The 72,089-nt window shown below is 38.7% G+C and overlaps 1 protein-coding gene and 2 pseudogenes across 1 annotated transcript; 2 read left to right on the plus strand and 1 right to left on the minus strand.

Annotated features, from left to right (window-relative positions):
* The first annotated feature begins 6,575 nt into the window (after window positions 1-6,575).
* LOC129085208 (translationally-controlled tumor protein-like) lies at window positions 6,576-7,093 on the plus strand (annotated as a pseudogene).
* Window positions 7,094-24,078: 16,985 nt separating this feature from the next.
* On the minus strand, window positions 24,079-24,519 carry LOC129085402 (60S ribosomal protein L27a-like; annotated as a pseudogene).
* A 960-nt stretch (window positions 24,520-25,479) lies between these two features.
* PLAC8 (placenta associated 8) lies at window positions 25,480-52,267 on the plus strand. The gene is made up of 5 exons (XM_054591563.1): window positions 25,480-25,542; window positions 42,460-42,588; window positions 44,194-44,318; window positions 50,284-50,398; window positions 52,055-52,267. Exons 2-4 carry the CDS (start codon window positions 42,489-42,491, stop codon window positions 50,386-50,388), a joined length of 330 nt encoding a protein of 109 aa, XP_054447538.1. The 5' UTR covers window positions 25,480-25,542; window positions 42,460-42,488; the 3' UTR covers window positions 50,389-50,398; window positions 52,055-52,267.
* Window positions 52,268-72,089: the final 19,822 nt, after the last annotated feature.

Here is a 72,089-nt window from a genome sequence, read left to right on the forward strand (position 1 = left end):
ATGCAATATTTGGGGCAAACTTGTACTAAAAATGTATTCATTGTTTACCTGAAATTCAAATTTAAGTATAATTTATCTGGCAATGCTACTAAGGGGCCCTTTAGTCTGAGTCCCTCAGAATACTAAGGAAAAAGAAGACAACAGAGATCCAGTGGCTTGATGTCTAGATTGGGTTGTGGCTGATGGGCATGTGGGCATCAGCTAGGAATAGGGAAGTAGTGTGAGTCCTAGTCAAGTTGAGTATCGAGGTAGATTTTTGGAAGGCCAGAGATAGAAGGAAAGGGGATGCTGGTGAGAGGTTGCTGAGAGGCCTGAGAAACATGGGCTGGGCCAGGAAGTGAAGCAAGGATAGGTGTGGTTCCTTTTCTAATCCTTTCCACTTGAATAGAGCTTTACAACTTTACAAAAATCATTTTCATTGATTCTCACAGGAACCTTGCAGGGAGAGGTCATGAGTATTAGTAGTCACTGATCTCACTTAAAAATGGGAAAAACCAAAGACTCACTGTAGGCCAGGCAAGTTCCCTTAGATTACCCAAATTAATGGTCCTTCTGAGATTCAGAGAAGACCTTTTGACCAAACCACTTCCCCTGCCTTCTGCAAATTTGTTCTATGGGTAAAGAAGTTAATGAAAATAGTAAGAGGAAACAACACCAGCATCAACAGCCAGGTCCTGTTCTAAGTGCTTTGTATGTTTAACTCACTTATTTCTCACAGTATTCTGTTGAGATAGGTATTGTTATGATCCCTATTTAAGTAGCACAGAGAAACTGAGCAATTAGTTCAAGATGAGAATGAGAATCCAGATCCAGTCATTCTAGTTGATTTATCAGAGCCAAAGTACCTGATAAAGACTTGCTCTTTCACCAAACTTTAGTCAGGCTTCCCTGTGTCCTCTTCCCAACTAGGCCTTAACCTTGCTTCCTCCTCATCCTTGCTGAGTCCAGTTGTGAGAAGAATCTTGCTAAATCAATTTAGAGAGAATCCCTTACCTTTGATGAGGATCAAACTCCTCATCCCCAAGCCTTGGTACCTTATCACCCTGGCCAGACTTAAATAAGAACCCTATTAAGTCTGTTTGGCAAAAATACCCCTACCCTTAACTTCTTAGCACGTTTCCATCCACTGACCTCCTCCATGTGCTCACTGGTTGTAAATCCCCAGCTGTCTTTGCTGTTTTGGGAATTGAGACCCATCTCTCACCCCTGCCCATGTGATAGCCTTGACACCTTTTTCAACAGTCCTGAATTAAGTCCTCTTTACTATTTTAACAAGCATCAGAAGAAATTTTTCATTTACATCCCCAACCACTGGGATATGCTGCTTCTTCAGGTCAAAGGGTGGAAGGTGTGAGGAATCGAAGGTGTGAGAAATCAGAGGTGTGAGGAAGGAAACCACGAGTTAGTATGAAATGAGATGAAATGAGATAAGCTGGTTGCAGACCACCTCCTTCTTCCTGGACTCCTCTGAACTTTCATGCCTTTCCACAAGCTGTTGCTGAAGTGGCCCTTCTGCTATTCCTCATGCTTCCTCACCCCAAACTCCTATGCACCCTTCATCACCTATTCAGATGTCACTAGATAGAGGTGACCTCCACTTTCCTAGATAGTATTTAGAACTCCTTTCCCTGAGTGGCAGACTTCTCTCTTAATACTTGTGTTAGAGGACTGCAATACCACCATTTACAAGTCTGTCTTCCTTAATAAATTGTGTACTCTTCTGCATGAGGGTCGTGCCACCTTCAACCCCTAAATTCAAGAATTTTAAATCAATGCCTAATTCTCAGTGGTTTACACAATAGAAGTTTATTGTGAATTTCAAAGGACACTTACTGATCTATAGTAGGGCTTCCATGTGGTCATTTAAAAACCTTAGCTCCTTTGGTGGATCTTACAGCTCCACCTTCCCCTAGGGCCTTGAAGTTCTCTGCATTGAACGGGAAGAAAAGGAATGAAGGGATTGCCTTTGGAAGCTTTCTATGAACCAGGTTGGAAGTAGCACTCTTCACTTCTGCTCATGTTCCATTGGCCACAACTCAGAGAGGCTGGGAAATGTAGTCTCATTGTGTGGCCTGCAAAAAAGGAAATGGACCACAGTCAAACTGCTTGATTTGAATTACAGTTCTATCACTAGCTTTATGACCTTGGACAAGTTTCTTAACTTTTTAAAGCCACGATTTCCCACATGTATAAATGAGAATAATATCTATCTCATGGGGTTGATATAGGGAATAAATGAGTTAATATATATAAAATACATAGAACAGTGCCTAGCATCTAAAAAATGCTATATAGAGGTTAACTATTATAAGCATCAATATTCTCTAATCAAAACTCTCCTATACCATCCCCTCTGACCCAGAGTAAAAGCTAAAGTCTTTACAATGGCCTATGAAACCCTTATACAATCTGTCCCCTTATCTCCTGCTTTTCTCACTACTCAAGCCACCCTGAACTTTTTGCTCTTTCTGGAAAGTACCCAGTGTGCTCCCACTCAGGGTCTTTGACTTGCAGTCTCTCTACCCCGGAGGCTCTTCTCCAAGTTTCTACAGGAATCCCTCCAAAACGCTTTCAGATGACACCTGCCCTGGCTACGCAATCAAAAATTGCAAACAGTCCCACTCCAATAGCTCCCATTCTTCTTCCCTGTGTTACTTTTTCCATATCTTCTATTACTACCTAATTTGCTTCTTTTTTAACTTAGTTTTCATCTGTCTTCCCCTTGAGGCCTTAAGCTCCATGAGGACAGGAATTTTTGCCTATTTCATTCACTTCTGTATCCCCAGAACCTAAGATAGTATGTGGCACAAACTAGGCACTCAATAACTTTAGGCAGCTCATCAATATATTAACAAATGAATGGATGGTGGTTTTTGCAGAGGTGAGGCTGTTCGATGATGTGACCGCTGTCCAACCTGAAAGCCGTACCTGGGCCCAAACAGAGCTTGTTTACTGCAACTTCCCCTTAAAGTCTGTCTGATCATAATCAATTTTCATTCTAACAACAAAAAAATCACCACCACTCCCCTGCCTCCTGGTAGTAGCTGGGTCAGGAAAATATTCCATTTGTCCTGTCCTGGTCAAGCATGTTAAAGTAATTTTCTATACCTGGTAAGATTCACATACTAGTACCTGTGACTCTTCCCCCTCCCCACTTTATCCTATATAATTCTTTCGCACCTGCTACTTAGCACAGGGATCCATTTTCTTGCAGCTGCCCAAGTCATGTCTTGTATTTAAGTTTCCTTTAATAAACTCTCTTGGTCACCACCAGGCTGGAATGGTTCACCTTTCTCTTGGGTCTTTCCCCACCCTCTACTTGTGGATGGAGATTTTCAGTCTCAGGGCTTTTTCCCTGGGCCTGTGTGTACAAACAATTCTCCACAGACACTCCGATATCTCTGGCCTTACTAAATGACATTCAGAATTGTGATGACTATTATTTCTGGATTGTCAGACATACAATTCATCTATTAAGTATGTGCAGTATGCAAACAATCTCTTGGAGACAGATATACAGCACAATACAAGAGAGTTCCTTGTTTCACCTGTGGTTTGACCAGGAACTGAATTATCTGAAATCGGAACAGTCCCAGAAAGTCCAGAAAGCATGAATTTGCAGAAGAGCAACAAATATAAATTCTCACTGCATTTTTATAACCAAAGGAGCAGTACAATGATCTATTCAGATTATTAAGTTTGGCATATTCGGAGACTGGAAACATCCTGTGATGATGGTTAAAGTTCACACTGTGTTAAAATGAACACCAGTTAATTTAATAACCAGGTATGCAAAAAAAAAAAGAAGAAGAAATTGTTCCTTTTTTTCCCCTGCTTTAACACAGTGAATTCCTTCCAGCATTAGTGTTAATTTTTGCAATTGTGTCTTGTTAACACATTCCTGTTAAGTTTTTCTATGATTGTGTCAGTCTGAGGGAGAAAAGCAAGGCGGAAGTCAGTTTTTCAAGAGTTGCATCAAGTTCAACAGAACTTTTTCCTCACAAAGATATGTCCGTCTCTTGCTTAAAGTGGCACGAACAGAATAGGTGATAGGTCAGAGGTAACTTCTCCACTCAGAGGCTAATTCTAATTTTTATTCCAAATTGAGTGCATTTTAACAGCACTTTACAGAGTGTGTTTTCACAGGCTATGAAACTACTGAAACTGGTTTAGCTGGTCTGGATGGGGATTGAACTTTCTACCCATTATTTGGTTGATTTCATTTGTTCAGTAACTGAATCCTCCCACAAAATAAAGCAACCATTCAAGTGCTTCACTCCAGCTAACAGCAATTAAAGGACGGGGTCCTGAAGACATATTTTCAGAGGAAAATTTCTTGTCAGTGACACCTTCCACTGACCCCTTAGCCCCACCCCAGCATAGGTGGGGTTCCTGTGTTTTACTCTTTGAAAACAATCCTTTGCAACTGCTCAGCATTTGTGATTGTAATTTTGTGTCTTTCACCTCAGGAAAGGACTGGATCTCATTCACTACAGTATCCCAAAAGCCTGGCACAGTTAAGTGATCCATAAATATATGTATTAACTACCTTCTCCTTGCAATTAACCTATGCGGAAGTGAAAAAGAGCATCGCATTTAATTGAGCACCCGTCTCCCATCTTGACTCTACCTTTCCTAGTTCTATGACTCTGGAAAAATACCTCAGATTTTGAGCTTCTGCTTTCTCATCTGCAAAATAAAGACGATAATAATAACATCCTCCTCCTTCAGAGGAGCTAATGTGATCATGGACTTAGAAGTGCTTAGTGAATATTCAAAGCTTATTAGCCAGAATCAGTTAAGTGATAAAATGTTGATGGATGCAGTAAAAGAATTTTATGGTGAAAAATAAGATGAGAAATTTAATAATGGAGGATATAGTCAGTTTATCTGAGGTAAAAAAGATATCCATAGCATGGGGGAACGTGTGGAAAAAGCAACAAATAAACACATTTATCATGTGCCTTAAAAGTCCTGTCTAGATTATTTGACTACAATGTCCCTGAGATTGGGGATCCTGGATTATTCATCACTGAGTGACAAATCCTAGGTCAGAGTAGGCGCTGGGTGTATTCAAAACACATTTACTGAGTGAATGACTACCTGACCAAAATGATCTCTATATTTCCTCTCGCTGTTGAGACACCCTTTCCTTTATGCTTAAGGCCTGTGTCTAATGCCTAGGAATTAAATTGCTTTACCTGTATCTAAATTCTGTCTACCTTTTAGTGTTTATGAATCCACTCCTGAATTTTGTTTCCTCCTGGCATGGGATATCTAATCACTAATTCTGTGGATTGGCCAAATGACACCCTGTTATGACTTCTCAGGGATGTGTTAAGGACACCCATCCAGGCAGAACTTCCAGAAACTGGCCCAATAAAAATGTTACCATGGTGTGAGGGTTGCCAGGGGAGGGGAGTTGAGGAGGGGAAAGGGGATAAATGGTGATGGAAGACCTGACCTGGGGTGGTGAACACACAATATAGTGTACAGATGATGTACTGTGGAATTGTGCTCCTGAAACCCATGTAATTTTGTTAACCAGTGTCACCTCAATAAATTCAATAAAAAGGGACAAAAAGCAAATACAGATAAAACCCACTGCTGTTCACCATGAGCTACTGGCTAAACACTCTTGCCCCCGTGTGTCTCTGACAGAGCAAGTATGTTTTGTTGGCCCCAGGTACTCACCGCCTGCCATGAGGCCTTACTCAAACCTCAGTTCTGGTCCTCATATCCGCTCCATTTTCAAACAGGCTGAGATGACAGAAAGAGAGAGAGAGAGAGAGAGCAAGAGAGAGAGAGAGAAAGAGAAAGAGAGAGTGTGCATGGGAATACTGTGTAATCCAGCATCATGTAGGCAATTCTCCCACTCTTTGTCATCTAGCTCAAGTGTGTTAATCTATCCCTCTTTGTCTCCTGGTTTCTTTCCCCTTGATTAAATAAAATTTTTTATGTCACGACAGGAAAAAAAAAGTTACCATGTGGCATGGGGTAGTGGCCAGGGGCTGGAGGAGGAGGACATTGGGAGTTTTATTTAATGGGTATAAAGTTCTAGTTTTCAAGGTAAAAAAAGTTCTGGAGATTGTTCGCACAACATGTGAACCTATTTAACACTATTATACTGTGCCCTTAAAAGTGGGTAAGAAATCCCTGGCCCAGTGGCTCAGTTGGTTGGAATGTCATCCTGTGGGTGGCTCAGTTGGGTAGAGTATCATCCCATACACCAAAAGGTTGTGGGTTTGATTCTGGCCAGGGCATATACCTAGGTTGCAGGTCTAATCCCCAGTGGGGGTGCCCATCGGAGGCAACCCATAAGTCTTTCTCTCTCTCCCCACCCTTCCTCTCTCTCTCTCTCTCTAAAATCAATAAAAACATAACCTCAGATGAGGATTTACAAAAATGGGTAAGACAGATTTTCTACCTGCTCCCCCCCTCTCCCAAATGCCTCTCTGACTGCACCTGCACTGAGCTCACTCTGAGCTCCAGGCTCCTGCTAAGCCAGCACCTTTGTCATCTCCTTCTAGCTGCCATTAGGATTATCTGCTGGGACCTCCTCAGCAATGATAGAGATGTTCTCCTTTATCTACAAGATCTGGGGGATTACAGACAGGCTGTGCCTGGAGGGGAGGGGAAGAGGGTCAGTGGAACAGAGGGTAACATTGATGACTTGGCCAGAGGTGAAAATGTCTCCGCTGAAGGTCCTGAGGGCAAAGTTTCTGAAAGCACAGTCATCACTGGTGTTGATATTGTCATGAACCATCATTTGCAGGAAACAAGCTTCACAAGAAAAACCTATGAGAAGTACCTCAAAGAGTACATGAAATCAGTCAAAGGGAAAATTGAAGAAGAGAGACCAGTAAGAGAAAAACCATTTATGACAGGAACTACAGAACAAGTTGAGCATATGCCCTTGCTAATTTCAAGACTCCCAGCTCTTGACTGATGAAAACCTGAATGCAGGTGGCATGGTTGCTCTGCGGGAGTCCCGTGAGGGTGGTGCAACGCCACATGTGATTCTCTTTACGGATGGTTTAGAGATGGAAAAGTGGTAAGAATCTGGAATTTGGGTCTATCACCTGTCAACATACCTGGCTGCTGCTTTTCATCCACACACCAGGAATAGCGCAAATGAGACTGATATTATCCTGAGCTCTTCATTTATTTTGACCTTGATTTTTTTTGGAGCGGAGACATTGTTTTTAAGAAAAAGATGTCATGTAGGCTGTCTAAAAATAAAATGCATTTAAACTAAAAAAATGAGTAAGAGTAAATTTTATGTTACGTGTGCTTTACAATAATTTTAGAAACTGTAACCATCAGACATTTCTACAATGCACTGAAAGAAGGTAAGAATCCTTGTGGGATAAAAATATTACATTTTATTTTATGACACATTATATGAAAACTTGGAGGTATTCTTATCACCTCCAGAATTCTTAAGCACTTATGTTTAGGAAATAGGAATGAAATATACAAATATTTCATATTGCCAGACTGAAAAATGAACCTAGAAAATGGGTGTCTGCACTATGAAATAGCTTGTCAAAGTTATTAAATCCACAAAATACATAGACTCAGATAAACTCTGACACTTCCTACAAAGGCAAATGAAAGTAATTGAGGTGAGATTTGTTCCAGTACTTGAAGGTTTTTTGTTTGTTTGTTTATTTGTTTGCTTATTTTCCAGCTTTATTGAAATATAATTGACATTGCCTAGGTCTAAGGCATACAGCCTATTGATTTGGCACACTTAATATTGTATTGATAAAATGATTACCACCTCCATCACTGTTTTGTTGTTGCTGTTGTTGTTAGAATATTTAGGATCTACTGTCTTAGCAACTTTTAAGGATATAATATAGTATTATTAATAGTATTTGGGTTTGAACAAAATTTTAGTAATTAGAGATTTCTCTAGCAACAACTACAGACCTGTCGGGGAGGATATACACCCCTGGTTTTTGGCTCCTAGGTTCTACAGCTCCATTCAAGTTATTTTGTTGAATTCACATGCCCTTTGTCTTCTTGCTTAATAGGGCAAGGTTACCTAGAGTTACATGCCTAACAGAAATAAGGAGGGTTTTCAATATTCATATTTACTTTCTTTAGAAACATGGAGACTATTTTTACCCAACAGCTTTGTCACTTGTCATATTTAAATCATTGTTTAGATGGCAGCAACATTCTAATCACAGCAAAGCACAATTGATCTGTCACGTTCCTCACTCGCTTCTGCTCCTTAAAGCATTCAGCATCGTTGACCACAGCTTCCTTAAGAAAAGTTCCCTGTTGCTCTCTCTCCAGCTATGGATCTTTGTTTTTCTTCTTCCATCTCTGACTCTATCCTTCCCACTTTTCCCACTTGCTTTTCTCCCCTATTTATTCAATGAATGTTTGTGGAGAGACTGCAATGTGCCAGTTACTGTGCTCCTAGCAGGAAGTAAAATGGATGTGGAGCTCACTCCATTGGGGTGCTCTGAAAGTGGAGACAGAGGGTGGATCAAATCATCACAGTAACAAGTGTGGATTTGCAATGACAACCTGTGACAGGGGCACTGGGCTGTGGGGAGATCAGGGAAGGCCACTGGGGTTGAGATCTGAAAGATCAGTAGATGCCTGTGGACAAGGGGAAGAGGTGAGGCCAAAACCCCAACATTCACTATCAGACAGCTTCATCTTCATGAGCATCCTTGATTTGCAGAGCGCTTATTGGTTTACAACCACTTCCACATACCTCACATCATGGTGATGCTCTGTAGGGGGAGGAACAGGCATTATTAGCCCTTTGTGTAATTGAAGATACAAGGTTCAGAGTCATTAAATGACATGCCCACTGGATTGACCTCAGGCCTCCAATTTTAAGCCTTTAGAATATCATTTTCTCTTAGTAACTCATTTCCTCACTCATGGCCCCAGTAGAAAGCTTCGGACCCACCTCAAGGGGCCCAACTTCAATTCACAGTCATGCTTCACATTAGCTGCTAGATACATCCCAATAATGTCACTTTAATAAAATAGCTCTTCTGCAAACACCAGTTTTGCTTTTAAAGCTTTTTACATTAATTCTAATAATACTGTTCTGCCAAAATCACAGCTTACTGTAGCTTTAGGTTCTAATTGTCTGGGAAGACAAGGCTCCTCTTATTGTTTGTATTTTTCATAGTTTCTTAACCTAATATTGGACATTTATTTTTTCTAATGAGCTGTATGATTATTTTGTCCCAATCAAAGTTGGGGGATCCTGTTTCCATTCTAATGGAAACTATGTGAAATCAATTTTAGGAGAATTTACTTTTTCATGACATAAGATTTCCCATCCAAAAATATGGCTAACTTTTCCAGCTATTGAAATTTTTTCATGTGTTCTAACAAGATAGTAAGAGATGTTACCCTATATTTTTTGTTAGAATTATTCCTAAGTAATTTACAGTTTTTGTCACAATTATGCATGGAAATATATGGTCCCATTTTTATTTTTAATTGGCTCTTAGTAGAACAGGGGGAAAAAGCTATTTTTTTAAAAAATATTTTATTTTTGTATTTATTTTTAAAAAGGGGAATGGCCAAGGAACATGTATAATGGACCCATGGACAAGGACAACTTTGGGTGGGGAGGATTGAATGTAAGGGAGGGGGGTGGACAGGGGAAACTAACAGGGGGAAAAGGGGATGCAACTGTAACTGAACAACAATAAAAAAAATTTTAATATATAAATAATAAATATGGAGCTGCCTTTTTACCCAGTGATTCCACTGCTGGGAATATAGCCTAAGATTCCCAAAACACCAATTCAAAAGAACCTATGCAGCCCTATGTTCATAGAAGCACTATTTACAATAGCCAAGTACTGGAAACAGCTTAATTACCCATCAGTAAATGAGTGGATCAAAAAACTGTGATACAGGGGAATCAAGATGGCAGAGGAGGGAGTGGAAGTCACACTGACCTCCTCTCAAGACCAACCTGGAATTACAACTCAATTGCAGAGAAATCACCTGGAACAAACAACTGAACAATAGCGAGAGAGGAACCTTGTAACCTCAGAGACAGGAGAATCGGCTTTAGAGCAATCTAACTGGTGAGGAGTGCGGTACAGACCTGAGAAAGCAGGCAGGGTGTCCACGGGTGGCAACACCAGAAGGATATTGAAATGGGCAGTTGGATACCCCTGAGAAGAGCGGGGTCTAAACCAAAAGTGGGGATCTCCAGTCAACAACACCAGAGCCCAAAAAGTACACAAAAAAAGCCAGCTGCAAAAAGCATCAGGGTTGCTTTCTGCCAGAGACAGGTGGCTGGAGACCCAAAGAACCAACACAAAATTTTAAAGGACCAACACAAAATTTTTATTTGCAACCACTTACCCTGGTCTTTGGCAAAGATGAGGGCAGAGTGGGCTAGAGATGCCTGAGGAGAGACTGGGGAAGGAGGCTTTGGGGAGAGAACTGAGAGAGCAGCCGGTGGGATCTTGGTGCTGACTCACCCTCCATGCAGCAGCAGCCATCTTGCTCAGACAGAGACCACACCCCCTGAGTGGCAGCAATGTCAAAGGACCCAATAGCCCCATACCCAGGTGGGATTCCACTCTGCCCCTTGCTTTCTAAGCTGCCTGCTTTGTGAAGAGTGGCAGCCACACACAGTAAATCCCTGGCGAAAGTGGGCACAGAGAGGTCTGGCAACACTTGAGGAAAGACTGGGGACAGAGGCTTTGGGGAGAGAACAGAGAGAGTAGCCAGCGGGATCCCAGTGCTGACTGCTCCCCCATACAACAGCAGCGTGAAAGGACCCAATAACCCTCCCCCAAGGAGGGACTCCGCCCTGCCCTGAGCTGTCTAAAGTGCTCTGCTGAGTGCAGAGAGAATAGATTAACAGCTGAAGGAGAAAGCGACAAACAGTAGATTACTGGAAGTGACAAACAGACTGCCTAAGGTCGGACAGGGAAAACATCTGACATCATCAAAGGGAGATCCAGAAACTAAAGGCAATGGTCTCCTACCATAGAAATTCACACCACAAAGTCAGGAAATCAAAACAGATCAATTTAAGAAGCAGAAGCAAAAGAGAAGAATCTCACAAATAATGGGAAGACAAAGAAATTCCCCCCACTCAAAGGGAAAGGAGGGATACCCAGAAAGAGAACTAAATGAAATAGAGGCAAGTAAACTATCAGATAATGAGTTCCAAACAACGGTTCTAAGGAAGCTCAATGAGCTCAGAGACAATTACCAAAAACTACAGAGAAACTATGAGGAACTTACTGCAAAGTATATCAGCATGAAAAAGGACATAGAAACTAGCAATAAGAGGCAAGAGGAAAGGAAGAATACAATTTCTGAATTGAAGAACACAGTAGAAGAAATCAAAAGCAGGCTAGATGAAGCTGAGGACCAAATCAGCGAGCTGGAGGACAAGATAGAAAAAAGCTCCCAGAAAGAGCAAGAAAATGAAAAAAGACTCAAAAAGAATTGAAGAGGCATTTAGGGAAATGCAGGACAACCTGAAACATAATAATATTCATATAATAGATACCAGAAGGAGAAGAGGATGAAGGAAGGGATAGAGAACCTGTTTTAAAAAGTAATGATTGGAGAAAAGAAAAAGTCACACAAGTCCAGGAAGCACAGAGGGTCCCATTCAAGAGGAACCCAATGAGGCCCACTCCAAGACACATCATCATTAAAATGGCAAATATCAAAGACAAACAGAATCCTAAAGCAAGCATGGGAGAAAGAGGTAGTAACATATAAGGGAGCCCCAATATGGCTAGCATCTGACTTCTCAACAGAAACACTGCAAGCCAGAAGAGAATGGCAAGAAATATTCCACGTCATGAAAAGCAAAGTCATGCAACCAAGATTGCTCTACCCAGCAAGGTTCTCAATTAAAATGGAAGGCGAAATGAGGAGTTCCCCCAGACAAAAGAAGGCTAAAAGAATACACCTCCACTAAACCAGCACTGTAAAATATGCTAAAGGGACTACTTCAAGATGAAGAAAAAGTTTCTGTGAATACCCAGTTCCTTTCAGAGTTGCCAATACTTGATATTACCATTATTTTTAATCCTCATTAATTCGATTGTGACAATGATGTTATTTTAATTGTTCCTTTACTATTTGTTGAAACTAAACCTGTTTTAGTATATTTCTTGCCTATTTCTATTATTTTTTTAAAAAGCTTTAAATGAATTTTTGGTATTCTTTATCCATTTTATGATTAAAAGTTTGTAGAACTTTTTTCCCTAAAATAAAAAACCCATTAACCATGTTTTAGATGTGTTGCAAATACTTTTCTATTCTATTCCTGGTCCTTTAATTTTTTTATATGTATATTACTATATAGTTAAATGTTTAATATAGTCATATTTTCAATATTTACTTTATAGCTTCTGGGTTTGAATATTTTACTTCAGGTCATGAAAAATATTCGTTTGTATTTTCTCCAAAAACTCCTTAGATTCTACATATTGATTTCTAACTCACCTGAATATTTCTTGTATAATGTGTGAAATAGGGCTCTATATTTGTTTTACTTCAAGTAACAGTGGTCCATGTACCTTATTTGTGGAATAAGCCTTATTTGACCCATTGATTTGAAATATCAACTTAATCATATATTGTTAGACAGATATATACATTTGTCTCTAGAATGTTCATTATATTTCATTGATCTACTTGATTATTTCTGTGCTGGTGTCATGTTGGTTTAATTGCTGAGACTTTATAAGGGTTTTAATTTTTTTAATATAATTAACTTTGACATTTAAAAAAATAAATAAAATCAATCTGCATTTAAGAAAGAAAGAGAGAGAGAGAGATGGAACTGCTACCCTTTGTGACAACATGGATGAAACTGGAGAATATTAAGCTAAATGAAATAAGCCAGTTGATGAAAGACAAATACTATATGATCTCACCTATAGTGGACTCTATTCAACAAAATAAACTAATGAACAAAATAAACCACAGGCACAGAAACATGGAGCAGACTGAAAGTGACCAGCGAGGAGGGGGAAAGAGGACAATGGTGGAAAGAAGGGGAAGGGACTAGACAAAGAACATGTATGAATGATCCATGGACATGGACAACAGAGTGGGAATTGACTGTGGGAGTGGGGGGTGGGTGTGGAATGGGCGGAGGGGGGTAAAGGGGGAAAAATTGAGACAACTGTAATAGAATAAACATGATTTATAAATTTTTAAAAAACTGTGATACATTTACACAATGGAATACTATGCAACAGAAAGAAGAAAGGAACTCCTACATTTTACGACAGCATGGATAGAACTGGAGAATGTTACACTAAGTGAAATACACTAGTTGGTGAAAGGCAAATACCATATGATCTCACCTTATAAGAAGAACCTTATGAACAAAATAAATTAGCAAACAAAATAGAACCAGAGGCATGGAAACAAGGAACAGACAATTATCAGAGGGGGAGAAAGGGGAGGGGAATAAGGGTGAAAAGAAGGGGAAGGGGCTAGACAAGGAACATGTATGAATGACCCATGGACATGGACATCAGGGTGAGGAATAACTGGGAGTGGGAAGTGGGCTAGGAAGAGGAGGGAAAAGAGAGAAAAATTGAGACAACTGTAAAAGAATAACAATAAAATATTTAGTAAAAAAATTTTTAAGTAAAAAAATTTACTTATTTTTAGAGGGAGAGGAAGGGAGGGAGAAAGAAAAGGAGAGAAACATCAATGTGTGACAGATGCATCTATCAGTTGCCTCTTGCACACCCCCAACTTGGGATCTGACCCGCAACTCAGGCATGTGCCTGACAGGAATCGAACAGGCAAACTTCCAGTTTGCAGACCAGCACTCAATCCATGGAGCCACACCAGCCAGGGAGAAAAAGCTACTGATTTCTGTATACTTATTTAGAATCCATACACCTTATTGAAGTCAAGCAAAGTGGATTTGGCTGCCTGTGGCAGCCGAAGTCAAAATCATGAGACAGGTGCTGATGCAAAAGGAAAGAGGCTTTTATTCAGGTGCTGGGACCTGAGAGAATAGTGGACTCCAGTCCCCAAGACCATCTTGCCTTCTTGCTCAAGCCGTAGTTCTCACAGGGATAGGGAGGGGAGGGCTTTCTTTCTCTATCCATTCACCCTGCTAGCTTTTGGTGTGCTTGGGTCCTGTCCACTTATCTTTCTAGCCTTTGACATGCTTGATGTAAAAACCTCCTACACCATCATGGCCAATAGGGGACACTCCCCAGCCCTCCCTATTTACAGTATCAATTCTAGGGTGCAAACTCTAGACCCTAGTAATCTTACAAGGGTAAAAGGATGGAGGATTCATCTTCTGTGGTTTATTCCAGCTGTCAAAGGATATAGTCTTACCTATCTATCTCAGGGTCCAGAGATTCCTACTATCTATTAAAGGAAGGGGGTAAAGAATCGAGGGAATCCTTCATGTGAGGGAGAAGGATTCTGTTTTCAAAATCAGCAAATATGGTGTGTCAAGTGTGGCACTGCTGAACACACGAAGCTAGTAGACGGCTTCATGTTTCAAGAGATGGTGTGGCAGGTAGACTTCCAAAATGAGACCTTTAGGAGGCACTAAGGAAGAATTTTAAACCCTGGCCAGTGTGGCTCAGCTGATTGGGCAATGTCCCACAAAGAGAAAGTTTGCAACTTCGATCCCCGATCAATACACATGCTTGGGTTGTGGGTTCAGTCCCCAGCCATGGTGCATATAAGAAGCAAATGATCTATGCTTCTCTCTCACATCAATGTTTCTCTCCCTCTCTTTCTCCTTCCCTGCCCCTTTCTCTAAAAATAAATAAGTAAAATCTTTTTTTAAAGGAATTTTCAGTCTCTTTCAGGAATGCAAGTTCAGCTTTCCTTTGCAGTATCAACAGCAGCAAGATCTGAGTCCTACTCAGGTGATGTCCACTTTATCCATGTGTGGTGGATCCAAGGTTCAATTTCTGTGGGCTTCAGGGAAGAGTCTGTTGTCAGCAGGGCATCATAGGGTTTGATCCATTGCTTGGCTAACTGGTGTTCAGGACATTGAGTCTACCAGGCCCTCAATAAGACTGGAATGGGTGTAAGGGCTGGAACGGGCATAAAGTCTCATCAGATGGGTAGACAAACCTGTAATGAGCAAACTTGTGCAAAGTTGTTAGTATTTGCCCTAAATGTTGTTTGATTTTTGATTTGTGTTCTAAATCTACCTAAAACAGAAACTTGGAATGGTCACTCGTAAACTATTTTTAAAGGGCTTAATGCAAGCCCACCGTGGGGCCATTACTGGAGCAAGTAAATAGGGAGTACCTAGCCCCACTTCAAATGTGTTTCCTTGCATATACTTGCCAGGAGCATCTTTATTGTGTGGTTCACTTTCTCAGTCTTCCCCATACGCTAAGATCTCCAAGATGCATGCAGTTTCCACTGAACCTGTAGTGCCTGTTCTATCTTCTAGGAGATTTCTGAAGTGAAATTACGGCAAGTCCAGGTGGCAAATTAAAGCCCAGAGAAGTGGAAGCCCCCAGATAACCCATCCCATCACCTCCTTGGCAGTTCAGCCACCCTGGTAACTGCCCCTCCAATGTCCAGTTCAGCATACCAAAACAATCCAGTTCAGTAGATTCACTGTCTCCAGCAACCCCAAAATTTTCCTTGCATGCCTGACACCTTCACTCTTCAAGGCCAACAGCCCCTCCTTGCCCCCATGTTCCATGGGCATAGGCATGGACCACTATGAAGGCAAACCTGGAGTCAGTGTAGATGCAAACACTCTCTGCCCTGGACAATGCTAAGTCTCCAATGAGGGCCACAAGTCCGGCCCCTTGTGCCAAGACTCCCACTGCAAGGCTCCCAATTCACCCCATCCATAGTGACTACTGTGTACCCGGCCCTCCACTAACCACTCTCCATGAAGCTGCCCCATCTGCATACAATTCCCAGCCAGGCTCTGCCAAGTGCTGACCTAACAGATCTGGTCCACTAGAACAAATCCTATCATTGATTTCCAGGTAATCATGACAAAGGTCCAAGCCTCAACCTGAGTCCAGGAGCAGGGTGACTGGGTTCAAGGCAATAATGGTCTGTGAGACAACACTTAAGCTATCCAAAAAATTACCCGACATCTTCCCATGTGCATTGCCACCAGCCAACACCCTCCGCCCTGCTCCAACAGGACCAGGATCTGGAGTGGCACAGACACTGTCGCAGGCTGCTCCAGAATGAACTTCCGCACCTCCAGAAAGATGTGACAGGCAGCTGCCACTGCCCAGAGACATGGCTGCCATCCTTCTGTCATGAAATCTAGTTTAATTTTTATGGGTTGAATGTCAACCAGCCCACCTGGGGTTCTGTCAGCCCAAACAGCCTGATCCACCTGCTCATAGATCTTGGGTGAGAAGAGTCCATCCCAGGTCCCTTCAGGCGAGCCAAGAGCACCTGAAGCTGGAGAGCATGCTCCAGCAGAACCCCCAAACATAACTGATGCTTCTCAGGTGAAAAAGTTATCCATACATGCAATTTACAGAGTAAAGCTCGGTGCAACAGTGGGCAATCCAGCAGGCAGAAAAAACCATACATAAGTCCTTGATCCCCAAGCTTACATTTCAGAGATGGAAGGAATGCTTGTTCCTACAACTGTCAAGTCACTCTAGTAATTGTTGCCACAGCTGCATTCCCTGGTTAGTTATGTATTTCTGCCCAGTTTGGATGGTAAATTGTCCCCCTTTGGATAAGGGTGTTCCCTGGACAAACTGGGCACCCTGTTGGGTTTTTGGTGGGGAATAAAATTTGTTCATCACACAGGAGTGGGGTTATTGCCCCTGTGGGGTCTATTTCAGGGGTATCTAGAAGCAGAGGTGGAGATGAGGGAAATCTTCCTGCTGTTAATCCTGGGATCCCCAGGTCCAGGGCATTAAAGAAACTCATTCTTCATTTTCCTTTGCTTCTTGTGCCTTACTATCAAAGAGGGGGTTTGAAGCAAATTCCCTTCTTTGCACCATTAATTATTCTCTTTCTTTACCAAATCCTTATTATGTAAAGACATAAATGCCTAGACTTAAGAGATTTTGTCCCATTTCCCTGACCATTGGCAAAACAATTCCAATTATGGTGTAGTAAATTAAGGAACTATTTAGGGCCATTTTCCCTCATTGTCTGAAGTGTCATAGGCCAAGCAGTGTCGTAATAGAAAACCAGTTCCTTTTTAGTCATTGGATTATGGCTGTATATGGACCAGTATGCTAAAATTTGGCCCAACTGAGCTCCCTTTAGGAATAAAAACAGAGCAACCCCTGATGGCACAAAGCACAAACTCAAAACAGTAACCATAGCAAGACCCCAAAATGGGAATATATAAACAAAACTTGGATCCATAATTCCATTATTCCAAATGAATGCTCACAAGCAAGTCCTAGCATCTTATCTCTTGCCGACCAATATCACAAGCATTCCTGACTAGACCTTAATGGCATGAAGCCCAAGTGACACAAAGCCCAAGTGGCAGGGATAGATGGCCTGCTAATCAAGGTCTTGCCAGCAGCTGTCCTTGATTTTTCAGCTGCAGCAGTTTTCACTATTTTATTTTATTTTTTTATTTAATCTTTGTTGTATTTTTTCTATTACCATTTAGTCCCCTTATACCTCCTCCCCCCAGCAATCACCACATTGTTGTGTTCATGGGTCTTTTTTCCTTTTTGCTCAATCCCTCGACCCCCAACCTCCTCTCCCCACCCAGAGCTGTTATCTGTTCTCCATCTATGAGTCTGTCCCCACCTTCCTTGTTAGTTCAGTTTGTTCATTAGATTCCCCACATATGACTGAAATCATATGGTATTTGTCTTTCTCTGACTGGCTTCTTTCACTTAGCTTAATGTACTCCAGGTCTATCCATACTGTCACAAGGGGTAAAATTTTCTTCTTTTTTATAGCCAAGTAGTGCTCCATTGTGTAAATGTTCCATAGTTATTTTATCCATTTATCTACTGATGGACACTTGGGCTGCAGAAGTTTCCAGAAGTTAGCGATGTCTTTCCCATTAATTTCACATGGCTGGCTAATCAAAACTTCGCTGTCAGCTGTCGGTGACAAGAGCCCAAGAAGCAGGGATAGAGAATCCCCAGGGTGCACACTGGTTCAACTCACCCAGTCTTGGGGTCCATCTACTCTCCAGAAACCTGTTTCCTTTCACCAGCCTACTCCCAGAGGTGGCATCTGAGACCCGAGCCCAGGTCCTCCAGGACTTACCAAGGTCCATGCCCTCCTGGCTGGCTCGCCAAAACCTGAAACCAAACAAAGTGGGTTAAGCTGCCTATGGCAGCAAAAGCCAACCTTGTAAGACAGGTATAGATGCAAAAGGAAAGAAGCTTTTATTCAGGTGCCAAGGTCTGGGAGAATGGTGGACTCCCATGCCAAAGACCATGTTGCCTTCCTTCTTAAGCCCTCGGTTCTTACAGAGATAGAGAGGGGAGGGTTTTCATTCTCTACCTGGTTAGAAGGTCATCCTTCTAACTTTTGGAGTGCTCAGGCCCTATCCATTTCTAGCCTTTTGTGTTCTCAGTGTAAGAACCTCCCCCTGTGCCATCTTGGCCAATGGGGGAGACTTCCTGGCCCTCCCTGCCTGTCTACAGTATCATCACCACATTCTCTTAAAATTGTATTTGCTATTGATTTTTGGTCTTTCAAATAGTCTTGCCTATTTAAATAATTTGCTCCTATATCACTTAGAATAACACTTAGAATCATTTTAGAAATAATAACTGCTGAATTTTAGTGTTGTTTGAACATCTACTGATGTTTTCTCTTCCTTAGTTTATCAATGTAAAGGATTATGTAATGAATATTGAACAACTCTTACAGTTTTGGAATAAACCTTGCTTATATAAGGCCTCTATAAGCTAATATTTTATTTATAATTTTTCTCTCTAAATCAGAAGTGAAATTAATCTACAATTATAATTGTAATTAAAATTATAACTCATCTGAATATTTTCCTTAAATTTTTGCATTAAAATTATATTGGCTTGAACCAAGGGATGTCTTCATCTTCACACACTGCTCCTCCCTGAGCTATTGCCTTTTAGTCTCAACAGTCCCAAGATCTGATGTAATTAATTTTCAGCCTCAAGTAATATCAGTCTCTTTTATTTAAACCATATTCCAACTTTATCATATTATTGTCCTTTCTTCTTCTTGAGCTATTTAAGTGGGTGAAGAACAAAAAATAATATAGCCACTCATTAAGAACATAGCTTGGCTCTCAATTTCCTGATGTAGAGACAAGACCACTGCATCCTTGTATAATGGAGACTACCATACAAAGGGGCATGGCTTGATATGAGTAAGTGGATGTTTAATCTAAATCTATGCTTTAATATTGATATACAACCAAAAGAGAATTGAAAGAGGGAGATTAAGGGAGAATTATCATTAAAAATTATAGAGGCCTCTAATAATCAAGGAAAGACAGGTAGTAATCCAACAATCTTCCTTTATGCTAATCTCTTTGTACAGTAAAGTGGCAGGTCTTGTTCATTTAATCAAGTATCCTTTGAATGGCTAGCCTGTATTCCTACCACTTTGCTCAACTCTGAGGACGTTAGAGAATAAAGTAGGGTCACAATCTCCCTTCCCTGAGGGAGTGTGCAATCATATTAGGGAAACAAAATCAACATATATTAAAGAATTAGAAACTAACTCAATACAATATATGATCAAGAGCTAAAGCCTATGATTCTTATTCAATAGATCATACATTTCAGAGAAAGGTGAGATCAATGAAGGCCAGAGTAGGTGGAGAAACTTTAATTAGGTGTCCAGATGAGAAAGCTGCTTTTTTTTTTTTTTTTTTTTTTTTTTTTTTGGCCATTGACCTAATTCCTTCAGCATAAGTACTATTTGTTAATAAGGAGAGGATGAAGATGCATGCAAGATTTCATTCCTGGGTCATGTCTAGCCTAAGCATAACTCTGCTTTCTGTTATATTAAGGGCAGAGTCTTTACCCTTAATTTAGTACTCAGGCTCAGAGAGACAGCTAGCATAATTGACTAAAATACATGAAAAATGAAAAGAAGCAGTGGTAGTAAGAGAACAGGGTCTAAATAAAACAAAGCTAGAAAGATAGAAGAAGGAGGAAGTGGCATCCACTAACCTCCAAAATGACAATTACTGACTCTTCATCAAAGCTCATAAGAGCTGAGGAAAAGAAAGCTGTGAGAACTAAGCCTAACATCTCCCCCAAATACTACTTCATTGGCATGAAGACACAGCTGTAGTTTTCTTTCCCTCACTTACTCCTTCCCACCAGGAGCTTAAGGATATTCATGAAAAGTGTTTTCCAGATTGCTGGCAGCAGAAGTCACTGATATTTGATGGGCCCTGTTCTCCAAACCAGTAATGTTATACCCAGGATAAAAATAATGAAAATAAGCTGAATCTGACTCTAATATAATGACAGGACCGACAAAGTGACCACATTGTGAGTGGCAACCTATAATTTACAAAGATCTGGGAGGTGTACAACTCAGTGGCCCAAAGTACATGACACATAGTAGACATTTAGTATATGCTTGTTGAATGAATGCTCAAATGAGTGGATGAGGAGTATAACAAAAGCCTGAGAATATGGAGACTTTTTAGTACAATAACTCTAACAGTACCATGAACTTACTTTCAATGAATGTTAAACAGGACACTGAGTCCCACAAAGGATATTCTTACACTTCTGGTTCTTGCCTATCTCTTCAGCCTACTCTGATACCATTTCCCCATTTTATCACCAAGCTTAATTGACCTTCTTTAAATCCTCAGACATTCCCTGTTTCATCCTTGCTCAGGGCAGTTGCATATGACATTTCCTCTGTTGAGAACACAATCCCTTCTCTTCACCCCACCAACACTGACTAGCTCTTATTCATTCTTACTGTCCCTGTAAAAATACCACTTCTTCAAAAAGGATTTCCCAATCTCTTATCTGAGGCCAGTTGTAGAATTTTGAACCAATATGTCATTTACATTCATGCAATTAAGGAAAATAGTTGATGTCAACAGCTAATCTATTCAATAGTTCTATAATAACATATCTTTAGGTGTCATTGCAATATTTTGTAAGAATGTGCTGAACAAACTGAGTCTTGACCATTGTGCTAATTCTTCATTTTTATGTCTAGTGTAACCTGGTGACAAAAATAAATAAAGGTGAGATAAACAGAGTTGAGAAATAACAAAAAAACAAAAAAATTATATTGGCTTGAAAATATAAATTTAGAAGATTTTTTTATGGCTTGGAGTAGCTAAACCCATATTTCTAATCAGATCCCAGGGGATGCTAATGTTATCAGTCTGTGAATACATTTTGAATAGCATGGGTTTAACTAACTTAACATTGGAAATATCAGACCTTTAAAGGTAAGCTAAAATTCAGCTCTGTGGCCATTTGGCTCTAGAGTCTTCTCATTATTAACATTCAATCACCTTATCCTTGATCTATTCATATTTTCTCTGTTTTCTTGGGTCTTTTTTAATAGTTTGAATTTTGCCAGAAAATTATACATTTACTGTAGGTTTTCATATTCATTGCTGTAGAGTAGCCTATAGTGAGTCTTATAAATTTTTTCTCATGTGGTTATGACTCTTTTCTCATTCCTAGCCTCTTTTATTTTCTCTCTTTTTTCCCTCCTCAACATTGTCAATCTTCTAGTTATTTTATATAAATATATAATTTATTAGTGTATTCAATAAACTTTTGGAAGTATTTTCATTAGATTTTGACTTATTTATCCTTCTTACTATTTTTATCCTTTCTGTTACTTTTCTATATCATTAGTTTCAAATTTTACCTCTCTTGGTTTCAATTTCCTGATTTTTTTTAATGTTTTAAGATGAATATTTAGTTCCTTTAGCTTTTGGTTTTATTTTTTACTTTAATTTTTTTTAACATTTAGAGCTTTGAATGTTTCTTAGTGCCACTTTCAGGGTCCTGTAGGTCTCAATAAGAAGTGGTTTCCTTTTCATTGGTTTTGTGAGAATTATAAGTTCCCTTTTATTACCTCTTTGATTCAAGACTTACCTAGGAGTTTGTTTCTTAATTTCTAACTATTTATTGGTTTTAGATCACCTTTTGTCATGTATTTATAATTTTACATTTTTATGAAAAAATATTTTCTTCATTTGTGGGTCATAGATGTCCTTATATGTACTTTATAAATTTATTTCATTATGTTACTCAGTTCAACTGAATAATGTTTTGACTAGTATAACATTTGTATTATTTTGTTGGTCTGCAAGATTTTTCTCCCTGGTTTTATTAAGATATAATTGTCTTACAGCAGTGTAGCAGTTTAAGGTACACCATATAATGAATGTTTCTTTACTGTTAATTCTGGCTAATTGTAAGAAAGGTGCTTTGAAATCTCTCATTAGAATTATATATTTATAAATTTTCCCTGACCATATGTATTTAGCTGCTAAAGTAGACATATTTTGATGTCTACTTTATAACTGTTATATCTTCTTAATGATTATCTGTGCCTCTTATGTAAGGATGTTCCTTAAACTCGAAATGCCTTTAGCCTGCATTTCCACCTTTCTGATAGTAATGTTACCACTCCTGCTTTCATTTGTTTTTAATTTGCTCAATATTTCCTTGCCAAACATTTTATTTTTACCCTTTTATTGTCATCTTGTTTCAAGTATAAATCAATGTGTCCAATGAGCCCCATCTTCCCATTTATGTTTTTCTAACATTTTAAACTTCAGCTTTCTAACATTGAGTTTATCCTTTTCTCCCTAAAACTTTTCCTCTTCTTTATTTTCCATCTTAATTGTGATGGGAAACTTTTGTTTTGTTATTTGTTCTTAACAGAGCATCTAAATATCCTTCTGCTGGGTCATCCCCTCTTTTCCACGCAACCCCCAAGCCCAGCCCAAGAGCTCTGAATGGCATTTTCTTCTTGTCTTCTTCAAGTGGGCAAAGGACTGAAACTGGGTCAATTTGACATCACTTTCTAGCCTTAAGGACTCAAATGGAACTGATGCAATACAACTGGACCCAAAAAGATGATAGCTCTCTTTCAGAAGACACACTTCAGAGCACAGGCTTTGAAACCAGACTGCCTGGGCAAAAATGCTTGCTCTGTCTCTTTATTCGTTACTTTGGACTAGTTACTTAAACATACCTCAGTTTTCCTACCTACCTCAACCTTGTGAAAATTACAAGTGTAAAAATTTATAACAGTAGTAAGCAAATATGGGGTGTTAACTATTGTTACTATCTTCTCTTGCCCCAGAATCTGGGAGGACAAGCCTGGAGCTGTTGGTAACCACTACATGGCACGTAAAGTCTGAGAAGGAACAAGTCAGCATGAAGGAGAGCAGAGCCAAGAGAAGGAGAGACTTGGCCTGATCACAGGGTTGAGCCTTGGAGCAAACTGGTCTTAAAGCTGGTTGTACCCAGGATTTTTCAGACATGAGGCAATAAAAACCCATTTTTTCTTAACATTGACTTGAATCAGGAAGAATCCTAAATGATATGCAACTGTTAAGCAATGTCCCGGGCTAGAAATTTGGAAACCATTTCAATTCTTTCCTCTCCCTCACTGTCCACATCCTGTCTGATAAGTTGCACATTCTACTTCTATTTCTTCCACTTCCCTAACTCAGGGGAGAAAAAAAAATCAATATTTGCTGAGTACTTGTAATATACTTATAGACTGTGCAAGGACATGTTCTCTTTTTAGCCTTGACAACACTCCTATGAGGAAACTGAGGAAGTGCTCCACTTGGCACATTATGGCTGCTTAGTCCTTTTTGAAAAGGGCAATGAGTCTACGGCCATCCCACCCTGAACACGCCTGATCGTGTCTGAAGAGGGCAATGACCCTAAAGTATTCTGATCAATGTCAGGAGTCACACATACTTGTCCTGACCATTTTTCTCTGGGAATTGTTCATCAACCACAATCTCCTACCTTCATAAATAAGTCCTTCTATACACATACCTAATCAAAGAGGACATAAAACAGTTTTAGTGATGTGAGTCATTCAATTTTTTTTTTTTTTTACAAAGCACTTGTGAGCATTAAATGAACTGCCTTCCATGTGACTTCAAGCTACTAAGACACAGGCCCCACCAACACTCTTCATTTTGTCCCCAGCTCTTCTGCTAAAGAATAGGGCCTTTATAAGGACACGCTACTTTGGGAGCTTCCCCTTTCCCAGAAATTTGTAGTAGCTTGATCGCACCACATCAGTGGTAGGAGCAGCTCCAGTCTTGGTTTTGGCAGCATTTTCATGCCTGCTCACTGACCAAGGGCCACAGTTGATCAAGGTTGACAGTAGGGCCAAAGCTGTGCTTCCTCTTTAAGTGGCCATGCCTCACACCGCCTTTCCCAAAGTAACCTGGGTGGTATTTGTTGAAGCTGATTCTGTGATGATGCAAGCCACCAGCATTACCCTGGCCTCCCTGTGCTTGCCAATGTGGCCATGACCATGGCTCACATGGCCACAAAGTTTCCGGGTCTTCCTCAGCCTGGGTGGTGTGTTCATGGCCAAGATACTAGAGGGCGAGTCATTCAAATTTTATGTTCAAACACATGATGAAAATACAACTTGTTAGAGACGCGCTGAAAGAAAGAATGACATTTTAACCTCAAATAAACTAACAAATTTTTTTTTTGTCAGCAACTAGAAACAATTAAGGTTTTAATATACACTATTGTGTGTCTATGTGCCTATCTAATGATTCATTAAGTGATTCATTCCCTCTCTCATTCTTCTGCCCAATTCCTAAGACCTGCTATTTCCTATTACAGTTTTCTGTTAAACCCATTTTCTTGCTTTTCACCACTGCTCAGGCCTCCTTCATCCTTCACTCTCTATGAAATTACCTGTGGAGGTTGCTCCTTGATGTCAGTCTTGCCTTGTAGAATCCAGGCTCCACACTGGCATCAGACAGGTGGCTCCAAAATGCCCTTGACCCTACTCTGTCCCTAACCCGTCAATATGTTCCCTTGTTTATGCCACACAGCTCTTTAGTTTTGAACAGAAACCCCAATAACTTGGCAAGAGGAAGGTTGCACATCTCTATAGCACTTTTAAGAAATCAGACTAACTTCCCAGTTTTTTAAAACTTGTCTCAAGAACCTTAAATGCCTTAGGAAGTACATGAACTATAGAAATCTTAACTAAATGTACAAGTTTTGGACATCCATAAACTGTGTTGTTGCTCAGTTCTCATTAAATCTTGCTGTATTTGGGAGCAATATTGTCAGCCAAATGTCACATAAAATAAATGAAATGAGACAAAATGCAGCATCCACATTCTTAAATACAAAAACATTGCCACCCGCCCCCCTGCACCCCCCAACCCCAGGCAGCAAAGACAACTCTGGCAGGATTTCTTTCCTCCAGTCCCACCTCCTAACTTTCCCCACCCTCTAACTTTCCCCACCCCCTAACCCCACCCTTGGTGATAACAACCCTAGGCTAAACACAAAACAGCTAGTTCAGTGTTCCTGAACCTTCTAGAGATTGCCCTGGCTGCTGCCCTCTGCAGTTAAGCTTTGTGTGGTAAGTATTTTTACAATACAGAATGTCTTTTCCACTTTGCAAATCTTTTGTCTTTCTCTCCTATCCTCTTTCGAAAAAAATTATTGAAAAAATTATCAATTATAAAGGTAATAAAATCTTACCAAGTAACTAATGCCAAGGCAGAATTGAATGATAGCAAAATTGAATGTTGAACTAGGGTAATCTTTTAAAAACCCACACATCTGCAACATGCAATTGTTTTTTAAATTTAATTTTGCATTACTGATTATTAAATATGGGAATATCATGACTTTTTCTTTAAAATGTACCACTAGAAAATACATTTTTTGAGAAGAAAAAAGTATTCTTAATCATTAAAGATGAAATCATTGTATCACCATTAAGACTGGCATGCTTAAACAGAATATTCTAAATTCCTTCTAGGAAGTTTCTCTCTTACTTTGTAATGAGTCTCAAGATTTGTTATTGGAATTGGTTTTACTGGTGGGGCAGGGAGCATGTATTTTGTTTCAGTCATTTTGAAGTTTATTGTTGTTTTATTATCAAAAGTTAATTCTAAATGTCTCTGTTTTTATGCAACAAAAGCAATTTTTTTTTTAAATCATCCTGATCTGGCCACTTGTTATATTTCCTGATTTATAGCCGGGTTATTATTGGCAGTATTACCAAGGCAGCTCTCAGTGTTCTCACTGTTGAGGGAATGATTAGCTTTCCTCACTTTTATAGTTTAAAGAAAGGGGGAAAAAGAAGCTTCTTCTTTCTATCTTTAACTTTCAGTTCCTTAAGGAAAACACATTTATTTAAAGTGGTATAAAAAAGGGAGATGGGCTTGAGAGCTGGCATTTCTAAAGTCTACATATCTGGTAGAAAGACACCAAAATTGTGTGTATGGGATTTACAGTTTCTATTATGTACATTTGCTCATTGCTTTTTTTTTTTTTTAACATCTATCGAGCATCTACTCTGTTCCAGGCACTGTGTTAGGATAAAAAGATGAATGGCCAGCACCCATAGAGCTCAGACTCAGGTAGAAACAAGGGACCTGAAAAGAGCTGACTTTAAAATATAACCAGGACATGCCCTGACAAGGACATGCCCTGACCGTGGCATGGCCTGGTTAGTTGAGTGTCATCCCACAAAGCATAAGGTCTCTGGTTCAGTTCCCAGTACATGCCTGCGTTGCAGGCTCAGTCCCTGGTTGGGGCACATGCAAGAAGCAACCAATCGATGTTTCTCTCACACATCAATGTTTCTCTCCCTCTCTTTCTCCTTCTCTTCCCCTCTCTCTAAAATTAGTAAGTATAAGTAAATATGTCTATAACTAGAACCAGACCTCTTCAGAAGACTTAATTACATGTGGGTGCCACTGGTCCACATTCCTTGATAAATAAATAAGTATAAAGAAGTCCAGTATCACTATGATTATTTCCTTCAAGGATTACAGTTATTTGGGGAAGGAGATTAATATTTTTCCAAAATATTTACTACCAGCTTTATCGGTGCCCTAAGTCTGTGCTTAGTTTACCTCCTGAGAGTTAACCAACTCTAAGAACACTTGAATGTGTTAGCAAAAAGCAGATGAAACCTGGAGGTCTGAGCAGGCACCATGGTTGGCCATCAGTTTTTTGTTTTTGTTTTTTTAATTAGCACTTAAGACTGTATTGAAACTCACTTGGGTTTTACGTGGGGGAGTGAAAATGGAGACAAATGTGTATGAATTTACTGGCTGTCCCTCTTACTACATAGACCCTGTTCTGGAAGAATACATCTGGAAACTCTTGGAAAAAGAAATATTTTATAATCAAGTGTTTGTATAGGCTGCTGCCTTTTTCCTGAATTAAATTTGTCATCACTTTAAGTGTTTTATGGCCACCAGATAATTGCATTTTCATTGATGTTTTGAGACCCATTTATATCAACCCAAGTACTTACAAATGGTTTTGCTATCTCTTATAAAATATTGAATGGGAGTCACTCAAATTATAGATTACAGAAACCACCCACATTCAACATTCTGGACATTATGGTAATTGATATTATGGTTAAGGGCCAGCACTATCTTAACCCTCTTTACTTCTGTCATCAGTACAGTTGGGGGACAGGGATAGAGGGGACTCTTTCCCCACACATAATAAAACAAACTTTAAAATCATTCAAACTTTAAAATAAATTTGTAAAACTTGACTCCTTACAAAAAAAATTAAAATAAAATAAAGCCCCTTTGAGATGTTTTATATCAAAGTGGATGCAGCCATTAGCCATATTAAATCACCAGGTAATTGTTCTTCAGCCCATATGATTCTAAGGACAGGGAATTCCCATTCAAATTTGAGTTGAGCAAAATTTAAAATACAACGCTGTACTTCATAGGTTTTCTGGGTTTTTTAGCCAAGACACTACATCTGAGATATCCAAAGACCTGCTCTACTGTTAATACGACCAGATACCAGATATGCTAAGCATGGGTGGAGTTGGTGATATCTTTTGGGGTTCCTCTCTGTTGAGCTCCTGCTGGAGACAAAGAGTTCCAAGAGCAATGTGAAGAGAGAAATAGAACAAATGCAAGACTTGAGTCTGAGGAAATAAATACTTGCATAAGTGAGGAATCTGATTTTCACTGAGGGCTTTAAAAATAGCTGAATATAAATTGGGACTTGTAAGGAAGCCCAAAAGACTCATTCACTCAACCAGTAGTATCTCAACCTTTAATTCTGCAGACAAATATAAATTGTAGAATAAGCTAAAAGAACTCGAATTAAACTTTCTTAGAGAGACTCTTTCTGCTCCTTTACACCAACTCAAGAGTTACAATAGCGGTCTCAACAAGTCAGATAATTGTGAGCTGAAGTACAATGATTGGATACCACTCCTTTTTTAAAAGAGATATTGAATAAATTCTTGCTCCCCAATTATAACAAACAACAAGAGAAGCAGCCTTCTCTGCACTGTAGGAGAAATGGTTTTATTGTCACATTTGGGAGTATCCTCATGAAAACACAGACCTGCACACTAAGTATTTATTTTATTAGACTAAATGGAAGGACATACACCATTAGTGTCAATAGCGGTTTGGTTTGTATGGTGGATTTACTCGAGATTTTTTTCCTTTGATTTTTTTGTGATTTTTTTTTTTTTTTTTAGAACATCCTCATTGATCATGTTATTTCCACTAGAGCATTTAAGTTATACATGTTTGGGGTGAAAATTTAAGTGATGGGGGAAACTGTATTTGTGTAAAAGACTTAAGCTCCACTACTTTAATACTCAAATCATCATTTTGGATAGACTTCCTTTAATACAGTGATTCCCAAACCTCACTGTACCTTGGAATCTCCAGGGGAGCATTAAAAATATTAATTCCAAGGTCACTAATCCCTTCCACCCAGACCAATGGATTAGGATCCGATTGGAACCAAGTGCTTGATATTTTTAAAAAGTGAACTCATTACATTACCCGAGCCTCCATATTAGAATTCTTTTATATCTGTTAACCAGGAAGTTACATTACTTAAAATTAGACTCCACAGTGTTTCATTGAACCCTTTTGTTGTCACAGTGGGCAAGGTTTGTTAACACCTGATAAAAAAGTTTTCCAGGCTCTGTGGTATGGAACTAAGGACTTTTGACCCATCACATGTAATTCATAAGCACCTGCACAAAATGTACTGCTTAACAAAACACTATCAGCTTGTTTTAAATGAGTCACCCTGTGTTGGCTAATTTTTTTTTTTCCTAAATTTCCCTGCTGGTTACCTGCTAAAGCAGTTTTAGAGGTGGTTTCTGGGGAAAACAAAGGCTTCCCTGCAAGAATACCTTTTGCTCACTTCCACGTTGATTGAGGATAGCCATACATTAGTTCACCTCCATGCTCCTAGAATGACCCTCTGTTCGGCTGTTGTGCTGGTCGCATCTTTGAATTTTTATAAGTATATTTGCCTTATGTGCTTTTCTTTTGCATATCCGTTCTTGTGTGTAAGCAGCAGCCCTCCCTGGGAGACTGAACTCAGGTTCTTGCCAAGGACTTCCAGTTCAGCCTCACTGCTGCCCAATTCTTATCAAACCTCAGCTACTGAAAATTTTTTTCATGGAAGATTGTCAAAGGATTTGCATCTGTGTGTTTCTTTGAATAATCTAAATAATCTGATTTTTAATCTTGAATCATCCCAGATTATCAGAGAGGTAAGTACTTATTTGGGATCATTTTAGCTTCTCATAGATTGCTTTTGGTGATTGCGCTCCAAAAAGGCCTTGGCCTTTAACTCTATATTAAGAAATAGGCTCAGGAAAGTCATTTTTCTGTTTATTGTAGAGAAATTGCTAAAGGGCTTGACCATTCCATGTCGCATGTTTTGTTTTGTTTTGTTTTGTTTTTTGAGGGCCTTGATGAGAAGTTTCTCTGGGCTTCAATCTGTTTTTGTTTTATGGACATGGTCAATCTCCTAAAAGTTTGTGTTCCCTCTTTGCTTTGCCTGGTAGGGAGTCCTGAGTCTAATTTGCAGCTGATGTCTAACACTGTGGGAACCTGAAGGCATGCACTAAATTTGCTCCAGGCTTTATTTTGCCTGTGTTTAATTTCTTCATTGTTCATTTTGTATCTTGTTACTATCTATGTAAATCTGTAAACTGTTCAAATCCTCTTAAGGACAAGATGACAGTATGAATCAGAGTTTCTCAGTCTTCACAGTATTGGGCCAAATAATTCCTCATTTGCAGGAATGCACCGCTAAATGTTGAGGGAGGAGGCATTCTTGGTGTCTACCTACTAGAGGCCAATGGCAGTTTTCCCTCCCACCTGCCACTTAGAGTTGTGACAACCAAAATGTCACTAGATAGTACCCGATGTCCTGGAGAGAAATCACCCTGATTATAAATCACTGGTATGAATGAATAAATAAACTGGTATTAAGCATGTAGGAAAATAAAAGTTTTCCTCAACCCTCTTAGGGTCCCTGACAGGGTCTAAAAATTAAATTGACAAAGACAGATTAACAGGAGAGAAGGCTACAAATTTTTCAGAATTTTTACATATACATGGGAGCCTTCATAAGAGAATGAAAGACTGGAAGAAGTGACCAGGACAGAAAGCTTTTCTACCTTTTAGACAAAGAAACAAGAAATTTGTGGAGAATTGACAAGGCAAAAGGCTTGTCCTAGGGGTACTAAATGGCAAGGAAATAACATGATTTGCCTGTCCTCAGCCCTGAATTTCCTGTTTCTAGTGATAGGGATGTCTCCCTCCTTTCTGGTTCATGGAGGGTGTTTTTCACAGGAAAGGTTTATCTCTTGCTTTCAGGGAAGAAGGGGAAGGAGGTCAGAATGACTTCCCTGCCTTTGCTTTCTTTCCAGGCTCCTTCAGCTTAAGATATTCAACATGCCAAGGGACCACATTTTAAGGTCACATGTCCTGGAACCCTTCAAGGGCTTAGTATTTTCTAGGCTATGAGCAGATCACTTCTTTGGGGACACAAAGATAATGAAGCCCAGCTATTGCCCCCAGGAAAAAAAAAAACAACCAACAAGTCAAAAAGGAAGAAAAAAAATATAAGTATTTAGAGCACATATCCAAATCTCCTATCTGAAGTTAGTGTAGTCATGTGCCACAACAATCAACAATGGACCGCATATAGGATGGTGGTCCCAAAAGATTATAACAGACCTGAAAATTTTCTGTCACTTAGTGTGTTACTTAGAATTGTAGCACAACACATTACTTGCATATTTGTGGTGATGCTGGTATAAACAAACCTGTGCTGCCTGTAGTACAGAACTATAGTACTTACAAAGATGTATGGTAGGTGGTACTTGATTGATAATGATGATAAATGACTATGTTACTGGTTTATACAGGGTCCAGCACAAATAACGCCCCTTTTTTATTACAAAATTTTTATTGCAAAATCATTAGCGTGTGATTCTGTAACATAACAATATCACACTCAAGCATACCATAGGACATTTTAGATGACGTGTTCAAATTAAAGCTATAAATTATTACACCCATATTATTATCCTAAGCCTTTTCTGCTGTGGTGAAATCACATACTTGAAAAAGCCAAGCAGTGCTCATCCGGGTTCATAGCCAGGCAAGTGAAAGCCAAGGTCCATGCTCTTTCATTCTGCCAAGCCCTCTGTCATTTTGGAAGGACTTTTATTGACTAGCCCAGGTCCTGCATGGCTTTCCTTCTCTAAACCGGTCTGCGTTGTCCTGATGGAATCAGGCAAAACCACTGACCATCGCTTGCCTTGGCCTTCCCAAGGCTCTTAATTCCCTCTATTTCCATCACTTCTTTTCTCCTCTGTCCACCTTCTCTGGCTTTCAGCTTCCTACCAAATAATTCCATGGGTTATATGCAACCTGTTTCTGGAACAAGAAAATACATAAAGTCAGTTGAGTGGGCTATATAATATGTAAATGTGAGCAAAATTAACTTTATCTCTGTGTCCCAGATTTCATACCATTTTCTAAGTTTGATGCTGTGTCCTTTGACCAACTTCACAATCCTTAGCAATCATGTCAGAGCTTCCTAGTTGATTATCTGGGTTCTTTAAACTGTAGCCATAAATTTCTTATTAGTAATAATGACTGGGATGGCATGACAACTGAGATAAATATCACACTGGGAAGAGTATTGATTATAAATAACCATCTCTTACAAGACCACCAGGAGGTTTGTCCCCTATCCCTTTGTCTTGTCAGTCATTAGTACATGAGTTACACTATTAAAAGAAGTAATGCAACATAAGCCTCTAGAGGAGAAAAATCTGGGCAAACTTCTGGGTTGTGTCTTCTGTCCTGACCCCAAATTCCTGTGAGTCAATTATCCTGTAATAAACTCTGTTGTATTCTATGGGGTTGCCTGCTTTGTTTGTCGGTCTCAGGATACCTTCTTCTCATGACAGCGGCATTATACCTTTGTTCCACTGTCACAGAGTAGACCCTGCTTTAAATAAAAAAATCACTTTCAGTTTTTTCTCCAGAACCCAAAATCCCACCACAGGCCTGTTCTGGGTCTGATATGCATCTGGAGCCAGCTGTTCCCGCCCCTCCCCACTCACACCTCTGGGCGACATACAGAAAAATGCCTCTGCATCATACTCAGTTCCTCCTGCCTAGTGTACCAGTTACGGTGTAGACCAGAAAATGCCATCCCAAAATATATCTCTTTGGCATAAGGGTCACTGTGATCTGATTATTTTGAGAAACAGAAGACATAGGAGGAACTCTGAACACAGAGAAGTTACCTTTTAAGTTTACATGTAAATGAAACGTTCATCAGGTTGTCTCTCTCTGTAGCACGAGGAAGAGAAGGATGACTCTAAATCTCAAGAAACTCTTAGCAATGGAGAAAGTTCCAGACTAAAAACTGCATAATAAATCTTACTGTTATGTTCCTGGTCACCTCCCCTTTACTGCCCTCACTTCTCTCTTTTGCCTGAAGATGATATCGAAGCCTGTATTCTAAGCCACCTCTGAGAGTTAATCATTTTTCTGGGTATCTATATGAGATGCTTGTGTCAGTAAACTTGTTTGTTTTTTCACCTGTTAATCTGTCTTTGGTTACAGGGGTCCCAGCCAAGATCTTAGAAGGTAGAGGGGAAATTATTTTTTTCCTCCTCTACAGTGTCATTTCTGAAATTTTCTCCCCAAAATGAAAACTCTCCATTATGAGGAAATTAAAACATGATTACACATAGTTGAAATTATGGCATTTCCTAACTTAAGTGAAATTATTTCTATTTTAAAAAATGTCACTCTAAACACATTTTTATCTCATGTTAAAAACTGTGCTCATGCCTGATAATGCTTAAATGAGAAGCTCTCAGGGTAGTGTTTGTGTTTTTGATAGCACAAGACTGAGAATCTGACACCAGGAAAGTCCAATAATCCTCCTTTCATCAAGAAAGAAAAGAGATCTTGGTTCACTAAAATGTTTAATTTGGGGTAAGAGTGGGGATAAACAGCACATAATAAATTGGATCGTTCCATCTCTCCATTTCATTCTACTATCACTAATCTCCCTGGTAACCTAATCATCAAGTTTCTCTACTTTTATCTTATAATGTATTAAACTGGTGTCAGGCATATATGGTTTGAGGGGAAGACTACTTTTTCACACCCAAGTCCTCTAGGCCTGAACTAGGAAGCTCCTTACATGACTCACTCTATTTTTCTAGTCCTTTGATTACCTTTTTTTTTTTTTCCTTATTGGTCAGACAAGATTCCTCACTCCTCTGAAGGCATTCCCTCTACACTGTTCCTGCTGTGAGTTCCTGCCTCCTGTTTCTCTTTACCTGTTAGCATCTAATCTCAAATGCTCCCTTCTCCAGGAAGCCATTCCTAATCCTCCAAATTGGATTTGCCCCTCTCCCTAAACTTGCTCATCACTTTTATGATGTGGTAGAAAACCAACTGAGCTTGGAGTGAGGATACTGGGCTCTAACCATAGCATTGATACTTGGCTACATCTGTGCTTTTGCTTTAAATGACAATGATGGTATCTTACCTTTCTTCTTCTTAGGGTTATTGAGAAAACTACAAGAAGCTATACAGTCATGTGCTGCTAAACAATGAGGATATGTTCTGAGGAATGCATTAGGGGATTTCAGTGAATATCATCAAGTGCATATATGTATTAAGTGCATACATAACCTTGGTGAGACAGCCTACTACACACCTAGGCTCTATAGTACAGCCTATAGCTCCCAGGCTACAAGCCTGTACAGCATGTGACAGTTCAAAACAATGTGAGATTAAATCAAGCACAAGAGAAAATGATGCAATTAAGAGACATGGTAAATACAAGCTGTATGAGGCTGCTGGCATAACACAACATACTGTGTTACAACCAACTTTTGTTTTATAAAGAGACAGAGTGCACTCTAAAATAATGATAAAAAGTATAGTATAGTAAATAACATACAAGCTTCGGCAGAAGTAATGAGACTAGAATTTGTTAGCATGGAAACTGGCAGTAGAAACCACTCAAGAAATTTCAGTTTTCCTTCCTTATCCAGGAATAAACAATTGTGTGTTCCCAGAGGAAATAATTTCGAAATCAATTATTGCTGACATTTGGGTTCTTTGGCCTCTGATCACTATCTGGAGGAGTGAGAACGCACTTCCTTTACAAGCTAAGGAAGCTGCATTGTTTTGGCTTCTCCCCACCACTTTCCATTCCTGTAAATGTGGGAGCAGTTATCCACTGCCCACACATCAGCATCTAATACTAAAGCCATTCCCCCTGTCCTCCAAGTTAAACACAGAATGTCCAGTGAAATTTTAATTTTAAATAAAGAATGAATAATTTGCAAATGTAGGTATGTCTAAAATTTTGTATGAGACATAGTTATTCAAATTTAACTACATATCTTGTATTTCTTTTTCCTAAATGTGGCAACTCTACTTAATCATTTAACCATAATTTCTGTTCTTAGTCTTACACCTAGGCTCCTATTTCCTAGGTTCTTTAGCAACCTATGAGTAGAAAAAATATGTTAGCATTACCAAGTACTGGCAAGGACATGGAGCACCCAGAACTCTCATACATTACTGATGGGAGTGCAAATTGGTACCGCCACTTCAGTATACTCTTTAGCACTATCTACTAACCCTAGGACCCAGCCATTTTACCCCAGTTATAGACATAACAAATACATACATAGTCCACCTGAAGGTATGTACAAGAATATTCATAGCAGCACTATACCAGTCATAATAGTTCAAGCTGGAAGCAATACAATGGTAGAATGGATGAATAAATTGTGGTATATCTATGGGATATTATATGGCAATAAGAATGAATGAATTATTGCCACATCCAACATGGTTGAATCTCACAATCATAATTTTGAACAAAAAAAGCCAGACACAGGAAAATAAATAATATATATCATTATATGTGTACATGTACAAGCAAAATGAACCTCTGGGGTTAGAAGACAGGGTAGAGGTTGCCTTTGGGAAGAGTGTTGGGCTCCCTAGGAGGGTAAGGAGGGCTCCTGGGGATGCTGGCAGTGTCCTGGTTCTTGAATCAGGTTGGGTTTACACAAAATGGTCACTTTGTGAAAGTTCATCAATCACACTTACAATTTCTGCACTTTACTATATATACAGGGTGGACAAAAGTAGGTTCACAGTTGTAATAAAAATAAAAAATACAATACTTAATAATAATACAAGAATAAACTCTGTGTTCTGTGTAAACCTACTTTTACCACACCCAGTATATTGCACTTCAATGAAAAGTTTACTTCAAAAGGAAAATAATAGCAGAACTGGATAGATTAAACTGTCAACCTGGGAACAGTAAGCCAAAGGAAAAGAGGCAGGTTTAAAGGTTGGGTGGACCCAGCAGGACTTGCCACACAAAAGAGGAATTTCAGAACAGGATGTGAATGAGTCCATGGGGATACTGGAATCATGTAATGATTCCTGAGTTCCAGCCCTTGCATTTTGAACATTTCTGAATGAAGAAGCAACATGTTAGTTTTCATTCCTCATAGAAACTGCTTGTCAGGCCTACTGTAGACATGACTTAATGCATCTGCTGGGAAACTGAATTAGACAACCTTTAGGATCCCTCCCAATGCTCACATTTCGTGGTGCTCATGTTTGATGTTCTCTAAACCATGGTTTCTCATCTCAGCACTGTTGACATTTGGGGCTAGAAAATTCTTTGTTGTAAAAGCTGTTCTGTGCTTTGCAGGATGATTAGTAACATCCCTGGCCTCTACCCACTAGATCACAATAGCACCTCATCCCCAAAAATGCCTTCAGACATTGCCAAATGTCTCCTGGAAATTAAAATTATCTGTTTCAGAACCAGTCATCTAAACCTGTATTGTGGAATTCTAGAGTAAGTTTTTGAGTGACTGGTTTCAGGACATTAAAAATAATATATACATATGTACATAAACAAACAAACAAACAAATACATAACATAAAAAGAAAGCAAAGTCACAAACCGTCCAGCTTCCAATAGCCCCACAATTTACCTGAGAAGGGACACCCTAGGTAGGTGCTTACCTTTTATTCCTGAACAGGGCTTGCTCATTTCAGCTGGCCAAGAATTGTAATTCTTGGCTGGTGGAGTTCAGTGGAAAGAAAAGTAAAGGCTTTGGAGTCCCATAGAACTGAATTCAAGTCCCAGCCCTCCCACTCTGTCACTTTGGACATGTGACTTATTTTCTGTTTCTTTCCTTTTCCTCTGTAGCCTTGTAGAAGAATTACCCACATCTTACAATATCTAAGAAGTGTGGACAGAGGGATAACACTGTGTTTCCCTTTGGAGTTCTCTTTTTTTTTAAATTAATATTCATAACGCACTTACCTTATATCAGACACCACTCTGAGGACTTTTCAAATATTGACTCATTTAATCCTTCTGACAACTTTATGAGCTAGATACTATTAATACCCCATTTCACAGATAAGGAAACTGAGGCACAGGGAAGAGACTAGGAAGAGGATGAGGGGTCACACTCAATGTTTGAGACAAGCTTCATTTTCTCATGTATAAATTAAAGAGGTTGAACTAGCAATAATGATTTTTCCTTGCCCTTGACACTTAACCTCTTGTCCACTGTAAAAAGAGTCGTACCAGCCTTAATTCCCTGAGAGCTCTGGTCTGCTGTGAATATTCAATAGGGATCAATGTTAACTGGAGATCAAACAAAAATGCTTGGAGACGTATATGGTCTATACAAGGGTAAGCCTTTGTCCTACTGGCAACATATCATGCTCAGGTTTTTTCCATCAGGGTTCACTGGCACTTAGTCTTTCTTTTGTGTATATAAACGGTGGTTTACAGTTTTCAAAGCGTCTTCACATACATGATCTCATTTGAACCTCCCAAATACTAGAAAGGACTAAAATCCAAGCCTTTTGATTCCTACGACATTGGTCATCTTATCAACACACTGTCATTCACCTTCTGGGTACTGTGTTCCCAGGTGCTTTTCCATACCATTAAATCAGGCATAGGCCCTGTCACTTAGCAACATTTAGTTTAAAATACGCACAATGGTGCATATGTCAGATCATTGACATGTTACAGGAAACATAATAGCCTATTGACATAATCTCATCACATTAACACAACAACTCAAAGAGAAAAAGTGTATTATATTCATTTTCAAGATGTCAAAACTGAAGCTCAGAGAAGTTAGTTTACTTGTCCAAGGACACACAGAGGGTGGAAAATAGATTTGAACCCACGTTTGTTTTTATCCATGGTTCCTAATTACGATCTAGACTCTGGCTATTCATTGTGGACCAGACACTTGCAGCATTGGCACTACCTAGGACCTTGTTAAAAAAGCAAATCTCAGGTCTCTCTTTGGGCCTACTGCATTAGGATCTATATCCCAAAGGGATACTTAAGTAGGCCCTGGATACAATATAATTTAAGAACCACTGATCTCAATTGCATTGCCATACAGATCTATCCATGATATACAGAAGTACAAAATCTATTAAAAACACACATATATAAATCCATACACACATACATTGTAGTGTTTTTTTATAATATACCTCTAAACATTTTACTTTAAGAAAGGGAATTTAGGGATTTATAAGCATGTGGTGTGAGTCCCTGTGTTAGATTAGGAATTGAATTAATTGAGCTAACTGATATGAGTATATACTAGGATAGATGTGATTTGCATATATAGCAATTGTAGCATATGCCCATTATTGGACTTACATCAGAATTCCTTATTCTCAAAACTTACTCACTGGTATTTTTTTTTTACATCAAACTGGCAAATTTTACCTTTACTCCCATCTATTCAATGCAACAAGTATGTGTGGCCAGTGCTGTACAAACAATTGTGAAAGGTATTAAGGACTGGAAGAATATTTAAAATACAGTCTTTGACCTGAAGTAGTTTTTATCTCTGGGGTCTCTTGAAAAGAACTTTAACATGGATTTCCATTTTACTACATTGTCTGAACCAATTGTGATTTCCTCTACTGATTTTTTTCCTAAAGCATTGTTTCTCTTAGAGAAGTGATTTCCTTTTAGCCTTACTGGTACATTTTTCTTTAATAGTACACACACACACTCACACACACACACACACTGCAGCAGTATAACCAAAATACACACAACTCTGTATATTTTGACTATACTGATTTTTCCAGTATATTTTTTAAAGGTAATGAATAATTAAATCTTGAGGTTGGAGGTATATCCATAACAGTCAGGCTTAAACAACTGTACACTGCATGTACAATTTATTCTTATCTATAACTATTTCTCAGAGAGTAGATTGAGTTCACATCATGTGCCAGCTCTGATCAAATGGTATGAGCTTTCTACACACTATCAGGAAACGTCACATGTCCAAAGTGACAGAGTAGGAAGACTGAAAATTGAATTCAGTTCTATGGGACTCCAAAAGCATTTTTTTCTTTCCACTGAACTCCACCAACCAGGAATTACAATTGCCTAGGATTCCAAGACATATCCAGTGGAAATAGATTCTATATACATTCTGGAGTCAATTAGCAATGTCTGCTGTGGGTGTGGGAACGAGCTACTGATGAGCACCTGGCTACACCATGCCATCCTTACACTTCGATCCTACCTCCTGACCCAAAAAGCTTATGCCTCTACTGTTCCTCATGCATTCCCAGTCTTTCTTTCCCCTACGCATTTGCTAACATTATTTCCACACCTAGAATGTTCTGCTTTCTGTGCCCAGACAAGAATCCCATGACCTTCAATCTGACTTCCAGCTTCTCCAGAACTGGATGACAGTTCTGTTGATAGTTCTGCTAGTTTGGAAAACAACAACAACAAAAGCAAAAATTAAAAACAAAAACAAAAACATATTCACAGAGCATATGCTTGAACTTCTCCAGCTCAGAACCTTGGACCAGAAGCTTCCCTCACACCTCCATGGTGGCCAAGGAGATTCTCAGTACAGACTTGTTTTGACTGAAATGAAATACTACCACGTCCCCTATGTGTTACACCTGCCCTTTCAGGGTTGTGCAGTGTCTCTGCGGTTTTATTTCTTTTATTATACTACTGAAAATTCCCACCAAATGAGTTCTCAGTTTCTCTTCCTTATTCATATTTCTGTTACACTTCCTCCACCTTTGAAACTATATCCAGTACCAAAATGAAGCCAGGCTCACTGAATGTACATATTTTGAATGAATTATGCTTTTCTCTTTTTCTCCTCTTTAGATTTGGCTCTCAGGGGAATCAGTGTCTGGGAAGGGAGTTGAAAAAATACAATTTATATTTAAAAGCAGATTAGGCTACACAGCTGTTCTGGTCTCCTTCACCACTCTCACTTCTTGTACCAACCCCTCTCCCTTAGAGGCACTTGGGCACTTACTAAACATGCAGGTTTCTCAATCCCTTTCCAGACCTATTATATCCAAATTTTGAGGGCTATTACATTCTTAACAACCTTCTCAGGTGATTCTTACTCACACTCAAGTTTGAAAATTAAAAGGAACATTTGTTAATTATAAATAAGTTTTCTATTGTATTTAAATAAGTCATACCACACATGATAGCCAGCAATGTGACAGTGGTTTTTCTGAGACAAAATATCCATAGACAGAAACCAGTAGAAAATATCTGTTATGTAGAATTTTTAAATAAAACCCATTACAACCAGAACGACAAAATACTCCTATACAAAAAGTTCAAAGTTTCTGCCTTATCCTGCACAAGTTTAAATTCACTTGGTCAGGCAAGGCAGTACCATCCGTTTTCATGACTTTTAACCAGTGCCTTTCTGCTAATTCATTCTCTCAGCCATGTTCTATTGCATGTACACTGTGTGCCAGGCACTGTCGTAGGATTCCCTGGTCAGCCCTTTACTACTTTTTCCTGTTGGTTAATAATCTCTGCTCCTCCACGTAACCATATATCTTCGTGCATTATCAACAAAAACATTATTACCCTCTCAATTAAGCAGAGAGGAAAAATACCAAAATTCAGTTAAATATTTATCTGTTTTGCCGTTTCAAAGAGGATTCATGGTGTGATCTCACCATCATTATACAGCCTCCTCAAGCCGGCTGGTTTTCCTTATCTCTCATAAAGCAAGTTCTTGATAACAAGTATTAGAGGCACCTTTCTCGGGCAGTTCAAAGTGCCTTGGCTTTTATTATTGAAGAACTTCTACATCTCTTTATGCCACCTCAGCTTTTGGTGGGAAACTACTGTTAACAGTCACAGATCTCAGAGATGACAATCAATCCAGAAGAGGAGCAGGGCAAGGTAAAAACTAAGAAGATAAATTAGAAAGGACTGAGAAACTGAAACAACACATAAACATAGCTACAAGAGCTGGCTATATCAGAATCACCTCTTAAAAATTTTACACCGCCAGGGTCCACCCTAGCCTATTCAATCAGAAGCAAGAATCTGTCTCTCTTAACCAAGCACTAAGGGTGAATCCAGTGCACAGCCAGGATAGGAAAGAAGTGTTGATAGGATCTCTGACTGGAGCCATCCCTGGCAAGATGGTGGAGGAAGACTGAAGGCAGCACAGCTCAGTGATCATATGGGGCAAGGAGGTTGACTTGCAACTGAACTGGTCAAGGCAAGTGTTAAAAGTGATCAGGGACCAAGGGCCAAAACAACAGAGCACAGCCATTATAGTCAGATTCAAAATAGTAAGGAAGAACGTTTTGAAGTTGGTAATCAGGAAACCAAGCACATTTTCTCTCTTGAGAGTACTGACCAAGTAGGGGCTCATGAGACTTCACCTGATTGCCTGATGAAATATAAAAAGTATAGGTGCCACTTTGTTTTTTCTTTAATTTAATTTTAATTTCTTTTTTCTTTTTTTTCTTTTCAAGCATTTCTTTATTTCTTTCTTTATTTTTTAAATACATTTGTCTCTGCCTACCCCCCACCACTTTCCCTTGCCCCCTCCCTTCTTCCCTCCCTCAGCTCTTCCCCTTTGGTTTTGTCCATGAGTCCTTGCTATATGTTCCTTGACTTTCCCCTTCCCTTCCTTTCCCCCCCCCCCCCCCGCTCCTTCCTTCCCTCTTGTCTCTGTTGATTTCTTTTCCTTTCAGTGTTGCTGGTCTTATTTTCCTTGCATCTTTGTATTGTTGGTTAGGTTCCACTTATAGGAGAGATCATAGGGTATTTGTCTTTTGCCCCCTGGCTTATTTCGCTTAGCATAATGCTCTCCAGTTCCATCCATGCTGAAGTTTAGTAGTTCTTTTTTTCTTTCTGCTGCGTAGTATTCCATTGTGTATCTGTACCATAACTTTTTGATCCAATAATCTACTGATGGGCCACTTTGTTTGAGAGACACTATTTCCTAGTGGTTTTGCAACAAGTGGGTTTTTCCATGGGAACCTGAAGGCTCTTTTTTAGATTCTGACCTGACACTTTCACAAAAGGAAATTGAGTGTTGTCTTTCTTAAGTAATCTAGGTCTTCTGTAAAACTTTAGCTATCAAGATATCACTAATAATTACACAATGAATGCTGACATTAGTTAGAAGCATCTGTTTTAATAAAAATTTTATGGAAAAGTTAAGAACTCTATCACAGAGTTCTCTTAAGGAACAATTGAAGTAATGTCTGTGGAATAGCTTTGTAAAAATTAATTATAATTGCTATTAAATAGAAACACTTCAAATACAAAACAGACATTGTTCAGGATGGTTGCCTTCAAAATAGCAACAACAAAAAAAAATCATCTTGTTAATCAATGAAAGGGGGAAAAAACAGCAGAAAACCTAAGAAAGGAACTTTAATTCCCTTCCCTTTATGGTTTTAATTTCCAGATATTGACAACAGCCTGAAAAGGTAACACTAAGTCAGTTGAATGAGAGCACCCTTATTCAGGAAAAGTGCAGTGAAATGCCCTCTCAACTGGTATTTACATTATATCTCACCAATAGAGTTAAGTGTTTAATACTTTTTTGGTTTTGTTTTTACAGGCAGTATCCTTTTCAAGTTATCCTTAAAAATGAATCCAGTTGTTTCACAGCCAAGATATGGTGCAGGGGGTACGACGGCGAGTGACTGGCAAACTGGCGCATTTGACTGCTGTAATGACATAGGGATTTGTAAGTGCACGTAGTAATTGGTTTCTCCTTGACTACCAGTAATAATGCAAATTACTAACATAATAAAAACTGTTTATCCTATAAATGAGTTCCATATTTTACTAACTCAGAAGTCACAAGCTGGAAACCCATGGTGGATCTCACAACTGGATGTGTTTTGTTTGTCCTATACATCATGAACCTTCTTGACATACTAATTTTAATATAGTAGAAAACATCTAAAATCAGATTTTACATAAAAATGTAGCTTTCCAGTCTAGATTTCCAGCATCTCTTAAAAATTTGGAAAATTGGGAAAGATGAGCCCTCATTCTCATGTGGCAGAGGTCAGTTGCTACTGAGTGTTAGTCAACCTCATTGAAAAGGATATTTTCTCTGTAGTTTGCTATGTTTACACCCACCATTCACTATTTTGTGTTTTTTCCATCCTATTCATCCTATTTCACTCATTTATTTTACCTGACTGGCCTTGAGTTTGTGATCCTTGTTTAGACCAATCATGTCTTTTTAAATTTTTCACCTTTTTAGTATCACCGTGATCTTGACATATTTCTCCAGTTGGCTGTTTATGTCTTCCTTCTCCTACAGTACTGATTCTGTGTTTTCTGGCTTCAGTGATACTCTTGTGCCTGTTCCATTTCAGGAAGCACTGTGCGTTTTTAATTTTACTGACTTATAATTCTTTTACACTATCAAACACACTATGTGTAAGGAAAAGTTCCTTATTTCAGAGTCTATTGCTATGTTAATTGCAGATACTCTCTATGTGGATCATCTTTGAAAAATAGCCTCCTTTTTTTGTTTGTTTGTTTGTTCTTTCTTCCTTTTTTTTTTTTTTTTGTATATGATGGAAGTTTCAAATTCACTGGAGATAGCCTTTTGCTTAAAACAATCAATTAAAAAAAAGACTTTCTTATCTTATCTAGGGTACAGCATAACAAAACTCTACCCCAGAGTTTTCCAAAAGAGACTTTTACTCAGAGAATGTTAGAGAAGTTTCCTGTTTGTTCCTATTTCCTTAGGCCCCCCCTTTTTTTTTTCGCCTTACAGAGATTCTTTAAAGTGAAATTGCAGTTAAGTTTTCAAGTTTTTGATGCCAATATCCCTTAACTTCTCTTTGCCTCTACCCTCACAGTGATAATAAGGCTCTCCTATTTGCCTGTATGACCATATAGAATCTATTCCCTATTGCTTTTCTCATTTTGGCACTAATGATTTCTCCATTCACCCATTTCTGACCTTAAACACCCTCCCATGGTTTTCAGAGGGCTTTTTAGATGTCTGATGCCACAAACGTCCCGTGCAAGCATGACCCAAATGTAAACAAAGGCAGGGAAGAAAGATAATTCTTATATCCCTAGATTGGCAAGTCAGAAGTTTTTCAAGTAATTCTTATCTGATATGATGACATGCAAATTTTTTCCAGCTCCCAGACACTCTTGTGAGGAAGCAAGACATAAATACCCAGATGACCACATTGTTGTCTCAGAGGGCTTATTAAGACCATTTCCCCAGTGAGAGTGTATTTGAGAGCATCTATTTGAAATTTAGTGGAAACTGTGATGACTTTCACTAATTCCTCTGTGTGCTCTCACCCTCACTCAGGCCTCTGTGGGACTTTCTTCCCTCTGTGTCTGTCATGTCAGATTGCCTCTGACATGGACGAATGCTGCCTGTGTGGGGCAAGTGTCGCCATAAGGACCATGTATCGAACCCGATACGGCATCCCGGTGAGTCAACCAAGGGTCCAACCAAGGGTGAGGTGGTAACCCAGACACCCAAGGGCTTCCCTTCAGTCGGACAGATCTCCATGTTTGCCCTCCTCACCTTCATGCCTCGACCTCGTCTTTTCTCCACTACCATTCTAAATTTTGAAGTGATTTACAAGAGCAGTGCTGCTATATGTACTTTGGAATATATTAGTAACAAAATCTTTTATTGATCCAATAGATGCATTTCTGAAAAATTTGCTAGAGGTAAGTAGGTGAGGGGCAGAGGCCAACACAGGACACTTAGCCTCTCCTGGCTTTACTCAGACATGACCTTCCATGCAGAGTGGGTGATAGATTCTCATAAAGCCTTGAGTAAAAATAAGCACGTGGTGGATCCTCTCAGAGCTGGCACATTTGCCTCATTGGTAAATTGGTAAGTCATTAGCTAGTGTTCATTTATTAAAAAAGAATATTGAGCACATAGAACCTTGTTAAATCATAAGCTGGTGTTCATTTAGTCAACAGGGATTTACCAAGTACATAGAACATGTCAATTACTATTGCAAATGCTGGAGATATGTCCATGAAGACAAAACCCTGTCTTCATGGGCCTTACATTCTTTTGTTTGTAAGACTTTTTAAACATAATTTCAGACTTAATGAAAATTTGCAAAAATGGTACAAAGACTCCTAAATACCTTTTGCCCAGGCTTCTCAAATATTAAAAATTTGCCACATTTGTTTTATTTTTCTATTTATCTATTTCTTTTCTGAATCATTTGAGGGTAGATTACAAACTTGATGTACTGTTACGTCTATTTCACTGTATTTCTTTTTTATTTAATTTATTGATTTTCAGAGTGAAATGAAGGGAGAGGGAAAGCAAGACCGAGAAACATCGGTTTGTTATTCCCCCTGTTTATACATTCATTGGTTGATGCTTGTATGTGCCCTGAGCAGGTATTGAACCCACAACCTTGGTGTATCAGGACAATGCTCTATTCAACTAAGCAACCCAGCCAGGGCTATTTTAGTGTACCTCTTGAAAACAAGGACATTTTCTTATATAACCATGAAACAATTAGTAAAAGCAGGAATTTTACATGGATATAATATTATAAGCTAGTGTATGGATCTTATTTAAACTGTACCAATTATCCTAACACCACTCTTTAGATGAAAAGAAAATCAACCTGGGGTCACACATTATGGAATCAGTTGTCACACCTCAGTAGTCTCCTACAATAAGAAACAGTGTCTCAGTCTTTCTGTCTTTTATTTTTTTTAAAGGAACACAGTCAGTTATTTTGTAGACTACCCCTCAGCTTGGTTTGTGAAATGTTTCCTCATGATTAGACTTAGGTTGTACATTTTTAGAAGAAACTCCACAGAAGCTATGCTGTGTTTGCCATACATCATATCAGTAAACACATGACATCAATTTATCGCATTAGGGGTGATGTTATTAAGTTTGATTATTTGTTTGACATAGTGTCTGCCAGAATTCTCTGCCATAAAGTTTCTATTTCCCCCTTTATAATGGATAAGGACCTTGTAGGGAGATGTCAGTATCCTGTTTACCCTCTAGTTCTAACATCCATTGAAGATTCTTGCCTGAATCAGTTATCACTATTATGCTTGCCAATGGTAGAGCTTATGCTCCAATGGGAGATGATAGTTACAATATACCTAAATAAAAGTACAATATAGAGAATGGTGACAACTGCTACAGAGAAAAATAAAGCAAGGAAGAAGAATAAAGTGTTGAAGTTTCTCATTTTAAATAGGGTTATCAGGAAAGACCTCAGTCAGAAAGTAAAGACCTAAAAGGATGACAGAATGACTCATCTGGGAAAGGTCCAGGCAGGAGAAGAGGTAGACCCAAGGCCTTGAAGTAGAATTCACCTGGAATGTTCTAGAAACAATGGGGATGGGGAGCAGGAATAGAGTGTATGGGGCGGGGGGGGTTAGAAGATGATGACATGAGAGCATTAGCAAGGGCCTTGCAGACTATAAGAACTTCAGCTTTTACTCTGAACTGGGAAGTCATTGAAATGTTTTAAACAAACACATGACAGGATGAGTTCTTGTTCCTGAAACTTACCATATTTTGCTGTGTATAATGAGCACTTTTTTGCTCAAATTTTTGAGAGAAAAATAAGGATACGCATTATACTTGGGTACAATGATTACTCACCATGGGTATAATAATAGGCATAATAATCCTGTGTATAATGCACACAAAAATGTGGGTGTGCATTATAAATGGGGGCACCATTTAGCCCTAGCCTACTCTTTTGTTCATTTTGTTGCAACACACCGACCTTCTGCTCCTTTTTGCCTGAGGGCCTCTGCACTTTCTGGTCCTTACTCATCTTTCCTAACGTCAGCACCTTCATGTCTTCAGATCCTGGTTCTGAACTACACCTTCTAAAAGAGGCCTCTCCTCATCGCTGTATGAAGAACCACTCTCCCTCTACTCACACAGCTCTGTTATCATCTGGTTTCCTTCACAGTATACTTATCACTACTGGAAATCATTTTATTTATCTGTTTATTGTCTATCTCTCCTCCACTAGAATATAAGCTCCTCAAGAACATCAACCCTACACCTAGAATAGAGCCTGACATGCAGTATTCACTCAATAAATAAATATTTTTTGAATAAACAAGAAAAAAAGAAATAAGCCAGTCGGTGTAAGACAAATACCATATGACCTAACTTATAAGTGGAATCTAATGAAAAAAATAAACTAATCAGAAAAATTGAACCAGAGACATAGAAACACGGAACAGACTTGACAGCTGTAAGAGGGGAGGGGAGAGGGGGGGATTAGCTGAAAGATGGTAAAGGGATTAGTTAAAGAACGTCTATGAAGGACCCATGGACATGGACAACAGTGTGGGGATTGACTGTGGGAGTAGGGAGTGGGTAGGCTGGAGGGGGACAAAAGGGAAAAAATTGGGACAACTATCATAGCATAAACAATAAAATATTTAAATTAAACAAAAATATTTAAAAAGATAATGCGTGGAAAAGGCGTATCACAGAGCCTGTCAAATAATAAGTGCTCAGTAAATAACTGCTACTGTTTTTGTTCTTAGAGAATGAGTCAGCTCTTTTCTCAGGGCAGGGATGTGTTCAGGGCTCTGGCTTCATTTGTCCCATGTAATTGCTCAGCACCTGGTTTTCCCAGCACTCCCTGCGGCTCTCAAGTGTGTTCCTCATAAGGCAACATAACACACAGGAGTTCTTAACTTTGTGACTGAACCATGAACTTCCTGAAATCATAGGCAAATTGTCATGTGTAAGTAGTTAGGTATAGGAGTGTGAGGTGAGTTCTCAAAGTGGTCCCTGACACCAAAATGGTATAGGAGAAGGGGCGCTTAGCTGGGGACTGGAGATAAAGGTTCTGAGAAGAGAATAAATAGCCAATTTTTTGATTCTCTGATAAATCATTTGGTGGCATTGGTTTTCCATCTGTCATGAGGAAGTTGTGCAAGATGATTCTATGGTCTCTTCTAGGCCTAGAATTCTATGATATAGTAAGTTTTCTTGGCAAACATTAAATAAGTGTATATAGACAGTGTATCGCTGTTCCTCCTCTTGCAACAGAGCTTGAAAATGGTAATTCCCAGGACTAATTTGTGCAATGCAGGCTTTCCACTTTGTTTCCCTTTTACATCTATGCAAACTGCCATGGGGCTGCTACAACACAGCCTCTGACTGCTCTGCCCTGCTCTGCACGGCACCCACTAGGCAGGCAGCCACACAGCCTCTGCTGGAAAGAAGGAGGAAGAAAGGAAATGACTGCTGATTACTGTGTGCTAGGGTAGGATTTTGACATATATTTGCTCATTTACTACTTACAAACTCTTCGTGGTCCAAGAATTGTCATCTCCCCTTTATAGACATGGAAACCAGACATGAGAAACACTTAACAATCACAGAACACGGGGAGTGCTGGAAGTTGGGCTCAGTTTATTCTAACTCCAAACATCTGGTTTTTCCCACTTTATCATCCTGCTTTCCTGAGTAGATGCGTGGTCAATCACGTGCAACATGTCATTGATTTATTTGCTCAATGATTCTGAAAACAGTACTCGTAAGAAGACTTCTTTTTTAACTGGTGACGTACTAATCCAATTTAACCAGAGTGGTGAATGCAGAATCTTTATTTTTTGCACCTATTTCCCCAGAATGGCATTTGTATCCTGGTCAAGGCATTTGTATTCCTTATTAACTTCAGCATGCTACAAACCTATAGTTCATTTGCTTTCTCTTTGAAAAGGAACTTTTTTTCCTTCTCCCTAATTTCCATATCTATATTATGAAACAGACTTAGAATCACGGTGTGTTTTCTACAGATTTCCCTAGGTTTCTCAACAAATAATAGTAAGACTTTTTTCCCCCTAAAAACTACCTAAGGTAGTGCTTGCTTCCACAGCACATATACTAAAATTGGAAAACTATCCAATGAGGTAAAAGGCAGGCATAGACATGCTAGAACAGAAAAGTAATTAGATCCTATTAAATGAGAATATTTTCTTCTTTGTGGCATATAAAATGTATTCAATAATGGTGGTTTAATAAAGGTTTACAAGATAAAAAAAATAAAAGTTAAATGATGAATTAAAGACTGAAAAACACATGTCCTATGAGGAAGGGTTAAAGGAATTTGGGTTACTTATTAGGGAAAAAGAGAAGGCCACAAGGCTGAATTGTCTACAGGCTGAAAATCCATTCTTCCATCTGATGAGGGTCACAACATTAGAAGAATTTTAACACTGCTATTCATTTGTCCACTTTTTGTTCCATACAATCACTCTGTTAAATGAGAATCAGAATCACTGTAGAAATAAAAAATTTTTCATAAAATATAGAATACTCATAATCTCAACATTTAGGAGATCCTTATCCTTATAAACTGAATCTACATATATATATATGAGTACATTATATATAAGTACTCATATATATATTCTACTATGTATATACAGTTTACATATAAACTGAATCTACTCTCTCTCCTCACACTGTAAATTAGGAATTGCATTTATTCAACATTTTAAAAAATTAATGCTATCGACAAAAGCAGCTCAAAATTATTTCAATCCATCAGGATACTCCATCATAGAACCTGGTTGTCAGACTAGAGCCCTTTGGATCACCCAATGCCTCTTACAAAAAGCAGATTCCTGCAAGGGCATCTCTACCAGAGACCCATTGAGAGCCAAATTAGGCCATTCTAGAGAGAGGGCCCTCAAAACTTTTCAAGGTAGCTCATTCTATGGCTTTTCCAAACATTATTCATTCTCTTTTTTTCTTCTTTCCCCGTAATTTATATCCCTCCCTCACTTTGGATTTCCTTCATTGCAAAACATGAGGGATGCCAGCGAAAATGGCCAGAGAGATACATGATGAGGCTTGGCCTGGCACTAGACCACAAACTAGAAAAATTACTGCATCACACAACTGGCTTTAAAGGAAACCATTCCAGCTGTGACCTGTGTGGCTCAGTTGGTTGGCACTGTCCCACAAAGTGAAGGGTCGCCAGTTCGATTCCCAGTATACGAGATGAAACTGGATGATGTCTTTCCCCCTCTCTTTCTCCCTCCCTTCCCCTCTCTCTAAAAATAAATACAATCTTTGAGAAAAATAAAATAAAGGGAACCATTCCAGAACAGATGATAGAGGACTGGGGTGATCGTTGTAACCTGCAAATGATTTGAAACGGTGTAATGCGAAAAGGGCACTGGCTTGAGAAGAGAACAACCAAGCACTGCCAATTTGCTGTGTGATCTTAGCAAGGCGTTTAACTTCTCCGCGTCATCAGGAAAATGGCAATAATATCACAGAATTCTCATGATAAAGAAGTGACAAAATGTATGTTTTAAGGAAGTTAGAAAAGCTATAAAACGCAGGGAATTGTGTAACTATATTTACAAGCTACATGTTGACTCATCTGTTTGTTTTTAACAGGGATCCATTTGCAGTGATTTCCTGTGGCTGTTGTGTTTTCCTCAATGTGCCCTTTGCCAACTCAAGCGAGATATTGAAAAAAGAAAAGCAATGAATGCTTTCTAAAATATGCTTGGTGCGTTGGTGGAAATTCTTTGATTTATGAACATCAGAACAAATTTTCAAAGACGTCTTTTATTTCCTTGGTATTCTCACAGATACATGAGATATCCCTTAATAAATGGAGGGCAAATGATTTTTTAATTGCCAGCCTAACCCAGTCAGTTGTTAGTCCGCTTTCCAGAGCCTGAATTGAGAAGACTAAGCCTGGTTGGGCAGGAAAGAATTCTGTGGCTTTGTAAAGATGTGTGCCACAACTGGAGTGGCCATGTGTTATTCCACATAGATATGGCACGTATCATCCATGCCTATCTTAGGTTCACCATAACTTTGGATATTAGAGACATGTGTATGACAGATGTACACCTGCCTAAGCCTAGATCTCAGGTCTGCTACTACCAACAGTAACCAACTGAATTGCCATGCTAAGTGTGACCATGTAATGTACCTAGTCATACATTCTTATCAACACCGCAATATTAAAATAATAATTTTCTCCAAAGTGACAAGAAGCTATTTGAGCTTCTATAAATTAAGTGTAGACAATTCACCCAGTTATTCAAAACTCCCCCACTATAAAATTAATTACTGACTTTTTGGTGACTGTCTTGTCAAAGTTGAGTAGCTACCTAAGCTCTCCAGACAACATTTTTTCCTGTTTCTCTCAGGCAAGAGGACAATGGCTTAGTCCTGCCTTTCAATCTCTTCTGTAAATCCTTATAAAATTTATAATTAAAGTTTAGTTTTCACATAGAAATGGTTATTCTCTGAAAAAGCCCTGTCTCCCAAGAGGTTTTTGAGAGTGTTTGATCAGGATGGTGCATTTATGTGTATGATGGATTGACACTGGTACAATCTGTCTCTCTCTAATCTGTTTTTGCCACATGCAGCACAAAATAACGTCTTCTTCATAAACCATACTACAGTATGTTGTATTTTAGTATCCTAGTATTTGCCTTCTGATTGTTTTAAATGGCTTCCTTCAATAACTGGACTGCTTAACACTTTCAAACAAAGTCAAGATGAGGAGTTTTCTTATCAGTAGTCCTTTTCCTCCTTATACTCTACCTTCTAAGAATCGACTATTACCTCTTTTGCCAAGCAATGATGCTTTTCTAAAGACATATGATGTGCAACTTGATTCATAATTTGACATCAAAGTAGTCCTTAGGAAATTATAATGTGGCAGTTGACTGGTTTAGTCATCCAGTCAATGAAAAAGATTATTTTTGTTTTAGGTTCTCTTCCTTTTAGATACTGTTACCTCCACATGTTTGATAATTCATCGCCATTTGGTAACAGAAGTTAGCTCTGACAAACTTACAGAGCATTCCATTGGTTCACGCAACCACCTAGCAATAGTGCCGGCACATAGTAGGGACTTAATAAACCTTGCAGATGAATAAATGAATGCAACTTGCAAGGAAGGAAGAAAATTGAGGCCCTCACCTAGGAAGCTCATCTAAATCTCAACTGGTGGTTGTGACTCTTCCTAATATATTGTACTGAACCAGGGGCCATTGGTATAGATTTTTAAATATGTAGCAATTTGGCAGTAGGGAAGGGATGGAATGGTAGCTTTAATATTTGGAACAAGATAGTGTAAAGAAAGATGGAACCAACAAATATTAATTCTTTCATTCATTTATTACTTTTTTTCTGATTCCTACAGGTAAAATTTACATTGTGGTGAAAGAAAATGCTGGAATAAAATACTGCATCTATTAAGTACTGTCTCCCTTCAAATATTAGAAACTAATTCAACTAATCCTATGTTTTTAAATGGCTTCAAAACATTTTGATTTCCAGTTTATTTTGAAATAAATATGTTTCTAGTGCTGTTCTCTAAGATAACTGGCATTAAAAAAATTAATTCCCTCAACAAGTCTTGTGTCTTTAAGTGCTGTTTTATGGGAAATTACAATATGCTTTTTTAATTTTTTTAATTTTATTTTAATTTGTTTTTTCAAATACATTTGTCTCTGCCTACCCCCCACCACTTTCCCTTGCCCCCTCCCTCCTTCCCTCTTGTATGCTTCTTTTAAAAATGAACCAAAGATTGCCAAATGTCAAAGCTGAATGACAGGTAGACAGAAATTCTTTCTTCTACTTTTCTACCTTATAATGTTTGAAAATGTTCACGATAGAAAGTTTTTTAAATCTTGTCAAGTAAAGAGCTTTTATTATTTTGGATTTTCCCTTCACTGGGAAGCCAGGTGTTATCCTGCGAGGTCCCTCTCTCCAGGCAAGTGTGGCTTCCTCCCTTTGGGAGCCTGAGTAGCATTTGGCACTTCTTTACAGCCTCACAAAGTAAATCCACTCCAGGAAGTGTTTGTTGAGCCATACAGAGTTTACTATAGAATATGTAAACAACAGAGAGGATTTTTGTCATAAGTCACACAGCAAACCACTTAATTAAAATTTCCATTAGGCATTTCTATCCTCCCCAAAGTCATCTCCTGCAGTAAGTCAGCCAGAGGGGCTTCACACACCTTTCTTCCTCCCTCCCCCAGGTTAATGTGGCATTTTATTATTTTTTTATTAAGATACAATTAACATATGACATTATATTAGTTTAGGTGTACCACATAGTTGCAATTTTTTTCCTGTGATGAAAACTTACAAGATTTACTCTCTTGGCAACTTTTAAATATGCAATACAGTATTATTAACTATAGTCACCATACTATAGTTAACATTACATCCCAAGGAACTTTTTATTTTATAATCGGAAGTTTGTATTTTCTGACTACCCTCACCCATTTCATCCACCACCCCCTTCCTCTGGCAGTCACCAATCTGTTCTCTGTCTTTGAGCTTGTATGTTGGGGGGGGGGGAGGTGTTATTCTTTGTTTGTTTTTTAGATTCCACATGTAAGTGAGAGCATATGCTATCTGTCTTTCTATGTCAGGCTCATTTCACTTAGCATGATGTCCCCCAGGTCCATCCATGTTGTTCCAAATGGCAGGATTTCCTTCTTTTTTATGCCTGAATAATGTTCCACTATATATATAAGACATTTTCTTTATTCATTCATCTGTTGACAGACACTTAGGTTTTTTCCGTGTCTTGACTATTGTAAATAATGCAGCAATGAACATGGGAGTGCAGCCAACATACCTTTCTAATGCAGAGCAATTTGGCTTCATCTCAGCTTTGTAGACCTGGGAACAACAGCCCCAAGGGCATAAGATGGCAATGGAATTCTGTTATTAAGCAACATATGTTTTCCATGTAGCTTATTAGAAAATTACAACATACTTTATACATGTTTGTACAGAAAAGTTATGATAAATAAGGAGGTTTTTAAAAACATCTCTGTTTAGACTGGGAATAGTTATTATTTAGTCTCATTCTCCTACTCTTGATATCGTGCTTCATCTTGTATATTCCAAATGCCTAAGGCTCCCTCATACCAGGCTACTTCCCTCAATTAAACTAAAACCCTCCTTAAATGTTCCTGCACACTAGAAGTAAGTTGCTAAAGCCAAGTAGGAGCAACTTCTCTGAGGAAGCTGGTTGCAGGGGACAGGAGACATGTAGAAGATTTATGAATTGACAAAGAACAGCAGAAGAGAATTCATCCTACCTTTCCAGGGTATAGAATGATTATCCATACCTCTCCCCTCCCAGGGATGCTGTATCAGACTTAGCTGCCTAGAAGCTTAAAAAACACTAATTTCTTCTGCTTAAGAGTGTACAGTTTGGGCCAGACAACCTGTCTCTGCTCATACAATGTAAACTAGGGTGGCTCAACTGGAGTTGGAGGGGAGCCTTTTAAGATGATTCACTCACTTGGCTAGTTGGTACTGCTTGTTGGCTGGGAGTACAGACAGGGCTTGAGCCTAGGGACCTGGGTTCCCCTGCACAATAGCCATGCCCCAGGCTACTTAGACTGCCTTGCAGTATGATTGCTGATAGTCCAAAGCAAGCATCTCAAGAGAACCATATGAAAGTGCATGACATATTCATGATCTAGCTTCAGAAGTCATATAGCATCACCTTTGCTGAGCTCTCTTGGTGGAGACAGTTGCAAAAGTCTAACCAGGTTCAAGGGGGAGAAGACACAGATTAACTATTAAGGGTGTGTGGCAAGGTACTTGAAGAATATAAGAGGCAGGAGATATTGTCACAGCCATCTTTGGAAAATACAATCAGCAATATATGCCTGATTGCTGAGGGGCTCTGTGTTGTGTTTCTTGGAATCAGAGCTATAATCCATCTGTTCTCAACAAAGTGCCTCTTGGAGCACTGCAGCAGAGTGATGGCCAGCTGCCTGCCTGAGCTGCCAGTAATGGTGGCATCAATTATATGATATCAGCTAAGTTTTCCTGGTGACTTTGAAAAGGTTTTCAGAGCACAAGCGTGGCTGAAGCTTGTAACAATAGCCTATTCATCCAGAGATTCTGATTTACGATGGGACACACTGACCTGAATTTTTACAAGGGCTACAAGTATTTCTAACGTAGGTTGCCCTCCTGCTGTGAGACCGACCATTGCTTTGCCCTATGGGTGGTGAGGGAAGGACCTCTAATGCAATAACTCAGCTATGGGCCATGCCGTCCAGTGCTATGGGTATGTTTTGAGGTGCCCTGTGTTACCTCCCCTTTCCTTTCCCCTTCTCCATTTTCTTTTCCTTTTCCATTTCTGCTCTGACTCCTGCATTGAGGCATCCTGTTTCTCTCTATAGAGGCGCAGCTTCTGCTCTTTCTTAGGATCAGGGCATATCACAATATAACAAGTACTTCTTTGAATTTCTCCTAATCTTAGTCTCCTGTCAATCAGCTTATAGAATACTGAGGTTTTCATAGACATTTATTCTACAGCAGCTGCTTTCTGGGTCTTATCCTGGGAAAGGTGTTATTGCAGGATCCTCCTAATGGAGTACAATCCTCAAAACTTGTAAACTAGAGTAACGGCAGAGGTCATTTTACTGCCTGGTGCGGTTCTTCCCAAGCCTTGTCTTTACTCTGTTTCTTCCATCTCTGACTTTTGTGTAATAGCTACTTCAGAGGTAGTGGATAAATTCCATTCTGCCACAAATTAACATAGAGCAACAGGTTTTAAATAAGCTACTAGTATATTTTTTCCAGTTTTTTATTGTAGTAAAATACTCATAACAAAGTTTACCATTTTTAAGTATATAGTTCAGGGTATTAAGTACATTCACATTGTTGTGCAACCACCACCATCATCCATCTTCAGAACTCCTTCCATCTTATAAAACTGAAATTCTGTACCTATTAAACAATAACTCCCCATTCTCTTGTCCCTCTGAACCCCTGACAACTACCATTCTACTTGTTGTCTCTATTACTTCGACTACTCTAAGTACCCAGTATATATGAAATCATATAAGATTTTGTGTGTGTGATTGGTTATTTCACTTAGCATAATGTCCTCAAGGTTCATTTATGTTGTACATATGTCAGAATTTTCCCTCCTTCTCAAGAAGAAATAATATTCCCTGTATGTATATAACACATTTTGCTCAGCTATTTGATGGACTTGGGGCCATTTCTACATTTTAGCTGTTATGAATAATGCTGTTATGAACATGGTTGTCCAAATATCTTTTCGAGACTCTGCTTTCAACTCTTTTGGCTATCTACCCAAAAGAGGAATTGCTGAATCATATGATAATTCTACTTTTAATTCTTTGAGGAAGTGCCATATTATCTTCCACAGTACCAAAGCGGCACTGTTTCACATACCCACCAACAGTGCACAAAGGTTCCAATTTCTTCACATACTCACCAACACTTATTTTTTGTTTTTTGTTTTATAACAGACATCCTAATGGTTGTGAGGTGGTATCTCATTATAATATATATATTACAGTGTGGTTTCAATTTGCATTTCTCTGATAAACAGAAATGATGGGCATCTTTTCATGGGCTTACTGGCCATCTGTATATCTTCTTTGGAGAACTATCTACTCAGTCTTTTGCCTATTTTTGAATTAGAATATTTATTTTTTATTGTTGAGTTTTAGGAGTTTTCTATATTTTTTAGATATTAATCTCCTATCTGATATATTATTTGGAATTTTTTTTATTCTGTTGGCTGCCTTCTTTTTTCCAGTGTAATTTTTGTCTGGTGCTTCCTACTCTGTCATTTTCTCAGCATCTTCCCCATTCCTAGAGTTTTATCTCTATTTCATTTTGATGCTCCATGCAGGACCAAGATTTTTTTCTTGTTTGTTTTTTTTAATCCAACCTGTTTCTTAAACTAGTTCAGGTTCCTCTTTACCATGTGTAAAGCTATTGGCTGAATCACAACATTTTCCTTCATTTTCCTTCATTTATATGTAGTTTATGCTTTTACTACAACATCAAAACTGATTATCATAAACCTGAACCCATTTTTACATTATTTTCTGTGTTCTTCCTTTTAAAACTTAAGAAATATTTCTGAATTAGGAAGAGATAAATAGCATTTAAATTAAGTAATTCATGCTTATGGTTAGCTTAAGAAGCCTACTGAAGCCAAAATGAGTAAAGGAAAGATAAGAGTTTCCTACACAACTGTAGGAGGAAATTCCAAGTATCAACAAAGAACATTCAGTTCTTTTTTGTATATTATTCCCTAAATTTTCAAAAATTGAAGAGATTCTTAATATAATACAGCCAATGTCTTTTTGTTTCGTTGGTTGTTTTGTCTCAAGGAACAGGTCACAAAATATTCCTATGTCAACCACCTCACCTCTGAGTCTTTGGGCTTAGTTTTGAAACTAAAACTTTTTTTTTTACCTTTTCACTGGAGTTTTCCATCACCAAAAAACCTGATTCTAGAATTGGAGTGTTCTTTTTTATTTCTTTTTTTTTGGAGCCTTAGGACTAAGGTCCATTGCATTTTACCTTCACTGTACCTCAGAAGATGATACAATCCCTGTACAGTGGAGGGCCTTCATGTGTCTTTCTCTTTCTCTGCTTATTCTCAAACTCTACTCACCACTACAGGGGACTCCACATTGTGGATTCTTGGGACACACAGTCCCAAGAAAGAAAATATCAGTAAACACAGAACTGCCAACTAATGTTCAACATGACTCTCATACCCACCCCTACCAATAGTATTCTTACCTTTTTTCTCCGGACCCAAATCCCTTGATCAGTACCCATGGCTCAGATTCCATGGACATGATCCTGTCTGCTCTCATTAGCTCTCTCAGGGTTTTGAGTCCTTCCTTCTACCCTCCTCTGCCCATAGCCCTAGCCTCCAGACCTGGGTTTCAGTTTCCGGAGGTCAACAACAGTAGCTGGACTGTTTGGATTTCTAATTTGGATAAAGTTAACACATTAAAAAGCAAATGACAGAAGATATAAAGTAAATGTCAAAAGAAAAGAACAGAGAGAGCTCTGGCTGATGTGACTCAGTGGATTTAGTGTTGACCTGCGAACTGAAAGGTCCCCAATTTGGGGGCATGCAAGAGGCAGCCAGTGGATGCCTCTTCCTCTCTTTCTCCCTTCCCCTCCTTCTAAATATAAATAAATAAAATCTTTTTTAAAAATTTAAAAAATAAGAATGAAAATAGAGTTCTTTTTGGTTAGACAGAAGTGAAAAATCAGACAAAACAAAATTCTTGCTGAAAAGAGGATGATTCCTTCCAACAGACTTCAAAGTACAAGACATGTCTATAAAGGACAGACAGACATTCTGGAATGATGCATACAAATTTCCCTACAGTTTACACTGATAAATATTTTGTATTCACATTCCAAAGTGAGTAATTTCATGGTTGATTTACTTTTTATTAAGAACATCAGAGCTGCAATCTGTTATGGTCCTGATAGTTTTGATTACTTTGTTTTTTCCTCAGATGAATGTTTCTCCTTTCTATCATTCTTAAATGACAATTGCATATTTTCTTGTGTATTAAATTCACAAAGTGGAAACTAAGAAATTAGACAGAAAAACCTGAATGCTCAGAACAAAAAAGAAGCGAGCTGGGAGGGATGAATAAGGCTGGAGGTAGAGAAGAGAAGAGAAAGGGAGGAAGAGGATACAGAAAGAGAAGAAGGCTTGAGAAGAATAGGTTACACAGAGTTTGATTGGGGAGATGTTGAGTTTGAGATGCTATGACCCTCCAGTGGAGATATTTAGCTAGCATTTGAGTGGATGAGCTAAAAGAGAGTGGTCTAGGATGAAGATATAGATTGAGAAATCACCAGTCTACAGCTGATAGTTACCAGAGCATAAGGTTGTCTAGGCAAGTGTGGAGAGCAAGGTCAGAGCCCAGGATGGCCTAATATTTAGGGGCTGGCAAAGGAGGAGAGCAGCCCAGAAAGAAATCCAAACCCAACAATACGCTTGTCAACTGTATGAGTTTAAACAGATCACTTGACCCTTCTGAGCCTCAGATTCCTCACCGCTGTAATGGTGATAAGGCTTTCCTACTACTTACTAGCTTTTAAGGTTTAAAAAGAACAATATGCTGGTATAAGAACAGGGTTTGCCAACTACAAAGTGTAACACACATAAGCATCAATAATTTCTCAGGTCCAAAAGCTCACCTGAAGTTGGTCATGTACTCTGTGAATGGAGAAAGGAACTGTATTCCATAATGCCAGTTCTTATAACACAGCATTACAAAAGCTTCAGTGAGCATTGACCTTATACGTTTGCCAAGCAGGGAAAGAAGACAATAATAACAGCCACATATGTAGACAGAAATCTGTTCTGCATGTGCAATAAAAGTGATTAACAAGTGATATCTTCAGGAAGCGGTGGAGCCTGGCAGCATGGTGAATTTTGCCTACAAAGTAATCTGTTAGGTTGTGTCCTTTATTGGTTTCAAGAATTTCTGGCCAAATACAAAAGAACCTATGCACCCCAATGTTCATAGCAGCACAATTTACAATAGCCAAGTGTTGGAAGCAACCTAAATGCCCATCAGTAGATGATTGGATCAAAAAATTATGGTACATACACGCAATGGAATACTATGCAGTAGAAAGAAAAAAAGAACTACTAAACTTCGTGACAGCATGGATGGAACCGGAGAGCATTATGCTAAGCAAAATAAGCCAGGGGGCAAAAGACAAATACCATATGATCTCACCTATAAGTGGAACCCAACCAACAATACAAAGATGCAAGGAAAATAAGACCAGCAACACTGAAAGGAAAAGAAATCAATAGAGACAAGAGGGAAGGAGGGACGGGGGGCGGGGAAAAGAAAGGGTAGGGGAAAGTCAAGGAACATATAGCAAGGACTCATGGACAAAACCAAAGGGGAAGAGCTGAGGAAGGGAAGAAGGGAGGGGGCAAGGGAAAGTGGTGGGGGGTAGGCAGAGACAAATGTATTTGAAAAAATAAATTAAAAAAAATAAAAATAAAAAATAAAAATAAATAAAAATAAAAATAAAAAAGAATTTCTGGCCAGTAGAAGGAAAGGAAACTTGTGAAAGACGTTAGGCTGAGGGCTGAATGGCTGCATCTGGACGTGAATCTAGATCACTTCTCCCTTCGGAAAGTCACAAGCTTTAGAGGAGCCCCACGGTGGAATCACATGCCCAGGAGCTGGGGAGAAAATGGGCAGGTAGGTGACCATGGGTTTCAGCAGAGACACCAAGCAGTGCAGCGCCTGCTCCCAATGCCACACAGCCTGTAGTAGCAGCTTAAGGATGAGCAAGGATACTTATAAGTCACCCAATGGCATACAGGACTGTTTGATGCAGAAAAATAAAAGCAGGTGCCCAGCAATTCTATGCTTTCCTTAGAGTCTTTTCTCCCATCTTCTCTCCTCTCCCTGGCACAGAGATCTTCCAAATCTATTCTCCTCTCCCTTCCTTGTCATGGCATCTGATAAAAAACATCTTCCTGGTGCCCTTCCTACCCTGCCCACCAAATCCCCAAAGCCACCACCAGGGAACAAATTCTAGATTATTAAGCACTATATTTAATAACCTAATCTGATGTATTTGCCTTCAAATAATTTCATCAAAGTCCAGATGCTCCCAAAGACAGCAGAGAGAGATTAAAAAAGGGGGCATTGTCAGGGAGACTGGTCTTATGTTTGTATAACCTACAATGTTTATCTCATTGTTCACCTTTTTGTTTTTCTTGACTGAAATAAAATAGAGTTGTGTTCATCTGAGACACTGGGACCAACGAGTATCTAATTTTAAATTTGAAGAATGGAAACAAATTTACTTTCTCCTAAATAATTATCCCTTTATGTTTCTTCGTCCCCTATATTCCCAGTCTGTCCACTTAACAGTGCATATCAAGTCTTTTCACTCTGGCCTAAGACAACCAAAGAATGGCTGGTGGAGGGGAGCACTTCCTTTTTGAATGTTCAGGCTCAGATATGACTAATAATGAGTTACTTACACTTAAAACCAAACTAGTTATTTGTTTCTGAGTACTCTCAACCTTTATGTTGAAGATATGCTTTAAAAACATCTGATGAGCTCCTGGCCAGTATGACCTACTTGGTTGGCATGTCATCCCACAGCCAAAGGGTTGCACGTTCAATCCCCAGCCTAGTTGTGCATCTTCCTCTCTCCCTTCCTCTCTCTCTAAAAGCAATGAAAAAATGTCCCCAGGTGAAGATTAAAAAATAAAAGTAAAAATAAAAACATCTGATGATTAGTTCAAATGAAGAAATTACTTTTTTTCTAAAAGTGGAAATAAAATTATTTCTCCCAGAACAAAAGAAGACTCTTCCCCACAAATTTGCAGTTTTCACTGAAAGCAAGAGATAAAGATTTCTGGCAGTTAAAAGGTAGCCTTTTTTAAAAAATGAAATGTTTCCAGCCCTCAAGACTGTGTAGGTCCAAAATCTGAGACACACTATCAAGAAAAGCTGTATGTTAACTAGTTAGATTGGGAATTATGAAGAAAAGAAAGAAATTCAGGATGAATTTTCATTTTCCAGCTTGAGCAGCCGGGTAGAAGGTGGCACCGCTAAGTAGAATGGAGAAGAATGGAACAGGAGTGAGGGTGGGTTTTTAGAAAATCTAAAGCTCTTTTTGGACTTGTCAAGTTTGAGGTGCCAATAAAACATCCAAGGGAAACGGTCAAGAAAACAGATGTCAAAAACAAAAACAAAACAGATGTTAAGACTTTGTCAGTCAAAGGACTCAGGGTGGAAATACAAATTTTAGGTTTCATTGGCACTAAAATGATGCTTGAGTACATGCAATGAATGAGACCAGCAAGGACTTTAAAGAAAGACAAGAAGAGGGTCCAGGGCAGCCCCGAGGAATCCCAAGATGTGGACATTAGTTAGAAATGGAAACATTAGCAAAGGCTTGTGTAAGAGCAAAGGAAGGAAGATAGAAGAGGAGAGTGTTTCAAAAGTGAGAGACCAATCTTACAGCATGGATAGACCTAGAAGGTCCTATACAAAGTGAAATAAGTCAGTCAGAGAAAGACAAATACCATGTGATTTCACTTCTGTGTGGAATCTAAAGAACAGAATAAAAAAACAAAACAGAAACAGAAATAGACTCATAGATACAGAGGGCAGGCTGATGGTTGCCAGAGGGGAGGGGGCTTAGCAGACTGGGTAAAAAAAGTGGAGAGATTAAGAAGTACAAATGGATAGTTACAAAATAGTCATGGGAGTGTAAAATACAGCATAGGGAATATAGTTAAGGACACTGTAATAGCTACATAAGGTGCCAGGTAGGTGCTTGAAATAACAGGGGGAACACTTTGTAAGGTATATGTTTGTCTAACCACAAAACTGTACACCTGACACTAACACAAAATAATATTGACTGTAAACTATAATTGAAAAAAATTTTAATTTAATTATTTTCAAAAAGTGAGACACCAATTAATATACAAAGAGGTACCCTTGAATTTAGCCACTCAACTGGAATTGGAGACCTTTCGGAGAGCTTCTCTCATTTGGGGGAGTCAGGGAATGATTACTGCTGGGTATGGCTACAAAAGGATAACTATTTGGGGGAAATGAAACTGTTGGATCATCCCTTTCCACCTCTGGATGGTGATAATGTCCAGATAAATAAGTGGATGGGGTAGGCTAGACATAAGAAAACTTTCCTCATTTGTGTTCTTCTTAGCCCAAAAGTGAACTCAGTTTTAATGGTCTGGATCACTAATGGTCAAGTTTCAAAAGTTGACTCTGTACTAAAAAACATTTCCAGGAAACTGACCTCTTAGGAGTTATTTGAATTCCTCAGAAATAAGCTATCTTCTGGCATTCTAAAGGAAATGGCTGTCATCTCATCCTAGAATCATTTTGTTAAGAACATGCTGACTTGCACTGCCTTCTCAGAGGTTTAGCCAAGAATATCAATCAACTCCTGGCAGGATGAGAGGCGGGGGTGGAGGGAGACAGGCTCTGTCTACTCTTCATGGCATTGTGATCTGGCAACTCACAGAAAAGGTTAGCACAGAAGACTGTTAACTTCCTGAGACAGGATAATGTGTTCTTCATTTCTTTACACTCTTCAGAGCATGGCAGATAGTCTTACACATAGAAAGCACTCCACAAATAGTTCATTTGCTAACTATTTATTGAATGCCTACTATGGGCCTCTCTGTGCCTTGGTCTATGAATTTGTTAAATGGGGATGGTAACTGTACCTACCTCATAGGGTTCGTATAAAGATAAAATTAATATACTACATAAAGTGCTGAGAAAAGTACCTGCCACAAAGTAAGTGCCCAAGAAAAGTGAGTTTTCTTTGTTACTGCTGTTGTCATTTGCCAGGCATTATATGAAGCTCTGGAGAATATGGTAGTTAAAAAATAAAAACAAAGGCTTAAATTCAAAAGCTGTTGTTGAAGGACTGAATAATTTTTACAAAAACTTTCTGTGAAACATTTCTCTTTACACTTCTCACTAAATCTCTCTTCTCTACTCACTCCCTACACACTCCCACATTTCAAGTCATTAAAGAAAACCAAAGAAGCAGAAAACTCTTATGAGGCTCACAAATGAGTTATTTCCCTAAAGTGTAAGCATTTGCTTGGGGAGCTTGGGCTAAGGGTCGGCCACTTTTCGAAGTTGGAGGGAGTGCCTCCAACTCGAAGTTGAAGCTTGGGCTAAGGGTCGGCCCACAGAGCTTGGCAGTGATGGCCTCTGCTCAAACCAGCATCTCCTGAGGGTGTTCTCTGTGCTGTGGAGCCTGGCGGACACCAGGGTGGACGTGATGTGGCATCTGCCTTCAAGACCTCAGAGGGGAGCCCAGCCTCAACCTAAGCTGTCGCCACTGCCAGAATGCAAAAAAAACTTTCAAATATATGATGACATGGAGCTGCCTATAGACTATTTGCATGAGGATTGTAGAAATACTGATTCCCACACCGCACCCTGCCAGAAAATACTCAGGGGGAGGGAGAGGGCAAAAGTCTGCATTTCTAACACAATTACATGGTGACACACCAAAGTTTGAATATCAAGGCTTATAGGATAGCAGAACCTTAAATCTGACATATGGTGAGTCTTATATTATCTATAAGCTTTAAGACCTTGGTTTTATTCCAATTTCTGAATCCTCAAGCCTTATAAGAATTACATGGGTGTCAATTATGGTTATAAAAACTACTCTGCTTTTGGCTTTTCAAGCATTTGCTATAGGATAATTTTAAAGTCTCACGTCATCCCTCAATACCCAAATAAAAAGTTTTATGCTTTAATTTTTTGCAGGTTATGAAGATTAATATGTTCACCATCATTCCAGTTTCTCATATATTTCTATAAAAAGAAAAAATCCCCAAAAATAGCTTTACACATTATATATTCATGCAAGACAAATTTTCTCATATTTAGTAGCCTAGAACAATGATCATGTTTTGTATCTCATGGTTTCTGTGAGTCAGGAATTGAAGCAGGACCAATGGCTTGTCTCTGCTCTTCAGTCGAAACACTCAAAGGCTGCAGACCGGACCTCCTGAAGCTCATTCATTCACATACCTGGTGGCTGATGCTGGCTTGTTAGCTGAAGGTTTTGCTGGTACTGTTGGCCAGAGTACCCACATGTAGCTTCTCCATGTAACTTGAGCTTCATCAAAACATGGTGACGGGTTCCAAGGACAAGCATGGCAGTGTGGCAGGGGTGGAGGGATCCTTTGATGGCTGATCTCAGAGGCCATATAGCCTCACTCCCCTTGCTGCTCCATTGGCAAGACAGTCACCAGCCTGCAGCCTAATTCAAAGAGAGGGAACATAGACTCCTACATGTCTCAGTGATAACAGTATCAGTTGCAGTGCAGAAAAAGCATATGGGATAGGAAAAATGTATGGGTGGCCATTTTTGGAAAATACAATCTGCTACATGCATGTAATGGGTAATAGGAAGTTGTAATAAGATATTCCCAGCACATGTTGATAAAATTATCCTTGAGCACTGACATATAGTTAATAAGCTTTGTGTCACACAGTTAACATAGTTAATAAGTTAATAAGGTTAGCAATCTAGAAATACATGACTGAGATAATTAGAACCTAGCTTAAACTCCAACTATGGTAGAACCCTTCCAACGTGACATCAGGACATCCTGTCTGCCTTTACCACATGGAATTGAAATTGCTCTGCTGTTTGTCTGTCTCCCCCGAAAGAACAACCAAAGTCAGGATTGTGTCTTGTTCACCTTTAGATTCTCATTGCTCTGTGATACCCAGACCCATGCCTCACACTCACCATCCAGCACAGTGCTGGGTGACCCACGAAGCTCATTCACACAGGCTAAGGGCCTCCAGCAAAGGCAGGGACCCAATGAGAGAGCTAAGAGAGAACAAGATGCTTCTAATTATTTATCTAAAATTTGGCAAACTAAAACTCTATTTGAATTTCCACACATATGTAAATGATATGTCATTTCAAAAATAAATATTTATTTTGAACTGCATAAGATAGGACAGGAAAACCATGATCTTCTCAAGGCTTAAGAACTTCTAAGATTCTATATGGTCCTTCCTGCAACTCTTTTTCTGCCATTAAACTCTTTAACCTGTACAGCTACCACCAAGCCTGTTCATCTCCACAGGTGGAATAAATGTGGGGCAGACTGCCTTCCTTCCTTGATACTATTTTGTGCCTTTATTACCTTCTACCACTGTAGCTATTGCATTGTAGGCATATTATGCTTGCCCAAAACATTGGCCCACTAGTACAAGGAGTTACAATGGATAAAGGGAAAAAAAAAGGAAATTACTAAAGCAAAGTATATAAAATACTTTGAAAGAAACAGTAATGGGTGTGCATATTTGGGTTGACTGTGCATGTCAGATTTTGTCGGAAACAAATAGAATATTCTGTCTTCTAAAGGAATTTAGTAGCTTTACAGAGGATTGAATCAGCGAGCTGGAGGACAAGGTAGAAAAAAGCTCCCAGAAAGAGCAAGAAAATGAAAAAAGACTCAAAAAGAATTGAAGAGGCATTGAAGGAAATGCAGAACAATCTGAAATGTAATAATATCTGTATAATAGGGATACCAGAAGGAGAAGAAGAGGAGGAAGGGACAGAGAACCTATTTGAAAAGGTAATGATGGAAAACTTCCTTAATAGGAGAAGAGAAAAAGTCACACAAGTCCAGGAAACACAGAGAGTCCCATTCAAAAGGAACCCAGTGAGTCTCACTCCAAGACACATCATCATTAAAATGGCAAATATCGAAGACAAACAGAGAATCCTAAAGGAGGCAAGGGAGAAAGAGGTAGTAACATACAAGGGGGCCCCAATAGGGCTAGCAGCTGACTTCTCAACAGAAACACTACAAGCCAGAAGGGAATGGCAAGAAATATTCCAAGTCATGAAAAGCAAAAGCCTACAACCAAGGCAGCTCTACCCAGCAAGGCTCTCAATTAAAATGGAAGGCCAAATAAGGGATTTCCCAGACAAAAGAAGGCTAAAAGAATACACCTCCACCAAACCAGCACTGCAAAATATGCTAAAGGGACTGCTTTAAGAAGATGAAGAAAAAGAGTCTATGAATACCCAGTTCCTTTCACAGTCACCAATATTTGATATTACCAATATTTTTAATACTTATTAATCTGATCATGACAATGATGTGTTATTTTGTTACTTTATTTGTTGAAACTGAACCTGTTTTTGTATATTTCTTGCCTATTTCTATTATTTTTAAAAAGCTTTAAATGACTTTTTGGTATCCTTTATCCATTTTTTGGATTAAATGTTTGTAGAATTTTTTTCCCTAAAAATAAAAAAACAACTATTCATCCTTTTTCAAATGTGTTGCAAATACTTTCCTATTCCATTATTGTCCTTTAACTTCTTTTTACATGTATATTACTATATATTCTTAAATGTTTAATATAGTCATATTGTCAATATTTTACTTTATAGATTCTGGGTTTAAATATGTTACTTCAGGGTAAGAAAAATATTAGTTTGTATTTTCTCTGAAAACTCCTTAGATTTTACATATGGATTTTTAACTCACCTGAATATTTCTTGTATAATGTGTGAAATAGGTCTCTATATTTATTTCAAGGAATAGTGGTTCATGCGCCTTATTTGTTGAATAGGCCTTATTTTCTCTATTGATTTGAAATATCAGTTTAATCATACAGTACATTGTTAGACAGATATATACATTTGTTTCTAGAATGCTCATTTTATTTCATTGATCTACTTGATTATTTCTGTGCTGGTGTCATATTGCTCTAATTGTTGACATTTTATAATGGATTTAAATTTTTTAATATTTTATAATAGATCTTGACATTTAAAAAATAGATAAATAAAATCAATCTGTATTTTTAAAAAAAGGAAAAAAAGAAGTAACTCCTACCTTTTGCGACACCATGGATGGAACTGGAAAATATTATGCTAAGTGAAATAAGCCAGTCAGTGAAAGACAAATACCACATGATCTCACCTATAAGTGGAATCTATTGAACAATATAAAAGAACAAACAAAATAGACCACCAGTATGGAAACATGGAGCAGACTGAAAGTGACCAGAGGTGATGGGGAAGGAGGACAATGGTGGAAAGAAGGGGAAGGGACTAGACAAAGAACATGTATGAATGACCCATGGACGTGGACAACAGAGTGGGAACTGACTGTGGGAGAATGGGGTGGGGTAGGATGGGTGGAGGAGGGCAAAGGGGGAAAGATTGAAACAACTATAATAGAATAAACATGATTTTTAAAAAAATTTTAAAAAGGAGAAAAAGAATCTAGTAGCTTTAAATATTCAGAAAGAGAAAGTCTTCAGGATGCATTGATAAATATTTTTAAAGGCCCAGAATAGCATGAAGTAAGTATATGTAAGAAAAAAACAACAATATCAGGATAAACACGCTCACAGTGTGCATCTACTATCTGAAGGATGCAAAAGAAGCTGGCATCAGTGAAGGTCTTCTCAAAGGGGGCACAGTAGCTGTGGGGCCAGGGAAGATTTTTCACTGTATACTCTTTAACAGATTTTTTATTTTGTACCACTTAATGTATTTTTTCCAGCTCAATAAAACAATATTTAGAAAGAAAAAATGGAGGTGGTCAGTAAACAATCGAAGAGAAATAGAATTCTCATCATGAGTGGAATAAAACAAACAAGGCTCTGTCAGCAAAAAAAAAACAGTTGCCTGGGTCAGCAAGATACCTAGCTCCAGCACAAGTCACAGAGGATATACTGCACAGTTTGAAATTCTTAAGGTGAGAGGGACAGCCTACCCGAGAATTTGGGAGGAATCTATGCAGAGATCATATAACAAAGCCATGTGAAGGAGATGTTCTAGTGTGGGATGATAAGGTAACAGAAAGGAATACACAGTTACGGAGAGCTGACGGTAGCAGGATTAACGCGGTCAAAGCCAGGGAAAAACTTCCTGAGGAGGATGATGATTGAGCTGAAATCTAGAGGACGGTTTGGAAATCCCCCCAAGAGGGACCGGCTGGCGTGCAGGCAGCGAGGGGGAAAGCATCCGCAAAGGCTCTGTGGAGGGAGAGTGCAACTCAGTCCACCCCAGTGCGCACAGACATGGCTCGCCGCCACCACCACCAATTTACCCGGATTTAGCAGCGATCAGAATGTTCAATTCTCACTTTATCCAAACTAAACTCTCCTCCATAGAGTTAAACCATGGGGGAGGGATACCAATTTGTTTATCAGGGTAAGACGTTTGATGCAAATTGCATGAAACTGGGACTTCTTTATCTTGTTCACTGGTGTATCTGACATTATTACTACAAAGAAGAGAATCAACTTTGTCCAGAATTACACAGTTGGTGAGTGAGGAGTATTTCTGGAGCTCATTTAATTGCAAGTATGGTTTCATTCAGGCTCTGACTCCACTCAGTCCTCCACATTTAGTCCTCTCTGCATCTCAGCAAAACTGATGGAGAAGCTATGAACTCAAGCCAGCAGATGAACAGCTTAGATTTTAGCATTTAAAAAATATTCCTGGAGCTTCTAGTTAAACCAAGAGACTGGGAGGAGGGTCATCAGAAGACAGGAGAGAGTTCAACAAATTTCTAGAAGATGGAAAGACTATGGAGGAATGGTAATTGAAGAAAAAAAGAAAAAGCAGAAGCTCTACTTGTAGAGGGAGCCAAAAAGAAGTGGGGAGATCCTCTTTCCTGTAAAATCCTGGAGACTCTTGTTTCAGCAATGTTGAAAACAATGAATGGAAGTTGGAATTAAGACATGCACTGGCATCAGAAGCAATACCTGAAAGAAACAATATGAGATGTCTGAGTGCTGAAAGACATGTATCATTTGAGTGAAAGGGCCCGCAAAGGACCCAGGATGATGAAAGAGGGAAACTCTACAACTAGATGCCTCATGGTGAAATTTCAGAAACACAAGCATAAGAAAGAAAATACTAAAAGCTTTCAAGAACATATCTCTTCCAAAGGAATGAGAATTAGATTGACCTCTCATCAGTCATACCAGCTGATGGAAGACCATGGAGCAATACCTTCAAAATTCTAAAGGAAATTTATTGACAAGAGTACACATGAGAGACCCTGACTGGTGTGGCTCCGTTGGTTGAACATCATCCCACAAAGCGAAAGGTCACTGGTTCAATTCCCAGCCTTGGCACATGCCTTGGTTGTGGGTTGTAAGTACAAGAGGCAACCAATTGATGTTTCTCTCACATGAATGTTCCTCTCCCTCTCTTTCTCCTTCCCTTTTCCTCTCTCTAAAAATAAATAAATACAATATATTTTTTAAAAGAGTACACATAACATATAAACAAGACTTAAAAATAATTATAAAATGAACACCCCTAAACCCACCACTCTGCTAAATATTTAATATCACCAATACCTGTGATAAACCTGAGGACCCTGCTCTGATTTTGCCCCCTCTTTCTCTGCCAGAAGAAATCTAAATTGGGCACTAATAATTTCCTTGATTTCCTTGACAGTTTCACCAGATGTGCATGTATTGTTGACCAATATAATTTTGGCTTTGAAATATATATTATCATAAACATGTATTCTGTATATGAAATTTCTATAAATATCTTTATATCACGTGCACTCTTCTGACTTGCTTTTTCCATTCATTGTATTTTTGGGCTCACTCATGTTGATACAAACAGATAAGGTTCACTCACCTTCACTGCCTTGGAATATTATATGTCTAATACTAATAGAACAATATTAGCTAACCGTTGGCTGCTTGACTGGTAGAATTTTATCTACCTCTTTATTTCTAAAGTTTCTATGTATTATGTTATAGCAAATCTTGATAAGAGCTCATAGCTAGAATTATTTATTTTAAAAATCTGATCTGACAATTTTTGTGATTTAATGTGATTATTAATACATTTGGGGGAAAATCTACCATCTTATTTTCTGCTTTCTATTTATCTTTTTCTATTTCCATCTCTTTTCCCCCTCCTTTTTCTAACCTTCTTTTGCATTGAGACCCTCTTCTATCTCATCCTCCCCCCACCCCACAGAGGAAAATTTGTCTTAACCATAGAATTCTAAATCTAATTAAAATATAAAAGTGTGAGGAATCAAAACATTTCAGACATGGAAAAACTCCAAAAATGCACTTCCCAACACCCCCTGCGTTAGAGAGTCCCATTCAGTATGGTCTAGCCAAATGAGAGAGTAAACTAAGAAAGATACCTTGGAATCAAAAAACTCTGGAGAAAAATAAAACAACATTTCAGATGGCTAGAAGCACAGCAGGTCTAGAGAACATATGATTTCACTTAGATGTGGAATCTAATGAACAAAATAAAGAAACAAAATAGAAACAGATTCACAGGTGCAGAGAACAGACTGACAGCTGTCAGAGGGGAAGAAGGCAGAGGGACTGGGTGAAAGAGAAGAGAGGAAGCAAAAACAAAAAAACTCCCGTAGACAGACAACAGCATGATGATTACCAGAGGGAAGGGGGGCAGGTAGACGAGGATAAAAGGGGGATAAATGGTGACAGGAGACTAGACCTGGATGGTGAGCACTCAATGCAATGTGCAAATAATGTATTGCTGAATTGTGGACTTGAAACCTATATAATTTTATTGACCGATGTAACCCCAATAAATGCAATTTTAAAAAATGATAACAAGCCATCCAAATTGGAGCAAGAAGGTCAAGATTTTAGATAAGAGCTATCCAAGGAAAACAGATTTCCAAAGATCTGTAACATTTGGCAAGTTATTTAACCTCTCTGCCTGACAGTTACATGACTCATAAAATAAGGTTAATGATAGTGCTTCCTTATAAGGCTAAATTAGCTAATAATTGTAGAGCAATTATAAAGGTATCCAGCAATATGCCTTAGTAAGGGCATATTAAATTGATAAAGAAAAATGAAGCTTCATTATGCCCTTAACAATAACCACAATCATGTTAATATTGCTTCTTGAACTATTTAGATTCAACCATTAGGGAAAGTACAAATTACTTAATTATGGTTACAGAACAGAGTGTAGGCTTTGTCAACTTTCAAAATATAAAAGTAAAAATAGAGATTCCAGAAGTTGGGAGGTATAACTGGGGAAGAGAAAAGAAGGAAATGTTAAGGACACTGCATTTCTCATCTTACAAAATAGGAAATCAAGGGATAACATCTAAATTAGAGAGAACAAAAATAAAAGTGTGATGATAATATTTAAAGTTATAAAGGAATTAAAGTGGGAACTAAAAATCATGCTTGTGCTCTACAGAAAGGACAGAGTAGGGGAAAGCTGTAAGTGCATAGGACTCCTCTGTCATGCAGAAAGTCATAGACAATGACTAAAACTATTGATCAAGAAGTTAAAGTATAATATATTATTCAGATTTAGAGATAAGTCCCAGGAAAACTAAAAACAGAAACAGAAATAATTGAAAATTATTTCCCTCTGCGGAGCAGAATTGAGACAATGGAAGGGTAGAAGAGGGAACATCTGCTTTTCTTTATAAACCCTTCTGTACTATTTGAAAAATTTTAACCATGTATGTGAGCTACTTGAAGCAAATGAAAACTTTTTTAAATACACATTTATAATTTTTCTCCAGAAAATTTTGCAATTGTCAAATTTTTAAATTGTTACTATAATTTGCCATCATTGACATCCTAAATTGTTTTCAACTTCCTAAACAAAGATTAAATTTCTCCATGATGTCGGGAAAAGGTTGGAATATGGAACAAATATTTTTAAGTTAGAAGGGGTACAAATTACTAGCTTTCCTAGGGAGTCCTAAAGTTTTGGTTGCTCACTGTTTTAATTATATAGTTTTTTTTTTCCTTGATCAAGAATTCGCTTGCATAATAAGTAAAGTTTTCTAAGCCTCTAGA

This window comes from Pteronotus mesoamericanus, unplaced genomic scaffold (genome assembly GCF_021234165.1).
Source record: "Pteronotus mesoamericanus isolate MK-2021 breed Mesoamerican mustached bat unplaced genomic scaffold, CSHL_Meso_final scaffold_232, whole genome shotgun sequence".
NCBI classification, from domain to species: Eukaryota; Metazoa; Chordata; class Mammalia; order Chiroptera; family Mormoopidae; genus Pteronotus; species Pteronotus mesoamericanus.

Bases quoted from the DNA above. Each gene is read 5' to 3' on its own strand.
- PLAC8 (XM_054591563.1), top strand. From the start codon at position 42,489: ATGAATCCAGTTGTTTCACAGCCAAGATATGGTGCAGGGGGTACGACG. The intron at 42,589-44,193 runs GTAAGTGCACGT...ACCCTCACTCAG, and splicing joins CTGTAATGACATAGGGATTT to GCCTCTGTGGGACTTTCTTC. The intron at 44,319-50,283 runs GTGAGTCAACCA...TGTTTTTAACAG, and splicing joins GAACCCGATACGGCATCCCG to GGATCCATTTGCAGTGATTT.